The 72,089-nt window shown below is 37.5% G+C and overlaps 1 protein-coding gene across 2 annotated transcripts; it reads left to right on the top strand.

The window, feature by feature from the left end:
* Positions 1 to 25,744: 25,744 nt before the first annotated feature.
* Positions 25,745 to 58,607, top strand: C1GALT1 (core 1 synthase, glycoprotein-N-acetylgalactosamine 3-beta-galactosyltransferase 1). 2 transcript variants are annotated; one of them, XM_025872940.2, is made up of 4 exons: positions 25,745 to 25,954; positions 43,266 to 43,502; positions 46,822 to 47,489; positions 53,625 to 58,607. In XM_025872940.2, the coding sequence occupies exons 1-4, from the start codon at positions 25,948 to 25,950 to the stop codon at positions 53,814 to 53,816; spliced, it is 1,104 nt and encodes a 367-aa protein (XP_025728725.2). In that variant the 5' UTR covers positions 25,745 to 25,947; the 3' UTR covers positions 53,817 to 58,607. The 2 variants fall into 2 exon arrangements, with proteins under 2 accessions (XP_025728725.2, XP_073754960.1); XM_073898859.1 differs by lacking the exon at positions 25,745 to 25,954 and adding an exon at positions 25,974 to 26,079.
* Positions 58,608 to 72,089: the final 13,482 nt, after the last annotated feature.

A 72,089-nucleotide genomic window follows, 5' to 3' on the forward strand; every position in this document is an offset into this window, starting at 1 on the left:
CCCTTGTTTATCCTGCTCCATGGACCCAGCCTCTTTTCTGATCCCAACTAAACAGGTCCTGGTAAGTGAGATGTAAGCACGGGTTCTGGGAGCCTGAGTATGGAGTGGAACAGGACTGAACTTCGGGCCTCAGAGCCAAGAACCAGATACAAAATAACAGAAACAACAACGATAATGATAATAATATACCAGACAGAGTCAGAATAATGAGGCAAGAAGACAGCCAAAAAATCTATCAGAAAGATACCAACCAGTGTTTCAAGAAGCACTGGGCTCTTGTTGGACAGTCATCCTTTCAAAACAACCCATGGGAAAAAAAAGGAATCTTTAGGACCCAGAGGTGTGGGATGGTGTAGAAGGGAAAGCTACCATCACCTGTAAGATTGGACAGTGACAAAGCCCAAATAACCACAGGAAGCCAGGGGCGGGGAAGAACTGGGGCCTTCACATCTCTCAGATGAGATGACGGTAGTAGTAAGAATACCAACCACAGCAGGAACAGCAGCTCATGGAATAGAGAGAGAGAAGGCCCAAGTGGGGGTTGCAGAACCTTCCTACCCATTGCACTGGGCAGTACAGGCACAGTGTCCAGGCTCACAAGCATTTCAAAGGTCTGAAAAATGGTTTCATGCCTGAGAAGAAAAGAAAGTATTGGGGCCACAATACAAAAGAAGAAAAAAATGGAAAAATTAGAATTAACAAATATTGAATTAAATATCTAAAGTAATATCAAGTCAAGTGGTCAAATGCTGCTAAACCTTCACTTGGTTATATGGGAATATCTTTGATGAGAAATGGCTGCCCTTTAATATGTTTGATATGACACTGGGTGGATCCAACAAAGGAAGACAGGCTGAGTGGTGCTCCACTCCCAGCCTCCAGGGTGCAAGCTGGGGCTGTCCTCTGTAGCTTCTCCAGACTTCTTCAGCACTAGGCCATATACAGGAGGCCTCTTGATTCCCAAGAGCCACATCTAATTATGGCATCTCCATAAGAAGCCTGATCAAAATGGCCAAACATATTTACTTCCAGTTTATCACTCACAGCTACTTTTCCCTCAGCATATAGTAGTTCTCTCCACTTCTTGACTCCTCTCTTTTTCCCCCACCCAAGAAAAAAATCCCATCTGATGACACGGACTCCAGGTTTCAGGAGGACCTAAGGAGCTGTAACTAATCAGCTTGGCAAGTTTAAGATCTATGTCAACTAAATATAAGGGGAGAACATAAATTAGGGACAAAAGTTACACTACTTATAAATGACATCAAATGAACTGAAATCATGCACTACTGAGGAAAAGAAAACATAAGGTAAACATTAGAATGGGCATTTCTATCAATGTAAGATCCATTTTAAAGTATTTTTCCTGTATTTAGTTCTATATTTTTTTTGATTCATTAAAATATTTATGGAGCAGCTAGGGAGATATAAAAGTGATTAAAACATTGTCAAAGAGGTGAGGCAAACGCACACATCACAGAAAGCCAAGTGTAAGGGGTCACTGAATCACAGCAGTCAAAAGAAAAGTGCTTTAGGAGATCAAGAATGAGATTGCTTCCAGTGGTTAGTTCTATATTTGATAATGAAAGATGATCATGACTGATATATCAGATATGTCATGAAAAAGACTATAAAACAATATGACCATATGATTCTAGTTTGTTTTAAACACCATTGTGTGTTTGTTCAAAGAATGAAAAAGTCTAAAAACGTGAAGACAAAAATGTTTGTAACTGGTAAGAGTTTTGTTTGGGTGACAGGATTATAAGCAAAGTTTTTTTTCTAATTTTTCCATAATAAACATACTGTTGCTGTAAAAGTTAATGAAAGGAAAAGTTATGACCTAGTCTTCAAGAAACATTTTATTATGGGATACAGAGAACAGGATTAGTTTATTTTGGGGAGAAAATGAATGATGCTATTTAAAAGTTTATACTTTGTCAGCAAATGAGTTTTTAAAGAGAAACTCAATAAGCTTCAGAAAACTGGATCCATTTCCTGGCTCATCCATGGGCCGTTTGTGCATCTTGGGCAAATCACTCTGAGATAGTTTATTCATCTTGATCTAAAATCTCCTCGGAACTAACATTCTTTGACTTCACATTGCTAGCTCTCTGGTAACTAGTAATATGGATAGCTCTTTCCTTTTCCCTACCAGGTATAGCCTGAAAATCACAAATTTATTCTTTAAATGTATCCATACATCTATCCATCTGTTCACCTAACATTTACTGGCAAGCTATTATGCTCCTAGAACTCAGCTGAAGAATCTCATGATTACCTGATTGCCTGAATCTTGTTTTCTAGGTAGATTTTTCAGGGAAAAATATTCCATGAGTTCTTGCATGTTCACAACTGCTTTGTTTTACTGTAGTTTATACTTAAAAGCAACTCTGCACATGTATAAAAATCAGTTTCATGTGTTCTTTCCTTGAGTCTCTTAAATATGTTGCTCTATTACCTTATGCTGTGGATAAATCTGATGAAAATATGATTTTATTTTTTCTTTATAAGTAACTTTGTCTTTATGCTCAGATGTCCAAAAAGTGCTTTATTTACTGCCCAGTTTTAATAGACTATGTCTTAGTGTTTGCAATTCTGAGTTCATTTGCCAAGGTTAATGGGGTGATCTTTCAATATAGATGTTCCAGTTTTTTAAAAGAAAATCTTGCATTATGGAGTTTTGTATTTGTTTTGCTCTATTGCTTTCATCTTCTTATGCTTATGTTGGATCTTCTTTTCCTATCTTCTATAGCTCTCATTTTTCTCTTGCTTTCTCTCTCTCTCTCTCCCTTTCTTTCTCTTTCTTTTCTTCCTTCCTACCTTCCTTCCTTCCTTCCTTTTCCTCCTTTATAAACTGTATTTCCCAATTTCTATTTCTGACAATGGTGGACTAGATTGTCTTGTGAAGGTATGTGAAGAATCCTCACTCAGGCAGTGAGGATATATGGGGACTTGATCCAGAAAATGAGGGAATCTGAGAAGAGTAACCGAAAAGATGAGAATTTGAGCAAAAATTTTCATAGATTCAAGTTGTAGGGAGAAAATTAGAGTTCAGAACCATGCAGGAAAGAGGGGACTCTATAAATTTCAATTAGGACCAAAAAGGGACACACTTTATAAGTAAGGGTAAGCTGGAAATAGGCCAGCCTTCACATGACTTGAGCCCAGTTCTGAATCTTACCAATCCCCAATTGATGTTTAGCCACCTCATTTCTCAGTTTCCTAATTATAATGTATGCTGTTCTTTTACAGTTTTTATTTATTGTTTCCTTAAGTTCTTTTAGATAATTCTATTATTTAGTTTTCATCTGCTTTTTGTAGTATATTTTCTAGAATACATTAATTATCCAGTTTCATCATGTAGCCCATTTTTTTTTAAAGATTTTATTTATTTGAGAGAGAGAGAGAGAGAGCACAAGCAGGGGGAGCAGCAGAGGCAGAGGGAGAAGCAGGCTCCCTGCCAAGCAAGGAGCCCGATGTGGGACTCAATCCCAAGACCCTGGGATCACAACCCGAGCCGAAGGCAGATGCTTAATCGACTGAGCCACCCTGTAGCCCATTTTTTTAAATACTAGTGTATTTAGTGCTTGACAATATTCTTTGCTGTTGTTCATGTATAAATAAACCCAAGTGTTCCATGTCTTTATAAAAATGATTCCCTTGTAGGGGATTAAGATGCACTATGGTAGCTTTCCTACCTCTACTGCTTCAGAGCTTTCTCCTGTATTGTTATTACAAAGACTATAAGTCGAGAGATAAAGATACAACAAATAGAGATATAAATAGCCTCTCTGTGTAGTCATACCCACTTTCTGAGATCTGCCATCTTTGGAATCCTACCTTCCCCCCAAAGTGTTTGATCCTTTTCTCCCATCTGCCCTAAGAGTTCCTGCCCTGCTCAATTTGAATTCTCTTCACAGGAGCATTTTCCTTAGGACAGGAATTTTATTAGATTATTTCCGAGTTCTTTGAGCATGTGAGCCACGGCATACCTTCTTATCTCTCCATAGTGCCTGAGTGTGCAGCTGTGCTCTTCTCATTCCACTCACCCGTAACTACAGCCTGGAGTCTTCTCCTTTTCACTGTTAGTCTCACAATATTCAATTTCTGAGAATTCCATTCCAGGAGGGACTCTCTCTCCTTTGGGGTGTATCTTGGCAATTGCTGTAGTTTTCCCCTATCTGAAAGTAGAATGTTCCTATGAAAGCTTTCATAAACCAAAATGCCATAAAGTGAGGAAGTAATTATCATAACTTATATGGAAAACTTTTTAGAGTTCCCAGACCCCCAAGAAAAAAAATAACCTCTCTTAGGCTTTTCTGATACCTTAGGACTCATCTTGCTAACAAACGCACAAAATAAGTTGAGAGAAAGCACAGATGCTCATGGATAGAATTCAAAGCTATGGCAGCTGGATGCTGAGATGCTAAGTGTAGCTCTCAGGGAAGGAGCTTCAGGGTGCCACTCTCACTGCTCTGGGTGCTCACTTCATCTATAAACACTGAACACTATTTTTGCTTTTTACCTTTCTTCATAAAAGTGAAAACCCTCTTTGGATTTCTTTTGGTTAGCAAAAATAGGTACTAATGTAGGTCTTTTGTACAAGTGAAATGGCCTAACATGAACTTTCTAAAAGCAGAGGAAATCTGTATTCCAGTGTTCACAGAACAATTAAAACTCTCTCTCTCTCCCCTCCACTACCTCTGCATAAGCTGCTAAGCCTAGACATGTCCTGTATGGGTCCTGCATTGTTTGTGGTTTGGGTAAGGTAAGCCATAATCTGAAAGGGTATTCTGAGGTCCATGGGATGTTTTTTTAGTTGAGGATGTTGTGAGGATGTTGTAAATAGAATTTTTCTTTTGCTATTCTAGTTATATAGTATGTTTTTAGAATAGGGAATTGGAGAAATTTAAAAACTATGCATCACGAACTTGCCTTGACCTGAAGTCAATATGGGCTTATTTTTAAATCATGATACTATCAAGCAAGGGAACACAATCACTGATTCTTCATTATTTCACTGTCTTGACTAGCTTCTAAGATGATAGTTACTTCTGAAGTACTTTCTGCTCAACTTTGTTAAGTGTTTATTAGCTTCCCTAAAAGTATTCTTTGGAAATATAATCAGCCTCTGAGAGTTGTCCACATTCCGATATTGCTTTCATTTCCCTCACCAACTTCTCTTCAAATTATGGCTTCCATCATTAGCTAGCCTCAGATTGAGTACATACACATACATTCTGAACAATTTATTAAATCAATGATATTCTTTTTCCTTTAAAATCAGACTTCATTTGAGAACTTCCTTATGCTCCAATTGCTGTATTTTCCTCCTAGGCATGTTTCAAATTGTTCTTTGTTTCAGGAGCTTCAGTTAGAATGGCTCCTTTAATGTTCAGAGGACTTACTAAATCAAAAATGGTTTCCTCAAGTTAATATTGTACTAACTTTGCAGTAATTCCTTCCAAATGAAAATTGGCACATTCAAGCCCATTACCCTCACACTGCTAGAACTGACATATTCCTCTGATAAACAGAAGAAAATTACTATATTTCTCTGCAATTTTGTAGATTCTCTCTACTCTTCAGAACTTGTTAAAATGCCCCCTTCCTTTTCTCTAAAGAAATGAAATTAAATGGTGAATAGGAGTGGGGAGAGTGGCCTCAAGCCTCCAATGATCTACTGCAGGGTTCTGTACTTTACTCTGTTTGATTTAATTCAATCAACACTCCAGCCTTCCATGAATACCTCCAATGTGCTAAGTTTTGTGTTCAACAGAAAAGATAAGTAAGAAATTATCTTCCAAGGGAGGCTTAGAGTTAGATGTGGGTTAGAGTCCTTATCTATATCTACTAATAGGTGGCTTGAGTTAGCTATTTGATTTCTCTGAGTCCCAATTTCCTTTTATTTTATTTTATTTATTTGACAGAGAGAGACACAGCGAGAGCAGGAACACAAGCAGGTGGAGTGGGAGAGGGAGAAGCAGGCATACCACCGAGCAGGGAGCCCAATGCGGGGCTCGATCCCAGGACCCTGAGATCATGACCTGAGCCGAAGGCAGACGCTTAACAGCTGAGCCACCCAGGTGCCCCCCAATTTCCTTATCTCAATGTAAATCCTACATGATACAGCTGTTGTGAAAATTTAACACGTACATAACATTTTATATTATTATAGTTTATATATTATATACAAACATATATTTGTATATATGTGTACATATATATAATTTTTATAGCAGCTGTATCATGTAGGAATTTTTTATATAGGTATGTTTGTGGTCGGCAGCGCTCAATGTTTGTTCCTTTTGGATGATGTTACAATCTATGTGATAACATTTCTTCCCCGTTTACCTCTCCACCCACACAAAATGGCTGCTATATAGCCTATCGATTTTCTTAACAAAATGAATTAAAATTGATTATGTTCTATGATGTTTTACGATTCCTTCTATATCAAATTGTGTGACATTTGTGAAATGTATTGCAACAACCGGCAGGGTTCTTGATCTGAGGTCATACACTCCTAAGGGGTTCAGGGAGTTTTTGAACATTCTGAAATTGCATACAAATCAATTATGCCCATGACTTAGGCATTTTTGGAAGGAGGCAGTTCATTGCTACCACCAGATTTTTAATGGGACTGAGAAACAAACAAACTAAAAGCCAAGAATCATGAGGGTATTATAAAATCACAGTATACATTGTATACTTCAGAAGTCAGACACTATCTATGCAATTTCCTTTTTATAATGCCTAGCACAGATCCAGAAAGAGCAAAGAACTTAAACTTTTCTTTTAATGAAAGTAATAATGACATCCCTTTCTCTACTAGGAGGAGCAGATATAAAAGATATAAAAACAATAACTGAAAAATAAAAAGGAAGAGATTGAAAGGAGACAGACCAAACACTGAGGGCAGTGAAAGAGCAGGAAGCAAAGAAAAAGAAGAGAAAAACCCCTACCACCTTACCTTCCCCCATCCCCAAAACATATGCAAATGAAAACAGAAGGAGAGGGAAAGGGAGAGGAAGAGGAAAGAGACAGATGGAAAGAAGTAGAAATGCAAAGCAGTTGAGAGAGAAAGGAAAAGAAAGTGATCTTTCTGTCAGACTGTAGTTAGTTTGTTCCGTTCCCGACTTCATCCCCCTCCATCAATACTGTCTTCGAGGCAAAGGCTCCCTAGAGATCCGGTAGAAAAAGAAGTTTCACAGATTGAATGAAGGTGCATGAAATTCTAATTTTAGTTCAATTTGATCATAATGTCTTTTGCAAGTCACTGTTTTACCTGAATTTTCCTTATCTGCAACATCTAGATAGTTAATGTTAGTAAACTAGAAAAAGTCTCCTGTCTCCATGTGAGCTGTATCCCAAAAATTCATTTTAAGGTGATCCGATATGAAGAATGCACTTTCCTACAGAAATAGTGTTAAAACATTATCATAACAGTTCACAAAAACATATTTAACATAGAGTGGAAGAAGAGGGAATTGGCCTTTCAGTCATCAGCTGGATAAACTGGAGTACAACATCTCTCCTCATTTCCTTTCTCACACTCTAGGGAGCTTTATACGTGTCCATGTTGCTAAGTTGGGGGATATGTCCGCACTTAAAAGATAAAAGGCAGCAATACTATAAAAAACCATTGATACAAGATAAGCAAACCAGCTAAATTTCCTGACGCTTATTCCTTCCTTCAACTCCTTTCTGCCCCATGTGTGTCTTTCTTGCCCCTATTAACTTTGTGTGTGGGGGGGAGGGGTGTAGAAAGCATCTTTCTTTCTTTTTTTATTGAAATTCAATTAGCCAACATAAGTACATCATCAGTTTCAGATGTAGTGTTCAATGATTCATTAGTTGCGTATAACACCTAGTGCTCATCACATCACCTACCCTCCTTAAGGCCCATCACCCAGTTACCCCATCCCCCCCACCCACCATACCTTCCACAACCCTCAGTTTGTTTCCCGGAGTCCAGAGTCTCTCATGGTTTGTCTCCCTCTCTGATTTCTTCCCATTCAGTTTTCCCTCCCTTCCCCTACGATCCTCTGAACTATTTCTTGTATTCTGCATGAGTGAAATCACATGATAATTGTCTTCCTCTGATTGACTTACTTCACTCAGCATAATATTACCCTCCAGTTCCATCCACGTCAATGTAAATGGTAGGTATTCATCCTTTCTGATGGCTGAGTAATATTCCATTGTATATATAATCCACATCTTTATCCATTCATCTGTTGAAGGAAATGTTGGCTCCTTCCACAGTTTGGCTATTGTGGACCTTGCTGCTATGAACATTAGGGTGGAGGTGGCCCTTCGTTTCACTATTTCTGTATCTTTGGGGTAAATATCCAGTAGTGCAACTGCTGGGTCATAGGGTAGCTCTATTTTTAACTTCTTAAGTTACTGTTTTCTGGAGCAGTGTACCAGCTTGCATTCTCACCAACAGTGTAGGAGGGCTCCCCTTTCTCCACATCCTCGCCAACATTTGCTGTTTTCTGTCTTGTTAATTTTAGCCATTCTAACTGGTGTAAGGTGGTATCTCATTGTGGTTTTGATTTGTATTTCCCTGACGACAAGTGATGTGGAGCATATTTTCATGTTTCTGCTGGCCATTTGTATGTCTTCTTTGGAGGAATGTCTGTTCATGTCTTCTGCCCATTTCTTGACTGGATTATTTGTTTTTTTGGGTGTTGAGTTTTATGGCTCTTGGATACCAGCCCTTTATCTGTAGTGCCATTTGCAAATATCTTCTCCCATTCAGTGGGCTGCCTTTTAGTTTTGTTGACTGTTTCCCTTGCTATGCAGAAGTTTTTTATCTTGATGAAGTCCCAATAGTTAATTTTTGCTTTTGTTTCCCTTGCCATTAGAGACATGTCTTGCGAGAAGTTGCTCCAGCCGAGGTCAAAGAGGTTGCTGCCTGAGTTCTCCTCTAGGATTTTGATGGATTCCTGTCTCACATTTAGGTCTTTCATCCATTTTGAGTTTATCTTTGTGTATAGTGTAAGAGAATGGTCCAGTTTCATCCTTCTGCATGTGGCTGTCCTGTTTTCCCAGCACCATTTATTTGAAGAGACAGTCTTTTTTCCATTGGATATTCTTTCCTGCTTTGTCAAAGATTAGTTAACCATAGAGTTGACAGTCCATTTCTGAGCTCTCTATTCTGTTCCATTGACCTATGTGTCTGTTTTTGTGCCAGTACCATGCTGCCTTGATGATCACAGCTTTGTAATAGAGCTTGAAGTCAGGTATTGTGATGTCCCAGCTTTGGTTTTCTTTTTCAATATTCCCCTGGCTATTCAGGGTCTTTTCTGATTCCATACACATTTTAGGATTGTTTGTTCCAGCTCTGTGAAAAATGTGGATGGTATTTTTTTTTTAAGATTTTATTTATTCATTTGAGAGAGAGAGAGAGAGCACAAGCAGGGGGAGAGGCAGAGGGAGAAGCAGACTCCCTGCTGAGCTGGGAGCCCAACATGGGACTCGATCCCAGGACCTGGAGATCACGACTTGAGCTGAAGACAGACACCTAACCATCCGAGGTTGGTTAAGCACCCTGGTATTTTGACAGGGATTACATTGAATGTGTAGATTGCTCTGGGTAGCATAGACATTTTAACAATGTTTATTCTTCCAATCCATGAGCATGGAATATTTTTCCTTCTCTTTGTGTCTTCCTCGATTTCTTTCATAAATGTTCTCTAGTTTTTAGAGAACAGATCTTTTACCTCTTTGGTTAGGTTTATTCCTAGATGTCTTATGGTTTTTGGTGCACCTGTAGTTTCTCTTTCTTCAGTTACATAGAAATGCAACTCATTTCTGTGCATTGATTTTGTATCCTGCCACATTGCTGAATTGCTGTATGAGTTCTAACAATTTTGGGGTGGAGTCTTCTGGGTTTTCCACATAAAGTATCATGTCATCTGCGAAGAGTGAGACTTTGACTTCTTCTTTGCCAATCTGAATGTCTTTTATTTCTTTTTATTGTCTTATTACTGAGGCTAGGATTTCTAGTACTACATTGAACAATAGTGGTGAGAGTGGGCATCCCTGTCATTTCCCTGACCTTAAGGGAAAAGATCTCAGTTTTTCCCCACTGAGAATGATATTCGCTGTGGGCTTTTTGTAGATGGCCTTTATGATATTGAGGTATGTTCCCTCTATCCCTACACTTTGAAGAGTTTTAATCAAGAAAAGATGCTCTGTTTTGTCAAATGCTTTTTGGGTATCAACTGAAAGGACCATATGGTTCTTGTCTTTTCTTTTATTAATGTGATCTATCACACTGATTGATTTGCAAATGTTGAACCACCCTTGCATCCCAGGAATAAATCCCACTTGGTTGTGGTGAATAATCCTTTTAATGTACTGTTGGATCCTATTGGCTAGTATCTTGGTAAGTATTTTGGTATCCATGTTCATCAGGGATACTGGTCTATAATTCTCCTTTTTGATGGGGTCTTTGTCCGGTTTTGGGATCAAGGTAATGCTGCCTCACAGAACAAGTCTGGATGTTTTCCTTCCATTTCTATTTTTTGAAACAGCTTCAGTAGAATAGGTATAATTTCTTCTTTAAATGTTTGGTAGAATTCCCCTGGGAAGCTATCCGGCCCTGGACCCTTGTTTTTTGGGGAGGTTTTTTTATTATTGCTTCAATATCTTTGCTGGTTATTGGTCTGTTCAGATTTTCTATTTCTTCCTGTTTCAGTTTTGGTAGTTTATAAGTTTCCAGGAATGCTTCCATTTCTTCCAGATTGCCTAATTTGTTGGCATATAGTTGTTCATAATATGTTCTTAAAATTGCCTATTATTTCCTTGGTGTTGGTCGTATCTCTCCCCTTTCATTCATGATTTTATTAATTCAGGCCCTTTCTCTTTTCTTTTGGATAAGTCTGGCTAGAGGTTTATCGATCTTATTCTTTCAGAGAATCAGCTTCTAGTTTTGTTTATCTGTTCTACTGTTCTTCTGGTTTCTATTTCATTGATTTCTGCCCTAATCTTTATTATTTCACTTCTCCTGTTTGGTTTAGGCTTTATTTGCTGTTCTTTCTCCAGGTCCTTTAGGTGTAAGGTTAGCTTGTATATTTGAGATTTTTCTAATTTTTTGAGAGAGGCTTGTATTGCAATGTACTTCCCTCTTAGGACTGCCTTTGCTGTATCCCAAAGGTTTTGAACAGATGTGTTTTCATTCTTATTAGTTTCCATGAATTTTTTTAAATTCTTCTTTAATTTCCCGGTTGACCCATTCATTCTTTAGCAGGATACTCTTTAGTCTCCAAGTGTTTGAGTTCCTTCCAATTTTCCTCTTGTGATTGAGTTCAAGTTACAAAGCATTGTGGTCTGAAAATATGCAGGAGATAATCCCAATCTTTTGGTATCAGTTGAGACATGATCTGTGACCCAGGATGTGATCTATTCTGGAGAAAGTTCCATGTGCACTTGAGAAGAATAATTATTCTGTTGTTTTAGGATGGAATGTTCTATATATATGTATATCTGTGAAGCCTATCTGGTCCAGTGTGTCATTCAAAGCCCTTATTTCTTTGTTGTTCTTCTGCTTAGATGATCTGTCCATTGCTGCGAGTGGGGTATTGAAGTCCCCTACTATTAATGTATTATTATCAATGTGTTTCTTTACTTTGGTTATTAATTGGTTTATATAATTGGCTGCTCCCATGTTGGGGGCATAAATATTTACAATTGTTAGATCTTCTTGTTAGATAAACCCTTTAAGTATAATATAGTGTCCCTCTTCATCTCTTACTACTGTCTGGTTTAAAACCTAATTTATCTGATATGAGGATTGCTACCCCAGCTTTCTTTAGAGGTCCATTAGCATGGTAAATGGATCTCTTCCCCCTCACTTTCAGTCTGGAAGTGTTTTTAGGTCTAAAATGAGTCTCTTGTAGACAGCATATGGATGGGTCTTACTTTTTATCCAATCTGATACCCTGTGCCTTTTGATTGGGGCATTTAGCCCATTTACATTCAGAGTAACTACTGAAAGATATTAATTTAGTTCCATTATTGCATGTAAATGTGAAGTCCCTGTTTCTGTAGGTTGTCTTGATTTCTTTCTTGTCTATGTTACTTTTGGAGTCTCTCTTTGCTTACAGTATTCCGCTTAATATTTCTTGCAGGGCTGGCTTGGTGGTCACATATTCTTTCTGCTGGAAGCTCTTTATCTCTCCTTCCATTCTGAATGGGAAGCCTTCCTGGATAAAGTATTCTTGGCTGCATCTTCTTCTCATTTAGTTCCCTGAATGTATCATGCCAGCCCTTTCTGGCCTTCCAGGTTTCTGTGACTAAGTCTGATGTTAGTCTGATGTTCCTCCCTCAGTAGGTAAGGAGCCTCTTGTCTTGAGCTGCTTTCAGGGATTTTCTCTTTTTCTTTAAAATTTGCAAGCTTCAGGGGCGCCTGGGTGGCTCAGTTAGTTAAGCGACTGCCTTCGGCTCAGGTCATGATCCTGGAGTCCCCGGATCAAGTCCCGCATCAGGCTCCCTGCTCGGTGGGGAGTCTGCTTCTCCCTCTGACCCTACCCCTTCTTGTGTACTCTCTCTCACACAATAAATAAATCCAAAAAAAAAATTTAAAATTTGCAAGCTTCACTATTTTATGTCAGGGTGTTGATCTATTTTTATTGATTTTGGGAGGGGTCCTCTCTGTCTCTTGGACATGAATGCTTATTTCCTTCCCCAGATTAGGGAAGTTCTCAGCTATGATTTGCTCAAATATACCTTCTGGACCTCCCTCTCTCTTTTCACCCTCAGGCACCACAATAATTCTGACACTGGTACGTTTCATGGCATCATTAATTTCTCGAAGCCTTTCTTCATGGGCTATTAGTTGTTTTTCTCTCTTTTCCTCAACTTCCTTCCTTTCTATCAGCATGTCTTCTAGATCACTTATTCTCTCTTCTGCCTCATTCAGCCTAGCTGTTAGAGCATCCAATTTAGATTGCATCTCAGTTATAGCATTTTTAAGTTCAGCCTAATTAGATCTCACTTCTGTACTAAGAGATTCTCTAGTGTCTTTTATGCTTTTTTCAAGCCCAGCAATTAACTTTATAATTGTTATCCTGAATTCCATATCTGACATCTTACTTATATCTATATTGATTAGATCTGTGGCAGAGAATGTTACATCTGGTTTTTCTTTTGTTGTGAACTCCACCTTCTAGTCATTTTGCCCAGAGAAGAATGGATGAGAAAGTGAGCAGAATCAAAAATATCAACCACAACCCAAGCAAAATAAACACTGGACAAATATGAAGTGGTCAGAAACCGAAACAGAAAAGCAAACAAAAACAAAACAAAAGGGGGGGGTTAGAGAGAATATAACCTCACAGGATCAACAAAGCAGGGTGATCCACTTGTTCCTGAGTGAATTTTGATCTGTGTGTTACAGACACTAACTCCCAAAGTTGCAAAGAAAGCAAAGCTTATAAATATACAAAAATAAAATTGAATAGAGAAAAAAGGCCAAAAATGAAGCATATGTCTATAAAATGTAGATGTAAAAAATAAAAGTAAAAAAGTGATTTAAAAACAAAGAGTTCATAAAATAAGAAACTAGTTGAAAAGGAAAAAAAAGGAAAAAAAGAAATGGGAAATTTTAGACTGAAAGATAAATGAATCGAGAAAAAAAACCTCGAGTTCTATATAATATTTTCCCCTGGCTCCGGAGTTTTACAGTCTTGTGGTATCCATAAACTAGTTGTGCACCTGTTCTTCCAGTTGGTCTTCTGTGGTAGGGGCCTGCTGTGCTGCTTCTCAGGTGTCTTTGCCTTGGCAGACTTGCACCACCCCTTGCCAGGGGGCTGGGCTCTGTGTGGCTTTTGTTCCCTGAAGGCTTTCTGCGCTTTAGAGGATCAAAATAAAAATGGTCGTGCCCCAATCTCTAGCCCCAGAGTGGAAAGATCTTGATCCCCTCTCTTCACTAAACCCTCTGGGACAAACAGTCTTCACTTTCCTGTGTGCCAAACTCTGCAGATTCCTGTAGTGCATGCCCACAGCAATTCTCCTGGGGGGAGCCCAAGGGTCCTGCGTTACTGCCCTTTGTAGTGCCTTGGGCCTGAGAGAAGTTGCGGGCTTGTGTGCATACCCACTCAGCTGCTCCCAGAGTACAGCTGAGTGTCACCGTACTGCCCTTTATGGGGTCGCCACCCTGAGAGCTGTTGCCTGGTTGTGGCACACCCATTCCACCCCTCCTGGGCAATAGCAGATGGTCCACGTGTTCCAGTACTTTCAGTGTTTCCAGGTGGAGAGCAGTCACCTGATGGGCCTTGCTGGTGCTTTATGGTGACCCTAACGGAGAGTCACCACCTGGGCTCATTAACCATAACCAGTTTCCCTGCTCCATTGCTTGGGCACTTTACCGGCTCAGGCACCCCAGTTAGTTCTGTTACTCCTGGGATCCTGAGACCACACTGACCCACCTAGAATTCTGCCCTTTTCATCCCCTGAGCCCCTTTCAGACAGGGATGTCTCTCAGTGGAGATTTCCAATGGTTCCAATTTTGCCTTCTGGGGTTATACCCTTTTCTGGTAGCCAGCTTATGGAGGCTCCCTCCCCCCAACTGTTTATCTTCCAATATCTCCCCTCAAATTCATGTCTCCGCAATTCCTACATTGCAAAAAGCAGTCACTTTTTTACTTCTAAAGTTCCAGATATTTTTTTCTTACAGCTCAGGCTGAATTCCTGGGTATTTAGAATGGTTTGATAAGTTATCTAGCTACATTCATGGGACTAGATGAAGTGCGGTCCCCTACTCTATCACTATCTTGCCTCTGACCCTGCCCCCATTGTCTTTCCACATTTTATATTGAGCACAAATTCTACTCTCCTTATAGAACTGGGGTTCTGATTCTCCTGAACTCTGGAAGTTTCTATTGTTTCTGTATACCACCTTCACCTTTCATTTAGATCTGTCAGGCTTCAACTATAAAGTGTTACCTCCCTACTCAGCCTCTACCTTCTACCCTCAACCCCTGGCCGCTGCCATTTTCTTCCATTATTTATATCCTTGACAAAAGTCCAATGTATAAGGGGGTAGGTAATGTTATCTTGATTGGCAATGTTCTAGTACTTATATTAGATGGTTGAAGTAGGGTGAAGTAGGGTAGGGAGAGAGACAAAATGCTACCCTATTTCCTGTGAGAAAGCAGGTCAGACTCCTCTTCTTAGGCAGAAAGTAAAAAGATGGATGTAGGGATAGATATTTAGAAAGGGAGGAAAATAAAGATCATCTTATGTGTCTGCTAGCCTGGATCCACTCAGTAAGAGAAGACAAGTCCAACTCAAAGTAGAGCTAAGGCTTGACTGTAAATTGGTTCTAGAGGATGGATATATGTATACAACTCATTCCAGGGACAAAAGATGAAATGGGGGGTGGGGGCCACATGCCCTAGGACGTGTCCAAAGATGTAAGGTAGCTGCAGGAACTGTATCAGAGAAACTAGTCCCTGAGGGAACCCTGTTAACAGATGACAGAGGGAAAGCTAAACTCTTCCTCTCTGATTGGGCAGAACTGCCTCTGTGTTATATATAAACACTAATCAGCAGAAGGAATTAGTATTGAGAGAAAAATAATGAGCCATAATATATAATCAATTTAAATAGAGTTTAAGCAACTGTTAGGCTAGGGATAAATATTGGAAAGGTACTTCCACTTTTATAATAATGTAATCACTACTGACTGCTTCTATACTGACAGGTATTTTGTACACACAATGGTATAACAGATTGAGAGTCTTGGAATTATTTGCAAAAAAGAATATTAGTCAAGGAGACTTAGAACTAAATTTCTGTTGACATGCAGCCACCCTCAATAGAGAGAGCTTCAAATCCCAGAAACAGTTGCTTCTATTTTTAGAGGGTCATCCTAATCCATAGACTCTTGAGGCTCTAAGCACTGAAAAAAGACTTAGAAATCACTTATTCCAACTCCTTTTCTTTAGAGATAATTGCCTCTTTGATGATCATTTATGCACATTTCAGTATAGAAATCTTTATAGTGAATATCTTTATCAATTAATATTTACTACTAGGGGACTAAAAATGTGGCAATAAATCATAATACTTGTTGAAAAGGTACTTCCTTTTAAAACTTTTAGCCAATCCACTTATGTCATTATTATACTTGTTTATAAAAATAGCTACCATTATATCATGTGCCCTCTTTAATTCCCATCACCCAGTTAGCACTGGGTGTTATATTCAACTAATGAATCATTGAACATTATATCAAAAACTAATGATGTACTATACCTTGGCTAATTGAATTTAAATTTTAAAACATTAAGTAAAAATAAATAGCTACGATTTATCGAATACTTGAATGTGGTAGGCCCTTTGCAAATATCCTCTCATTTAACCAACACAATCACTCTAAAAGATGGGCATCATTACCTCTCCTTTATAGGTAAGAATCATGAGGCTCAAAAAACAGCTAGTGAGTGACAGAGCAAGGATTACAACACATTTTGTCCAATATCTACTACTCTATCAGGTTGTATCACCATGGAAACATTTTAAAAATATACCAGAAAAAACAGGAAAACTCTCTAGCATGTGATCCTTCAAGTATCCTTAAAATATGTGTGCAAGTGAATATTTTATTGAGGCTTACCCTAAGGCAAATATGGTTATAAAGAGGGCTGACACACTGGAAGTATTTCAAAATTCTACCTCTGATTAAATGTGAACATTTTAAAAACTAGTAATTATCTAAATCAACATTGAACAGCATGGTAAAATGACTGTGGGCTCATTTGTGGACAGAGAACAAGACTGACGGGTTCACTGGTTCTATTTCTCCTCATTTCTCATGTGGAACACTGGTGTCAATGCATGAAGAACTAGCTCTAGGTAGGCAGAAGTCACTCAAAATTATATCACCTATTGACCTTAGATACTTAGAAAAGAGCTTGGATTTCGAGGGTGTTGAGAAACAGCTCTCCTCTTGCTTTAGGTGTTGTCATTGGTGGAACTCCCCAGAAAACAGACTCTGAAACAGAGATCAGCACGCATAAAAATTATTAGGAAGTGCTTTTGAGGTCGATGCCTGTGAAAGAGAAGAGTAGGAAGCAGGATTGTAGGGGAAGAAGTTGGGCTATGTGTAGTCTTTCTATGGGGAACTCCGATGTTGGAATGGCTCTAGAGAATACCACAGACTGAAGCTGGGAGGCTGAGTTTCTATATCCTTATGTTGATCAGTCCTTGCATGTGGGTGCCCTGAAAGGAGGCATGACCTTGAGTTAAGGCAGGTGTTTGCACCTGAGGCAGTTCCCTGAGAGGGCCGGCAGCTGTGGGTTGTCTGCTGCCAGCACTCCCAACAGCTAGGGGAATAAATCTTTCAGTCCTGAAGAGGGGATGAGAACAATGCATCACAGCGTCCACCTCAGGTTTGCTGCCTTTCATCACATGTACAGTTTCATTTTTATTATTTAAGATGTGTGGGTTGTGTCATCATAAAATGCCCCAAGAATGCCCAAGCGTGGTGAAGATTAACCTTGCCTGTCAATTTATTTCCTTTAGACCCTGAGACCCTCAAAAGAAGGACAAAATGGTGTCTAGTTAGTTAGAATTTCAAGAGTCAGGCTTGTATTTTTCTGTGAGCAAGACAAGAAATCACAGAAGTCAGTGAGAGAAAATGGTCAGATAACTGAAAAACAGGAGACAGGTTAGGAAGTAGCTCAGACCAGGTTGTGCCCACCCATTTGTGTGAGAGGATGTGATTCTTGTACAAGTAGGTCTGGGACTAAATAAAGCTCTTTTGTGGGCTGGATTTAGCCCAAAGGCTGTAGTTTGCTGACCTTTGATTTTTAAAATTAGCATTAAAATCACAGGTCCAGGAATCTATTTGGTTCCATTTACATTTAGTACTATAAGATTTCTATCTGTGTGACCTTGGGCAATATCCCAAAGCCCTCTCTGTCTCAATATCCTTATCTGTTACGTGGGTGTAATAATAGTACTGGCCTTCCAGGGTTATTTAGAGTAGGAGACAGTCCCAGTTAAACATCCAGCAGGTAGTCTGGCACTTATCAGGTATTCAGTAAACAACTTTTGGAATTGTTATTGTTGTATTTGTTATCATACTGAGTTAATTGAGTATTTTCTGCCAAAGCCACTATTAGCCTAAATTTTGGAGGCAAGAGAATAGGAGAATAGTTTAAATGAGTTGTTAAAGTTGTAAAGCAATAATCAAGGAAAAGGTTATATCAAGACTCTTTATACTACTCCTGCAACTCTCCTGTAAAATCTGAAATTATGTCAAAATAATAATTGAAAGTTAAAAAAGAAAAGCTCTTTGACTGACTTTGCTGGGATTATTTGGGAGAGAAGCATGTTCTGGAACCCTTGACTATTTCTACAGTTTGGTTTTATATACTTATACCCTTTTAATTTATCCCTTAATTTTTGTGAAAACATCATTCTATTTCAGCCATGGTATGAGAATAAGAAAAAGAATTGTGTCCATATTTGCATTAGAGAGAAAAGGGAAACATCATCTCCATGAGGTGCAGACAAGATGTAAGCAGGAGAAATTAAATCGAGCAATCTTCAAGAATGAGATGAAACTGCAGGAAGAAAGACTCAAGAAAGGCATATACTGCTATATTTTTTCTCTTTTCCTTCCCGGAGATATATCTTTCCTGGAGAAGATGAATATTTATAAGCACCAACTGTATGCCAGGCACAGTACTAGGTGCTTTCACATGTTATCTCACTAATAACGATCCTGTTGGGAAAAATATTATCGCCATTTTTACAATGAGAAAAACTGAGGCTCAGAGAGAATAGTTAGGTTTCCCAAGACCACACAGTATGTGAAGGAGCTGGGGAAAGAGTGTAGCATGGGTTTAGGGTCAGAAACAATTGGGTTAATTGTCCATTAGTGAGTGAATGGATACACAAATTGTGGTATATCCTATAATGAAACACTACTCAGCAAAATCAAGGAATAAACTATTGAACAAAACAACATGGTTTAATTTCAACGTAATTATACTGAGTGAAAAAAAGCCAGATAAAAAAAGAGCACACATTGTGTGATTCCATTTACAGAACTCTAGAAAATGCAAACTGATCTATAGTGACAGAAATCAGGTCAGTGTTTGTTTAGATATGGGGAGGGGTGGGAAGCAGCAGGAGAAAACTTTGGAGGGGGAGCAATAGATATGTTCAATATCTTGATTGTGGTTATGTTTACATATGTCAAAACATCATCATATATCTTACATACACCTTATTGCATATCAATTATACCTTAATAAAGCAAAACAAACAAACAAACAAAAACCGGAGTAGAATCCCTTTTACTATTTACAAGGGCTTAATCTCTGAGACTAGTTTATTAGTTGGTAATGCCTCCTCAGAGAGTCTGTGTGAAGATGAAAATAAATCAGTGAGGAAAGTGTTTAATATAGTGCCTAATATAGCAGTAAGTGAGCAGCAGAAGTTATGTAAGTCCTAGACTCTGAGTTCTTCCTTCTTAGAGCTTTCTCCACTTCAATTAGTAATGCTAGTCATTGTTATTTTTATTTATAGCTATAATTCAAGCACATCGATCTTAATCCAAAGCACAAGATCTTTCCACTAAACCACACCAAACCATGACAAATTTTATGATTTGAGTTCAGGGACATCATCTCCTGATGGGGGACCGGGCCAGAATCTTCTGCAAAAAAGCTGTTTTGTCTTAGAGCCAATAGTTTGTCCAAGCTGTTGCTATCATACTCTTCAGTCCCAGAATTTTTCTTTTGTTCCTTTTTATAATTCTATTTCTTTATTGATATTCTAATTTTGTTCATACATCATTTTCCTCATTTCCTTTAGTTCTTTGTCCATTTTTTTCTATTGGTTCTTTGAGCATATTTAAGACCATTATTTTAAGATCTGTCTAGTAACTTCAACGTTTGGATTTCCTCACAGACAGTTTCATTCCTTTGAATGAGCCATTCTTTCTTGTTTCTTTGTATGCCTTGTAATTTTTTTTTTTTTTTTTTGGTTAGAACTGACATTTGACTATTATAATGTTGTAACTAGAAGTCAAATTCTTCCTCTTTCACAGGGTTCACTATTTTTTGGTTGTTGAAGGCTGTAGCAATCAGTTGATTTAATGTCCTTCCCAAACTATTATTGCAAAGACTGTATTCCTTGTCACATGTGGTCACTGCAGTCTCTGCTCCTTAGCTTGTGTTCAGCAAGGATTGTGATAGAAATATCCTTGAATGCTAGGAACTCAGTCTTTGCAAATTGGCTCTAAGCCAGGGCCCTCCTTCAACTTGCCAGCTTTCAATGTACCAAGGGATGAGGCCAAGGTGAAAGCATAGGGTCTTCTTGAGTGTTTGAGTATGTGTCTTGCCCTGAGCATGCACATGGCTTTCTAAATTCCCCCATTTACATAGTTGCTATTGAATGTCTTAATTTCCCAAAGAAACTCTACCCAGTTTTTGTCTTAGGCAGTCTGTTGTATGTTTCAGCCATAATCTTTGCCTCAGGTGTTTGAGGATTATTAATTCAGCTTTCAGCATTTTCAAGCTTTTTTCACCTGAGTTCTGAATTAGGCAAAATAGGGCAGAACGTCTTGCATCAGAGCTTGCCCCATATTAGTCTGCTTGGGATGCCATATCAAAATATCACAGCCTGGATGACTTAGACACAAGAAATTTATTTCTCACAGTTTTGGAGGATAGAAAGTCCAAAATCAGGGAACTCACCAATTCAATTTCAGATGAGGATTCTTCCTGGTTTGCAGACAGCTGCCTTCTCACTGTGTCCTCACATGATAGAGAGAATGAGCTTTGGTGTCTATTCTTACAAGGGCACTAGCTCTACTAGATGAGGGTCTTATCCTTATGACCTCATTTAACTTATACCACCTCTTTATAAGCCCTACAATTACACTAGGGGTTAAGGCCTGAACATATGAATTTTGAGAGACACAATTATCTATAGCACCCCCAGATAGATTAGAACAGACATCACAGTAATCTCTGAACAAGGTCAGTTTGCTCCCTTCAGAACCAGGGAAACAGCATACATTTAAATACAAGTTAAAAGAAATGAGAAAAAAAAAGATGTCACAATATGTAGCTAAGATTTGTAAGTCAGTTAGTTCTTTACAATAAAATAAGTAGCATACACATTTATAATTTACTGCTTAGGGATTTTAAACTAAAGCCAGCTTCACCTTTCCATTTAAAACAAACGCTTTCTGCTCTTGTTGAATCACAAGGGAAAACAATTAAGGAATATTTTGATTCATATTCTAGGAAACTAGAGAAACTCAGGGTAAGTAATCCCAGAGAACCCAATCTCATAATTTGAGAATCTTTCTCTAGAAGACACAAGTTCCTCAGTGCAACCGTGGCAGTCTCTGCTTTCAAGCTAATATGTTGTGAGTCATGCTGAGTCCTCTTCCCTTGAGGTTAAAAGTATTTCCTAAACTTTCTTTTTTTTTTTTCCTTATCTTCTCCTCTCCTCCGTTCTCTACCTTTATCCCCTTTACACGTCGATCAACTTAGAAAATATCATTAGCCTTTCCAACTGTTTCAAAATCTTGGTAGATTTTGTGAAGATGCAGCTGTAAGGAATAAAAACTGTTTGGAAATGCTCTTTTAGTTTCTGTAGGATGAAAGTACTTTATCTTGGCAGGTATTTATGAAATGAGAAGACCTGCTTGAAAAGCACACCATCACCAGAAAAGAAAGCTCCATCCTTTTTTTCTAGAATTCTTCTCCTTCCTATTCAAGTTAGTATAGATGGCAGGTAGCGGGGGTCATCTACAACTACAAATAACCTGATGTTTAGTTAAGCCAGTAGTTAAAACTGATGTGGAGTCACACTGGATACCAGAAAGCAAGAAAGAACAATACAATAAAACCAGGGAATTTGGATAATTCACCCACTACATATTTTCTTGCTGTTGGATGCAATTTTGCTTTAGGATAAACTCTTAGATTCAGACCAAATTATTGGTTAAATGTATATTTATTACTAAGTATGCTTAACTACCACTGTTACCACAAAGAGGGGCACACACCCAATCGCAATTACAAATTAATTCATGGAAAGGAAAAGGAGGCAGTCATAATTACGTATTCTTTTAAAAGTGCAATAAATTTTCAACAGGCTAATAAAATGAGATCTGACATATAATAACCTACCATCCTGCCATACTCTTAAATCTTAACTGCTCACTATGAATGATGCTAATATTTTACAAAGGTACACAGTAAAATCAGTAATAAGTTATCACCTCTTGAAAGAAAACTCTTCATGGTATACACACCTAAAATATTTAATACCTAATTGCTTAAAAATAAAATAGGATCTCATGAGCCTAATGTAATTAAAAGAACATCCATGCTTTTCAAATACACTGTCACATATAATCAGATTAACCACCTTTTGAGGCAGGTTGGGAGTATTTTCCACAATTTACAGATATGAAAATTGAGATTTAGAAGGTTTAGATGACTTGCCATGGGCCATTCAGCTAATCAGTGATAAAAGTGGGAGAACTATACAGGTCTCAAGGGTTCCACTGCTCTATTCACTATATGTTTCCTCCAGGATTGTCAATGTTTAGATTTCAGTAAGATTCACAATTGATTTCTCTATGATCACATCAGAAAACCCTTAGATAACACAGCTGTCAGGGAGCAAAGATAATACCAGCCTTGTATGCTACCCTTTAAAGTGAAAAAATATATATTCTACTTCACTGAATTGTTTGTTCATTCAAACAACAAATCATTAAACACCTACATATGTGCCAGCCATTGTGCTAGGCTCTATTATACCCAGCTATATTAGTTATCTTTGCTGCATGACAAATTATCCCAAAATTTAATGGCTTAAAACAACAAACATGTATTATCTTACAGTTTCTGTGGTTCAGGAATTTGGGAGCACCTTAATGGAGTGGTTCTGGCTCAGGATCTCTCCTAAAGTCAATAAAGATGTTGATGAGGGAAGCAGTCATCCGAAGGCCTGACTAGGACTGGAGCATCTGCTTCCAAGTTCACTCACATGGCTGTTGTCAAGAGTCCTTGGTTCCTTACTGACTGTTGGCAGGAAGCCTTAATTACTCATAATGTGGGCCTCTCTATGGAGTTGCCTGAAAGTCCTTATGACTTGACAACCATCTTTCCCCAGTAAGCAGTCCCAGAGAGAGAAGAAGAAAAAAACTGGTGTAGGTTTTATTTTTTGGCATATGTTTTATAATCTCTAAGAAGTCACACAAGTCTATTCAGGAGAACAAGTCACTAAACACAGTCCAAACTCAAGGTGAGAGGAATTAAGTCCCACCGTTTGAAGGAAGAAGCATCAAAGAACTTGTGGACATATTTTAAAATCACTACATCAGTGAATATAATTTAACTTCCAGAATTTAATCAAATTATTATAAAATGATTTGCTAATCTCATTGTAACATTTGGGTATTTAAAGGGAAACTAAGTGTATTAGAGAGTGGTTTTGTGTGTGTGTGTGTGTGTGTGTGTGTGTGTGTGTGTGTGTGTGTGTGTGTGTATGGTTGTTGCTTATTTGTTTCCATTTTGTGTCCCCATTTTTATTTTGCCCTATTAAAAAATTCTACATACAATGCTAAATAAATGCTGACTTGTCCTGTCTCGTTCTATGATTAGGAATTGCATTCCCGGGGCGCCTGGGTGGTTCAGTCATTAAGTGTCTGCCTTCGGCTCAGGTCATGATCCCAGGGTCCTGGGATCGAGCCCCACATCGGGCTCCCTGCTCGGCAGGAAACCTGCTTCTCCCCCTCCCACTCCCCCTGCTTGTGTTCCTGCTCTCGCTATCTCTCTCTCTGTCAAATAAATAAAATCTTTAAAAAAATGATGTTAATCATGATATATTGTTCAGTGAGAAAAGAACTATATACATAATAAAATCCAGTTTATGAAATATTGAATTTATATGTCTTTATGTGTTTTTTATTCTTTATATCTGGAAGAATATAACATACACTTTAAAAAATGGTTACCTGTAGATTATGGGATTTGGATAATTTTTGTTGTTGTTGTTTGAATAACTATGTTATTGTTTTCACGAAAATAAAAGCTATTTTCAAATACCCAAAATGATGGGAGGGACTTACTTGATCTGGTTTTGTCCGTATCAATAGTGTTTCCTGCCAGTAATTTTCTGAGACCTGCTATGGCTGAACTTATCTTTGGAAGGGTTTCTTCTCTTTGCTCAATGGAAAAACAAAATTATTCCTTATTCATTAAAAATTTCAATAAGATTAAAATGAAGTAAGGGATCTTGCATTTTTGTTTGTTTTGCTTTCTATTTGGAACACTGTGACCTCTGGAAGGGTCTCCTTTTCCTGTTTTACAGTGGCTGTGGAAGGGAAGGGGATGAGGCTGGGCAATTAACTATACACAAATTGGAAAAGAAAGAAGAGGATATAAGTAAGGATGTAAGGGAGAGAAGTCTGGAGGTATGGGCCAGGAAAAGAGCACTAACCTGAACATCAGGATACTTGCACTTCTAGCTTGGGCCCATCAGTTTATCTTTCTGACCTCAGTTTTCTCACCTGAAAAATAAAGTTTTAAATAAGAATCACTAGATGTGCTTAAATTCTTTCGGAAGATTCTCTTGGATCTATTAATGGCATATCATGGTAAACTACACTAGAGATGAATCTAAACAAAGGAAAAAGAACAATAACTTACATACATTGTTCATTATTTCTCTCAGGCACATTAAGTAACTTGCCAAGTTTGCACAGCAAATAGGTGGAGGAACCAAGATTCCAGCCCAGAGCCCACACTCCTAAAGGCTATGCTTAAAGGCACTAAAAGAACWGACAGAGACGGGCTTTTAAAAGAAGCTGGACAGTTTTCTCACCCTCAAGCCAAGGCATTGTAGATGATGTTAAAGCCCAGACCTTATCCCCACCTCCTGACTGCTGTTGGGTTGCCTCAGTGGCTCACGGTCTCCTCCCTCTATCCAAAAACACTTTCTGATTCAGAGTCCTTTAGCCAACTAAAAGGAAGATGATTTTTGGAAAGCCCTAAGGAAGCTCTTCCTGTTATTGCCTGACAGAAGCAAAGTAATGACAGACCAAACCACGTGTGATACAGAAGGCTTTGTGGTACCACTGTTTCCAACCCTTTCGGGTTCACGTATCTGGTTACCCAGCACCCGTTTGCATACCTCATCTTGCTGTATTTCCTTTCATTAAGGCCAGAGAGACACCGACTACAGAGTACGGTGGGGGCGGGGGGAGGCAGGGGAGTGAGGGTCAGGAGAAAAAAGAACGGGAAGCAGGCTAGAGGCCAAAAGACTTCTGCAGGGTTAGAGCCTGTCCCTCACACGGAGGTCCTCAGGTACCTCTAGCCTCAGTCCCTGTAGTTTCAAAACTGCTTTAGTTTCTCTTCAAAGTCCGGAAGCTAACGCAAAACCCTACAGCAGAATCAGGAAGGAGAAGGCCAACAGGGAGAAGCCGCAAGTGGGCTGCGACTATTGCTTGTAGAAGACCCGACTTCCCAGACCCCTTCGCAGAAGGGCGGGGCGTGAGCTTGGCGGCCAATCCTCACGTCCGCACGTCGCCATAGCCCCGCCCCACCCTGCCCCCTCTCGCTCCGCCCTTCCCTGGGGCTGGTGCGGCGGCGGAGACGTCAGCGTTAAGAGACCCCTGGGTGGCGGCTGCGCCGTCGGCGGGCCGCGGCCTGGACGCGCTGCGGGGGAAGGGGCGGAGCGAGCGAGCGAACGAGCGGGCGGGGGGGGGAGGGAGGGTGAGTTGGGTCCGCCTCGGCCGCCGCCAAGGAACGATCTGGGCGGCAGCGGGCGGCCCCAGGCAGCGGCCGCGAGCCACTTCTGCGGGTACCGGGAAGAGCTAAGGTTGCCGGTCTCGAGTCGTCCCCCTCTCCGCCCCCCAGGAGGGGCGAGAGGGAGCCGCGGCTGATGTCAGGTACGGCCGGCGGAGGCGCCCTCAGGCTGCGGGTCCAAGGTCTCGGTTCCCTTCGTCCTCATTGCTCGGAGTGTGTGTTTGGGGGAGCGTAGAGGGTGGAACCAAACCTGGGCGCAGCCAAACAGGTGTCTTGGGGTCGCCGCCGGGGCCGGGGACTTGCGGGCTCCTGAGGGAGGCGTGGGGCACTCCTGCTCCGGCGCCTCTGTGAACTGCCATTGGGGCCGTCTGACCATCGGGCCGCTAGCTTGTTGACGAGTAGCCTCCTCTTCGTGGTGGGTTCTTCCTTTCTGCCCCCGGGTGCCCCTCACCTCTTCCTCGCTCCTCTCTCCTTTTCGCGCGCTGCCCACGGGCGGGCGGCGGGCGGCGGCCGTGAGGCGCGGGACTGCGGCGGGTCGCGTTCTGACCACTTAGAGGTCCTGCCCGTCGGGCCTCCCCCCCCCCCCCCCCGACCTGTGGGTCAGGCGAGTCCCGGGGCTCAGGTGTAGGCACCTTCCGCGAGAGCCGCCGGGCTGCCGGGCAGTCGGAGTGCCGGGGGACTTCCTCGGGGCTTTCTTGGATCATCAGGTTTGTCTGTGGCTGATCTGTTTTTTTAAATTTCACTGCCTCTGGCAGAATGAGCAAGCCAGGTGTGTTTGACTCACTTGCTGCGTAGAGGGGGAAAAGAGTTTTTTCTCTCCCCCCCCCACCCGCGAGTGTGTGAGTAGTAGGTGCTGACAGATTGGCCATACAGCTTTGAATTTGGAGAAACTGTATACTCTAACAGAAGAACGTAATTTGGGAATGGGGATTTATTCTTCCCTAGCTCGTACTCTCTTAATTTTTTTTAAAATAATAAACAAGAAAGCACCACATGCTCTGGAAAAGTTGATTGGCTTTTTAATCTTGTTCTCTAAGTTCGTTATAGATATTGTAGTATATGTTTTTAACGCTTTTCAGTTTGGAAACTATTATGCTAACCATGAATTGACTTCATTATGAATTAGAAAGTTATAAAGGTAGAACTTTAACGCATTAAAGTGAATAATTAAGCCAGTGTGATTGGGACAGAAATATGTTCATTTACTAAAAGTTAGGCACTGAATATAGGTAGGTCGGCCTGGGTGCCAGGAAAAAGCGTTGTGCATGATTTCAACTTGTTTAATTTTGGTGTAGGTTTAGACAGTGGGAACCTGAATTTTTAGGAGATATTTAGACAGCTTTCCATACCGTTAGCAGATAAATGTCAAGTGAACCTTATGCACGTGATGTTATGTGTTATAAGTATTGTATAAAGTAAACTATACGTATTTTCCACTAGCCTTAGTATATATTGATGTGCACTTTAAGTGAATATAAAGATTCAAGTTACCAGTTAACTCTTTTCACCATATGTTAAGTAAAACAGTGATTTAGTAAGGAAAATATGACTCATTTAAAATTCTTCATGGGAAAAGAGCATGGTTTTTCAGTACTCGTGGAGAACTATTAAATATCTCTCTTAAATTTGCCTGTAATTTGTTTTTTCTGTATCTTTTTAGGCTTCAGCATTTTAAAAATACTTTGTGGTTAATACCTTTTGAGGGATAAATATGGTTTGTTGTTGTTTTTTTAAAGATTTTATTTATTTGACAGAGCAAGAGAGGGAACACAAGCAGGGGGAGTGTGAGAGGGAGAAGCAGGCTCCCCGCTGTGCAGGGAGCCGGATTTGGCGCTCAATCCCAGGATGCTGGGATCATGACCTGAGTCAAAGGCAGACGCTTAATGACTGAGCCACCCAGGCGCCCCTTGATAAGGTTTTTCTTAAATATGCTTTTTTGGGGGGCATAGGTTAGTAGTACGTACAATGGATTAATTTTAATTTTCACCCAGTCATAGAAATACAAAACTGTGTCATTTAGGCATATGCAATTTACTATTTGTATATTGACTTGTGCTAAGATAAAAATTGCATCTTAAGCTTATAAACCTTGTAAACCATGGTAATTTAAAATAGAGTCTCTGTGATGAAATTATTGATCGGAATTCTTGTGATATTGCAGCGGTAAACATTAAATGGAAAGGGGAAAACTTGATGAAATTAATTTCAGATTCATTTAAAATTTTAAGCTTCCCAATACAACCATGTTACTTTTAGAAGATTTGTTGAGATTTGAATAAAGACACTAGTGTACAAACTGTAACAAGATGGCAAGAAAAGTATGACAAAATTTTTTTTGCTCAAAATTTTTTAGGATTAAGGTCATTACTTTAAAAGACAGAAGAAAGAAAAGGAAAAAAAAAGGAGACTTGTTCTCTAAAAGAGGAGATAGCATTTTATCTTAAATCTAAACGTATATCTAACGTGTACTTAAATTTTCACTTTGCAACTAATTCAGATAGCCAAAGGGAAACTATATACCAGAATGTATAATGTGTGAAAATAAGAAGTGTCCCTTGAAGAAAAAAAAATTAAAGAAATTGATATTAGTGAAATAGGGAAGCATGTAAGAAGGTAGGAGAAACCCCCCCCCCAAAAAAAAAACCTGAATAAACTATCTAGAACCTGTAGTATGAGCTGCCTTGCATATTGAAGGCAGGAAGAAACAATTAAGTTGGAGAGATTCTGAAATGGGAAATCTGATTAGTTTACAACTAAAGCTGTATATTAAAACATTTAAACTGGTAGAAATTAGATAATAGGCAGAATTTGAAATTATGTATGGCTTGGTGTAGTCATTTTCATTCTTGGTCCTTTTATTGGTTTCCTAGGGCTGCCATAATAAAGTACAGCAAACTAGGTAATTTAAAACAACAGAAATTTATCATCTCAGTTCTGGAGGCTAGAATTCTGAAATCAAGATGTTGGCAGGGCCATGGTCTCTAGGTTCTAGGGGAGAATCTGTTCATGTCTTTTAGCTTTTCGTGTCACTGGAAGTTTTTGGTATTCCTTGACTTGCAGCTTTATCACTCCAGTCCTCAGTGTCTCTTGTCATATGGCATTCTCCCTTTTTTATAAGGACACCAGTCATACTGGATTAGGATCCACCCTGATGATTTCGTCTTAATTTGATTACATCTGCAAAGACCCTATTTCCAAATAAGGTCCCATTTATAGGTACTGGGGTTAGGACTTCAACCTCAGTCTTTTGCGGGGGGAACACAACCCATCACAGTCATATAATTTATCTTATACAGTGTTCGGCAAATTTTTAGCACCATATGGCAGGCCAAATCAGGGAGGTGTGGTAGGAACAGAGAAGGGAACATCTATATTTATTTGTTTGTCATTTACTTATCTCAGTGCTTACTCTGAACCAGGTTGCAGAGTGAAAGCAAACAGGCAGACAAAAATCTCTGTCCTGGAGGAGCTTATATTCTAAAACATTGGTTCTCAGAATGTGGTCCCTGGAATTGCAGCATTGGCATCATCCTGGAACTTGTTAGCAATCCAGACCTCTTGATTCAAAACGTATTTTAACAAAACTTTCAGGTGATTCTGATGCAGACTCAGGTTTGAGAACCAATGAACAAGATGGAGAACAGAGACAATAAACAAGATGAGGAAGTAAAATATGTAATATATTAGATGTTAGTAGGTGCTGTGGGTAAGAATAGGGCGACCAGGGAAGAACCCCTGAGAAGTAAAGGCCTGAAGGAGTTGGAGAGTAAGCCATGTGACAATGTAGGTGAGTTGTGTTCCCAGCAGAGAACAGCAGATGCAAAGAGCCTCACGTATTTGAGAAATAGCAAGGAGTCCAGAGAGAACACAGTAAGGGAAACAGTAATGGGTTCAGTTTATGAAATTTCTGTTTGTTCCTTTTTTACCTATAAAAACCAGAAAGATCAGAGAAAGAAGATCAGAAAAGAGAGATCCGAAAAAGAAAAGTGGGGATGGGATAGCAGACCCTCGAGGTTCATCTTAAGGCTTTTGCTTTGTCTCTGAGTGAGATTGGGAAGACACTGGAGGATTTAGAGCAACTCAGTGATAAAATGTTTTTAAAAGGATCAGTGGTGAAGTGGGGAAAAATGGATTGAAGAAAGAAGGATGTAAAGGGAAAAGTTGATTAGGAGTCGGTTATGGTAGTTGAGGAAGGGAGAGGAGAAGAGAGAAAGGGAGGTGACTTGGACTAGGGCAGTAGCAGTGGAGAGGTTAGAAGAGAGGTACAAGATCAAAAGAATATGAGATGGTAGTGAAAAAGAAGGGTTTTTTCCCCCCCTACTCTAGTTACAAGATCAAAAGAATATGAGATGGTAGTGAAAAAGAAGGGTTTTTTTCCCTCCTACTCTAGTTACCTCCTACAACTACCAGTTGCCTGCCTCAAGTGTTACAATTAGTCTTTATATATTCTTCCTGAGATATTTTATGTATATATGATAAACTAAGTTTTAACAGTTTAGTAGAGTGGTTCTTAACTGGAGCTGATTTTGTCCCTCGGGACATTTGGCAGTGTCTAGAGACGTTTTTGGTTGTCACAACCAGGGGGAATACTGCTGGCATCTAGTGAGTGGAGGCCACAAATGCTACTAAACATCTTATGGTGAACAGGACAGCCAATCACAAGAGAGAATTATCCAGCTCAATATGTCATTGGCTTAATGGGAGTTACAGAGGTTGAGGCATAGATGGTGAAGGGAGGATAGTGTTGTATAGACAGAGAAAACAGTAGGAATAGAGGAGCCCACTACATTGGGATATTTAGTGAACTATAGATAGTTCAGGATTGCTGAAGAGTAAGTAATAAGGCATGGAGTATCGAAATATGAGGCTGAAAATTTGGACAGAGTCTAGATCAAGGAGAATCTATATATATCATGTTAATTAAAGATGCTTAGTTTTTGTCTTATAGGCAGTAGGGCTCCATGGAGGATTCATGGAGTGACTTGGTTAGCTTTTCATTTTAGATAGGTCATTCTGGTGACAGAATGGGGATGAGTTGAGGAGAGATAGCACTTGAGTGAGGGAGACCGATTAAATATTGCAATTGCTTAGGAGAGAGAGGAGGGTCTGAAATAGAGAGGATGAATAAATAGATGAATAAATAGAGATGAAATGGAGACGAGAGGATGGATTTAAAAAAAAAATAGGAAATAAAATTGGCCCTATTTGGTAATTGGATATGGGGTAAGGGGAGTGAGGAGTGTTACAAAGAAACTGATTTCTAGTTTAGATAAACGGATGGCTCCTGGTAAAATAGGAACCCACTGGTGAGTAATTTAGATGATCGCCAGTAATTTTAGTTAAGATGAGCAGGTAAGGGAATTAAGGAAGGAAGGTAATGAGTCACATTTGGACATGTTGAATTTGAGATGCCTATGGTCAAGGTGGAAATGTTTAATGTATATGTGAGTCAAACTTTGAGAAGTCTGAAAAGGATCCCCAAGTGTGGGGATTTCAGTGCACTTTGTTTTTCCTAGATTATCTTTATAGATGAAGTAGCCTACCTTTATTTAATTTTTGTGATTATACTATACAGACTGTAGTACTTTGTCTTAAAAAATAAATCTTTTATCTTACACAGTTGTAATGAATGAAGTTGTGTTATGGAAGAAAATAAAGGAAAAGGGTAAAGTGGAGACTAACAGATATAGCATCATCTCTTTGATTAAAGTAAAAGATGCAAATACACAGAGAAATGGGGAAGAAAACATACTCTTCTGTATATACATATTTTTTTTATCTATGGTTTCAGTTTCAGTTTTTTCATTTTTTTTTTACATTTTTCTGATTTAAAAAGTAGCCACTACACCTTACTAGCAAAAAGTCATAATTGCCAAATATGCAAAGATTTTCTTTATTAGCACATATAGATCATTGTTTTGACAGCTGCAGAGTATTCTGTGGTATGGATGTATCATGTTTGTTTATTTAACTAGTTCCTTATCAACAAGCAAACATCTGTGGCAGTGGCTGCCATAAATATCTTTGCAGACTTCTATGTTCGTGTCCGTAGGAGAAATTTCTGATGATGAAATGATGGGTCAGGTCCTACTCATTTAAAAATTTTAAAATACATTGCCAAATTGCCCTTCCAGAAGACAGTAAATATGTATATTGTGAGAAAGAATGCATGAGTGCCAGTTTCCTCTTCCATGTCATTATTGGGTGTTACTAAACATTTTTTGCTAGTAAGGTTAAAAATAGTATTTCTGCATTTGAATTACTTTAATGTGAAATTTGAACATCTTTGGCCATTGTATTTTCTTCTTCTGCAAATCCTTTATTTCATCTGTTTTTATATTAGATTGATCTTTTGTCTTTTTCATTATGATGTTTTTTGGCATTTTTTGCTGTACAGATTTTTTTTAACATTGTATACAGAAACATCTCTGAACCAGCAGTTTCACTGCCAGAAGTTTAGCCAATGAATAATTTCATACAGTTTTCCTATAGTCATAGCTTCTGAGTTTTGAGAAGATCTCAATTCATGTTATAAATATAAAAAGATATTTTCTTCTAGTTTGTTATAATTTCATTTTTTTAAATATTGAAACCTTAGAAACATTTGGAATTTGAAAGAGAAAGGTAGGAATCCAGCTGGCTGATTTTTATCTTTTTCCCAAAAAATTATTTCAGTATCATTACTTGAATAAACCATCTTTTTCTTGATTTGAAGTGCTATGTATATTATGTATTAAATTTCTATATGTACTTGTTTTTTTAAATAGACTCTTTAATTCAGTCTGGTAAAGACCACCAGGGATATATATGTTTAGGCTGACAAAGGTTAATTAACTTGCTGCTGTGAGGAAGACCACACACCAGATGAACTGCCAGCATTTTACTAAATAAAGAAAGGACAGGGTTATTACAGATTTTGGAGAAGGGTGGAGTTTAGACAAAATTTAAATGAAGCAATATTTGATAGGTTTGAAGTACAGCGAGGCTGTGTGTCAAGGGGTTAATTAACATCAGGCCTGGGCTGAGAAGCAAACTCAAAGCCCTATTTCCTTAGAGACTACACAGTTAAGATAAATGTGGAATGTTGTGTCTGGGAAACCCTATCTGAAACTCTGTTGGAAATTAAGGCTGCTGCTGCTTGATGAACTGTCCATCATCCATGCAAGAATGGGATGTTCCAGTCTCACTGATACACTTTCAGATAGCTTAGTTCTGATGGCATGGTTGTAGAGAAAAAAAGTTTCTCAGCATTATGTCTGTAGTATTAATTAAAAGCATTAAAAATATTTTTTAACTGATTCATAAAGAAATTGATATGTCTGGCCTGAATATCAAATTATTATAATGTTATACCACTGTTTATTGTAAGTAATATATTTTAATCTCTGGTAGGCTTAATCTACCCTCTAACCCGCAGTGCTCCTTTCAGGAATTTCCCAGTTATATTTATTTTCCCAACAACATTAGAATAATTTTTTACTACGTTACTTAATTTTTAAAAATCTTGTCTTAATTGGGTCCATTAGGCTTAGTCTATCCCCACACTCCTTTCCAGAATTTCCCAGGTATACTCACATACTTATTTTTACAAATCTTTTGAATGCTTTTACTGAGTTATTTAACTTTCTAAAATCTTCTTGTATTTAAAAATAATAATAAAAATAAATAAAATCTTGTATTTTAGTTTGGATAATATTACATATATAGATTAATTTGGAGAATATCAACATTGTTATTCTTTTTTTCCAATTTTTTATTGTAAAATACACATAAAATTTACCATTCTAATCATTTTTAAGTGTACATTTCAGTGATATTAAATACATTTATATTGTGCAACTGTTACCACCATCTATCTCCAGAATTCTTTGTCTTGCAAAACTGAAACTCTATAGACATTAAACAGTAATTTCCCATTCCCCTCTGGCAACCATCATTAGGCTTTCTGTCTCTATGATTTTAACTGAGTGTCTCCTGTCTCTGGCAGCCACCATTCTACTTTCTGTCTCTATGGTTTTAACTAAGTGTCTCCTGTCTCTGGCAACCACGTGTCTGGCAACCACCATTCTATTTTCTGTCTCTATGGTTTTAACTGAGTATCTCCTGTAAGTGGAATTATATAGTATTTGTCTTTTTGTGCCTGGCTTATTTAGCATAATGTCAGAGTTCATCTAAGTTATAGCACACATCAGAATTTCCTTTCTTTTAAAGGCTGAATAATATTCCATTGTATGCACATAACACATTTTGCTTATCCATTCATCCACTGATGGACGCTTGGATTATTTCCACATTTTAGCTATTGTGAATAATGCTGCTATAAACATAGGTATACCGATATCTCTTTGAGACTCTGCTTCCAGTTCTTTTGGTCATATACCCAGAAGTGGAAGTACTAGATCCTATGGTAACTGTAAATTTTTAATTTTTTGTGAACTACCATACTACTTTCCACAGTGGCAGTACATTTTATGTTTCTGTACATTTTACATTACAGTGCACAAGTAGTTGCATTTCTCCACATCCTTGCCAACACTTATCATTTTGATAGTGGCCATCCTCATAGTTGTGAGGTGGTATCTTATTGTAGTTTTGATTAGCATTTCCCTGAATTTCAGTGATGCTGAGCATCTTTTCATCCTCAACATGCCCATGCTTATCAGCCAGTAGTATATCTTGTTTGGAGAAATGTCTTTTCAAGTCCTTTGCCCATTTTATTGGTTTTGTTGTTAAGTTTTAGGAGTTCTTTATATATTCTGGACATTAATCCCCTATCAAATAGATGACTTGCAAATATTTCTTCCATTCTGTGAGTTGCCTTTTTACTTTGTTGATAGTGTTTTTTGATATACAAAATTTTAAAATTTTCATGAAGTCCAATTTGACTAATTTTCTTTTGTTGCTTGTGCCTTTGATGTCCTATCAAAGAAATCATTCCCTATTCCAATATCAGGAAGTTTTCGTCTTATGTTTTCTTCTAAGAGTTTTATAGTTTTATATTTGGTCTTTGATCTATTTTCAGTTGATTTCTGTATATGATGTTAGATAAGGGTCCAGTTTCATTCTTTAGCATGTGGATATCCTGTTTTCCCAGCACCTTTGTTGAAAGATGTCCTCTGCTCATTGAATGCATGTGGCCAATTTGGGGTGAAAATATTTTGCCCATAAATGCATGGGTTTATTTCTGAGCTCTCTATTCTACTCCATTGGTCTATATGTCTATCTTTATGCCAGTGCCACTGTTTTGATTACTGTAGCCTTTGTAATAAGTTTTAAAATTAGGAACTGTGAGTCCTCAGGTTTTATTCCTCTTTTTCAAGATTTTTTTTTTTTTTTTTGGCTCCTTGGGATCCCTTGACAATTCCATATGAATTTTATGATGGATATTTCTATTTCTGCAAAAAAATCATTAGATTTTGATAGAGATTACATTAAGTTTGTAGATCATTTTGGGTAGTATTGATATTTTAACAATATTCTTCCAATCCATGAACGTGGGATGTCTTTCTATTTATTTATGTCTTCTCTAATTTCTGTTGAGGACGTAAAAGAGGACAGAAAAAATACTTATGTTCTTTTTTTTTTTTTAAGATTTTATTTATTTATTCATGAGAGCCAGAGAGAGAGAGAGAGAGAGGCAGAGGGAGAAGCAGGCTTCCAAGGAGCAGGGAGCCCAATGCGGGACTCGATCCCAGGACTCTGGGATCGTGACCTGAGCCGAAGGCAGACACTTAACCATCTGAGGCACCCAGGCGCCCCAAAATACTTATGTTCTCGTGGAACAGTAACAAAAGGTATTCTCACTTGATTTTCTGAATATGAAATTGTGGGAATATTTTTTAAAATAGAATTATAGCTCAAGACAATACAACTTGATTTTAACTTGGTTGTGAACTGTTATATAATTTTTGGAAGGTTATTAATTTGTTTCTTATCCTACATTTTCAGGATTTATGAAATCCCACGGTCATTTTTATGCTAACGTTGTGTAACTATAATGCTTATAAAATACTTCAGGGTCATTAGGTTATAGCTGTGTGTTAATTTTTTCTATTTCTATCATTTTAATAAATTAGTAATAGAAAATGCTTTTAGTCTTTCTGTCTCAGAATTAATATGTACGTATAGTTCATATGAGTGGAATATACACCAAAGGAAATAATATATAGGTCATATTATATATCTGTTTTAAGCTTTTGGGTCAAAGAAGTGTAAAAGCGTCAAATGGTGGAACCATACATGATTTTTTTACTTAGTAAATTAGGTGGTATAAATATAGATCTCTGTTTGCAAAACTCATTTCAACTCTCTTCCCCCTTTCAGTAAAACAAACACACAAACATTTGAGTGCATTATATAAGCCAGGCAGTGTGTTAGGTGCTGGAGATAGAGAGATAAGAGCCATAGCCACTTTTCCTGAGGAACTCACAGTCTAGTGGGAAAAAGATGCACATACTTACTATTATGCAGTATGACATATACATAGTAGGAAGTGTGAGTAAAGGCACAAGGAAACATTCGAGGGAGAGCAGTTATTTTGACCATGGGCAGTAGGGAAGAGTGGTCATGGAAAGTACTGAAACTAAAGTAACCTTGGAAGAATTATGTATCTCTCCAGTAGACGAAATTGAGGAAGGCACACCCAGCAAAAAGAATAGAATGGCCAAAGTCATCCATATGAAAGGTCAAGGCAAACTTGGAGAATGGCTGAATGGTCTTTGCAGGTAAGGGAGTATGAGAAATAAGAGAGCAGGAAGGTGAACCAGAGCCAGTCTTGTGTACCAAGTAAGCAATACGGATTTGATCCTTGTATAGTTTGGCTGCGTCTAAAATTCTAGGTTGGAAATAATTTTTCCTAAGAATTTTGAAGGATTTTATCCATTGCCTTCTAGCTTTCAGTGTTGCTGTTTGAAAGTCTAAAACCATGTAATTCTTGGGGCACCTCAGTTGCTCAGTTGGTTAAGCCATCTGCCTTCGGCTCAGGTCATGATCCTGGACTCCTGGGATCAAGCCCCTTGTCGTGTTGGGCTTCCTGCTCAGCGGGGAGTCTGCTTCTCCCCTCTGCCTCTGTCCCTCCCCCTCCACTCATGCTGTCTCTCACTTTCTCACTCAAGTAATAAGTAAAATCTTTTTTAAAAATTAAAATAAAAAAACATTTAATTCTTGTCTCTTTGCCTCTTTCCCTTTCTCTGCAAGCTTGCAGAATGGTTTCTTTGACCAAATTGTTCTGAAATTACCTGATACTATATCTTTGTGGGTCTGTTTTTGTTCAGAATATTAGCTATCATTGGAGCCTTTCAATCTGGAAACGTCCTTGAAGTATTTGATTGTAGATTTCCTTCCTTTTTTATCTGTACCTGTAAACTGATCTTTAGTTATCAGTTTTCTCTCTTTATTTTCTATCACCTTATCTTTTTGTTTTTCTTACTTTGAGGGTAACTTCCTTAACTTTATCCTGTGGCTGTTCTATTCAGGTTTTTTATTTTCTTACAGTTTAATTTGTTGTGGAGTTCTTTTTGTCCTCATAATTTTTTTAAAGCTATTAACTTATTTCCTGAATAAAATGGCATGACATTTTTTAATCTCTCAGGATATCAATGATTGGGGTTTTCTTAGTTTTTATCTCATTATATCATCTCTTCCAAGTTGCTTTAAATTTGACTTTGTTGATTTTTTTTTTTCTTTCGTATTAGAGGCTTTCCTTAAAATACCTGGTGATTCTTAAGTGGCTATTTATATTTTAGAGTAGATACTAAAAAGCTAATTAAAATTTCTATATGCATTGTTAGGCTGTGCAGTATTCTTCACTCTACAATGATTGAACTAGAATGATTGATTGCTGAACCTTTTGGGGATTCCATAGAGCAAAACCAAACCAAGTGATTTTTAACTTTCCAAATCATAAAGTTGCTGTAGCAGATGATGCTAATACTTTGTCCAAGGGCCTGTATCTCCTTTCTGTTCACAGGCTCCTAATGTATATTCATGCCCGTTATCTATCTCCTAAGGTTCTTTGTTGCTGGGCTGCCCTCACACTGCCAGAGCCAATTTTGCCAATGTACAAGCTATGAGAGTGTCTGGGAATTTTATTTCCTAAGAACAGCCCTTAACCACTGATTAAATATATGAGTACAACTCTGAGGTGCAGCTTGCATTGCCTCTAAAACTACCCTAGGGGATGGAGCTAAAATTACCTCCCATGGAACTTTGCATGACTTCTTTCCTTCCCTGTCCTACTTCCCTAGAAGTTTTTCCAGGAAATATTTCTTTTTTAATTCTTTTTTTTAAGATTTTATTTTATTTATTTACGAGACAGCGCACGCACAAGCAGGGGAAGCAGGAGACAGAGGGAGAAGCAGATTCCCCGCTGAGCAAAGAGCCTGATGTGGGACTCCCTCCCAGGATCATGACCTGAATCAAAAGCAGATGCTTAACTGACTGAGCCACCCAGGCATCCCCAGGGAATATTTTCTAATAAAATACTTTCACACAAAGGCCTCATTTCATGGTTTCCTTTCTGAGGACCCAATTTAAGATAACCATTAATGTTTGGGCTGCATTCCCTTTGATGATGTATTATTTTGGAGTGAGATTGGACTGATTTTTTTTTAATTCTATCTATATTTTGGGCTCTGTCAGAGATCAGTATCAAACTTTTACATAAAAGAAGGATTTAAGTTCTGCTTAACTTCCTGAATGATTCATGTAGTACAGGCATACCTCAGAAATATTGCGAGTTCAGTTCCAGACCACTGCAATAAAGCAAATAGCACAATAAAGCAAGTCAGATGAATTTTTGGTTTCCCCATGCATATAAAAGTTATGCTTACACTGTAGTGTCGTGTGTTAAGGATGCAATAGCATTATGTCTTAAGAAACAATGTACATACCTTAACTTACCTTATTAAAACATACTTTATTGCTAAAAAATGTTAACCATCATCTGAGCTTTCAGTGAGTCACAATGTTTTTGCTAGTGGTGGGTCTTGCCTTCATGTTGATAGCTGCTGACTGATCAGGGTGGTGGTTGCTGAAGGTTGGAGTGGCTGGAGTGGGGAAGAGTATATACGTGCTGATTTCCACATTTCTCACAGCAAGAAGTTAATAGGAACTATCTAAAACTGAAATATGTGGTTTTAAAAAAGGGCCTCCAATTGCTTTATATTTTTCATAGTCTTTTTCTTGTCTTTAGAAGGATCATTTAGAGGAGAGGAGTCGTATTATAAATGCTTCACTGACTTTCAGAGTTCATTTAGATTCACTTAATTTCCCTTTTTTCCTATACATTCAAGTAAATCTTAACATGTTAAATCTTTAAAATAGCATGAGTAACATTCATTCCAATTCTGTAAAACTACTGTAAAATGGTTAAGAATCTGAATTCTTGATTCATATTGCTAGTGTGGCCCTGGGAAGGTTACAAACCTTTCTGTCTGAGTTTATCTGTAAAATGAGATTGATAGTCCCTCATTTATGGTTTACAGTTAACCCACATAGAGCTCTTAATACAGGGTTCAACTGTTAGCCACAGTTACCTCTCCTTCCATCTCTGTTATTTATAAAGATGGGTTATTCATATCTATAATGATATTACTAAATGTTAATGATAGTTGTTTCTGAGTGATGGGATTTGGGGTGATATTTATCTTTTTCACATTGTTCTATATTGCTTGATTTATCTTTTACAATGAATAACACAAAGCTGTCCCGTAAAAAATACAAATTTTAGTTGTCCCAGACCTTCTTTTGCAAATGAAATCTCAATTGTGATGCCTGAAAATCTATATTTTTAAAATGCTCCTCAAATGATTCTGATTACATACCAGGTTTGGAAAACAGTTGGCAATGAGAACTTCCCTCCACTTAAATATCTTAGAAGCCTCGTAATGTGCAACTTAGTTACACAAGGTCTTCCTGTCTGGTCTATTTCAGCACTCTTGTTAAGAATCTGAAGAGTTGAGGGTGCTGATTTTTGTGAAAAATCAGAGTAAGGTTTGGGGTGCGTTGTACCCATATGAGATGGCTATTTTATCTCAGGACCAAGAAAGAAAAATCAGAGTAAACAGAAATTTAGTCTTAAGGCAAGAGTCTTTGAAATTGGAAGGGTATGGAGTAAAGCAACAGGGATGAGCCAGCACATGTTGGTTGATAATGCTCTGGAGGAGGAGGGGTAAGAGGATGGTAGCCATCCAATAGCCTCACAAGGTATTTTTTTAGTTAAAAACAAAATTTTAAACATCAGGAAGTCAATTTTCCCTCCATTCACCCCAGAACAGGTGTGTTGCTAAAAAAGTGCCACCTCAGCTAAGAAAACCCTATCCATAAATATGTCACTAGTTTACTACAAACAATAAATCCTCCATGCTCCAGAAGTAGACTTGTTCTAAAACTCATTGTCTTTTGGAAAATGGTGGGGTGTCAGGTTAGTTTTCATAGTTACTAGAGCTGGATCAGCACTTATTTGATAATAGTCACTGTCTCGCAGTCCTCCTCAGTCACAGGGCTTTCTGTGACTGTTGATTCTGTAGCAGTGGAGAATTCATTTGGACTGTGCCCTTTTGAGACTGTGAAGTGATTGTATCTGGTATTAAGGTGAGGAAGGTCACGGCCAATACAAAAAGAAAATCAAAACCAGTGTGCTAGAAGGCAGAGCGTCAGAGAATCAGATTTGGGAAATTACGCAGTGTGGCTCTTAGATGATATCTCAGTTTAAGTGTCTGCTAATGTTACCTTAATAGCCTTCCTTCAGGTTTATTGCTTCAGTCTTATTCTGCTAATCTTTTTACATTTACCATAAGAAAGTTGGCATTATGATACCTTTCATTTACTTCTCTTGGCTTCATGTTTGCAGTTTATGGGATTTTCAAATTACCTCTCTTGTGGGTAAATTCTTAGTAATATACGCTCTTACTTTAAAGAATTTCAGATTCTTGAGTAGTTCTCTTCAGCTTTTTTCATATAATGATTCAACAGTTCTATACATTACTCAGTGCTCATCACAGTAAGTATACTCTTAATCTCCTTTATCTGTTTCACCCATCCCCCCACCTCCCTTCTGCCAATCACCAATTCTCTGTATTTAAGGCTCTGTTTCTTATCTTTTTTTTTCTTGGCTTGTTTTGTTTCTTAAATTACACATATGGGTGAAACCATATGGTATTTGTCTTTCTCTGACTTATTTTATTTAGCATTATACCCTCTAGATCTACCCATGTTGTTGGAAATGGACAGATCTCATTCTTTTTCGTGGCTGAGTAACCCGTCCTTCTGTCCATCCCACACCTTCTTTATCCTGTCGTCTGTGGATGGACACTTGGGTTGCTTTCATATCTTGGCTATGATAAATAATGCTTCAATATACGTAGGGTGCACATATCTTTTCCTACTAGTATTTTTTATTTTCTTTGGATAAATATCCAGTAGTGGAATTACTGGATCATATGGTAATTCTATTTTTAATTCCTTGAGGAACCTCCGTACTATTTTCCACAGTGGCTGCACCAGCAGTATACAAGGGTTCCTTTTTCTCCGTATCCTGACCAACACTTGTTATTTCTTGCCTTTTGATTCTGGCCATTCTAACAGGTGTGGGGTGGTATCTCTTTGTGGTTTTGACTTGCATTTCCCTGATGATTAATGATGTTTAGCATCTTTTCATGTATCTGTTGACTATTTATATATCTTTTTTGGAAAAATATCCTTTCAGGTCCTCTGCTCATTTTTAATCAGATTATATGGGGTTTTTTGATGTGGAGTTGCAGAAGAAATTCAAATAATATAGAAATTATTTCTGTATTTCAAATATTAACCCTTTATCAGATTATATCATTTGCAAATATTCTTCAGGTTTTCAGAGTTTCAAAAGAGTTACTTAAACCGGGAGGGATATTTTCCCTGGAATTGCAGATTACACCTTTTGTGTATAAGGATTTCACTAAAAACCAATCTAAGTGGGGAAAAGAGAGTAGCAAAGGAGAATTTGAGACCTCCTCTCAGGGAAAATAGCAACAAGACTGGGTAATCTTGTTTCTGCTTTTCCTCTGGGAAATTTTATGTAGGGGAGTTGGTGGGATATGTATGTATACTCTTCACCCGTGAAGGCCTACCTTTCTGAACCTTAGAATGCAAGTTAAGATAGAAAAAAGGAAGTAAGTAAACAAGTGCCTGCCAGTTTCATGGGTAATTTACATCTCCTGTGTTACTGAGCAACTTTGTCCTTCCTTTACCTCGGCTTCCCCCCGGGGTCATCCTTCTCAAACTTGAAAAACTATTAGAGAGCCTGAGATCCGAGATATAAGATGAGCATGGTGTAGTTCCATGACATGACAATTTTACTTATGGATTTGAGGATAAATATATTTGCATTAAATATACATATATTAAACATGTATTAAAAGGGATAAAGTAAAAGGTCACATGAAGGTATTTTTATATAAATTTTTTACTATAGTAAATATTAATACAAAATATGTAAATCAAAAATGTAAAGCTTGGTGAATATCAGGAAGATAAACTATGTAACCACTAATTTATTTTGATAACTGCATACTTTCTTTTTGTAAGTGATCTTTTCCCATTCTTTTGCTCTTAACTTTCTGAATATACTTAATGTGTCTCCTATAAGCAACATATAGTTGGGTTTATTTTTTTCTGTAGTCTGGCTGGCAATCTTTATCTTTTACGTTAACGTCTTTGGTGATAATATTTGCATTAAAATCAATCATATCACTATTTGTTTTCTGTTTATTTCATCTATTCTTTACTGCTCTTTTTCCTTGTCTTGCTTTTATTTTATTCATTTTTTCTGTTATATATTCATTTACTATTTATTTTAATGATTATACTAGCAATTACACTATACATCCTTAGTCTTTTGAAGGTTAACATTAGTACTTTCACCACTTCTGGACAACAAAATGATTTTAGAACACAAACTCTCTGTGTCCTCCTCACAATTTTGTACCACTTATGTTATTTATTTTAATGATAATAGTAATATCTTGTGGAATATTATATTTATATATAATATATACCATATAATATAAAAGAGAAAAAAGGTAAATTTAAGTATTTTGACAGCAAAAAAGAAAAAGAAGATGGCAAGCAGGCTTGGGTTCACAGAGGATTCTGGTGGGAAGAAGAGGAAATTCTGTGTGTAAATACTAACCTATTTACCCATACGCCACCTAACAATGATTCTCCAACTTATTACTCATCTATTTTATTGAATTGTCCACAAGATGTGTTTTAACGTCAACTTGAAGGGATAAAAGTTAAATATTCTCAGAAACGTTCTCCTATATGGAAGGAATTAACTTTCCCATATGGCTCAAAGTTATCAACTTGTTTTTTTGTGTATTTTTGTGTTGTTTTTTTTTAAGTTATCAAGTTTTTTACTCATGATACATATATTGCTTTATAATTTATAACATCCTGCTAATTTTTTTCTTACAGAAATACACTTTCGGGAAATGGCCTCTAAATCTTGGCTGAATTTTTTAACCTTCCTTTGTGGATCAGCAATTGGATTTGTTTTATGTTCTCAGCTATTGAGTATTTTGTTGGGAGAACAGGGTGATACCCAGCCTAATATTCTTCATAATGATCCTCATGCTAGGCACTCAGATGATAATGGACAAAATCATCTAGAAGGACAGATGAACTTCAATGCAGATTCTAGCCAACATAAAGGTATGGTTCACTTTATTAAGGAGTAAACAGAAACAGTATTTTTCAGTCTGTGTGTTATAAGAATTGGAAAAAGCTATTTATGTGAATTTTGTTGTACACAATATTTTTGATGAAAATGAGCTTAATTCCCAATATTTAATGACAGCTCTTGGTTTGCCTCAGGAAGGAAATTGCTAAAACCCAGATTTATTTAGGGAGTAAGATATTAATTTTGATTTTATTTTTAAGTAGAGACAGTTCAGAAACTGTAATTCCAGGAAAGGCAAAACTTTTCAGATTAGATTTTTTTTGAAAATATTTATTCAGTCTGATTTTGTTGTCATGGTTTATATCTGTGTCTTTAGTGTTTTTGCTGTTATCTTGTTTTGGTCTTAGTTTTTGCTTTGTCTTGTTCTAGAGAAACTCAAGAGGTATATATAAATCTCAATTTATATTTTTTCAACTTATATTTTTATCAGTAACTAATATAACTAATCTTTTCACCTTTTAAGAGGCATAAAAATCTAGGGAGGTAGAAACTAAGGATATGTTATAATGACTTCATTTTCTCTTGGTTTCCTACCTCTAACCAGATGTTCTCAATTGCGTCCCCTATGTGCCAACATTTAAATGTTGGTTTTCTCCAAGTTTCTGTCCTTTAGCTGATTCTTTGCCTATGTGATATCATCAATTCTCATCATTTTAGTTTCCATTTATTCTTTACTGTCTTTATCTTAGCCCAGTTCCAAACACTGTGAAAAAACATTAACATAATTCAAAGATCTCTGCAAATGTGATTTATTTGACAGTAAAGAATACAGCAGCTTGGAAACAATTGGAATTCTGAGTTGCAGAGGGTCCCTCCGTTAGGAATTGTTTCCTTTATCTTTTTGGTAGTAAATACCAAGCAGAGGCTGAGGGATGAAGTGTACCACATCCTGGTTGAGTTATATGAACTAGCAAGCACATGCATACTATTACAAATTATGTCATGTTGTATAAACGTTTATATAACTGATTCAGCTCTGAGTAGGTGCTCTGTGTACTTATCATAGAGCAGTTTGATCACTGGACACTTGCTCTATAGCCTTGCTCTGGATTGTTAAAGGATTGGCACCATGCTTCTCTACTAGTAGGGTATGTCAGGTCAGTGTAGGAACATATATTAGGTCCCTACTTGTCCTGCGTGATGGTCCACATCTGTTTCAGCTAGAAACTATGAAGTCATGGTAGGTGTTTTCCTTCACTTACCAATCAATCCCATTTGTCATAAGTTCCAGCATTCTGCCTCTTTACCATTTTTCAGATTTCTTCTCAGTTCATTTCCCCTAGTTCAGGCCTTCACTTATACCCATGTACCTGCACTCAAACAAACTTCACTATACCTTTTGTCCTTTCTTATTGTGTAAAATGTAAAATGAGCTTCTACTCATTTAAGGACCTATTTTCTGCATCATCTCTGTTTTCCCTGATTTTGCTTTATCTCCCCTTCTCTGTTCCAGCCAAGTTCCCATTCCATTGCTCTATAGGATTTATCAGCCACTGCTTTCTTTTTCCGCAGGACATTGAACCCTTTTACATACCTCTATTATAGCATGCCAAGGTCCACTACAAGACTGAGTTCTTCTGTAGCAGGACATGTGCCGTGCTCATCTTTTCATCTCCTGAACCAGCACATGCCTACAAAGTAATTAATGAAGGAATAATTACAAAATGAGAAAGAATATTTACCAGATCCCAGCAGTGGGGAGAAGGTTGTCTTATATAAAGTGAAACATTGAGAATTCCTGCATCTACCATTTTCCCTCTGCATCCAGTATTTAGTTTATCTATAGCCAGGAGATTGGGCTCCTCAAGTACATGAAATGTGAATGCTCTCTGACTGAAGGATGATTCTGTCTGTTTTTGAATTGTGAATTATTGATTTTCAGAAGGACATGAGAATATTTTCAAAAATTCCATGCCCAACCACGCCCAACCATCAGTTAACTAGAAATTTATGCCTCCAGTTACTAATTTTTCACAGGACTAAGTTTTTGTAACTCACTGGTTGACCTTAATTTTAAGGATCTGCTTCCTTAGGATTCTGCCTACAGCATTACTACAAAAAGTATGGTTTTGCAGACTCATGCTGGTCCACAACTACATAAGTATTGAAACTGGGACTACACAGAAACTTTCAGGGTAATTTAACAGAGTAATTTTGTCTAAATCAAAACATAAGAATTAGGATTTATATTTTATATTTCTTTTTTTAGTTTTATTTTTCTAGTAATTCATTTTTAGCATATTTATAAAAGTATAGGTCTCTAACTATTAGAAATAAAAATTGATCCTTCACCAAGCACTGATCTAGAATCTTAAAATTGGACTCTTCCTCTAAACCAGTGAGACTCAATATGTGATCCTGGCCTGATGGTCTGAATTGTTTGTTACCAGTCTGCACCCAGATAAGGAGCTTGCACCAGGATGTAACTCATTTAAGCTTACTGCTTTGTTAAGTGGACTTTTTTGGAGGAAGAAGTAATATGTGCTTTATATTCTGGCATGGCTGCCTATTTCTTTACAAAGGAGTACTTTGAAAAACACTGCTCTAGACAATCTTGGAAATACTATTGATACCTGTTCTGTTTCTGACTGATGGATTTGCATTTTGGAATGAAATATGTTACTATCAAAAGTAACCTCAATGCTGCATTAACTCCTCTTCTTCAAACTGGGGTAGTCATGCGAGCCTTTTTTAAAGCCACCTAAAGATCCTTTATAAATTCATAATAGTGAATCTTGTGGACTCCAAAATGAATTGTTATTTTCAGCAGCATGTCTTTCCTGGCCTTCAGAAGTTTGTTTAGAGGTGCAAGAAATTCCTGTCAGTGTTCTGTTGAGGACTAGTTGAAGCTTTCTTTGTAGAATGAAGTGAAAAGCAGATACTAAGACCATGCTTTATATTTATACCAATCTCCAGGAGAACTTGTTAAAATGCAAATTCAAATCAAGTAGGTCTGGGGTGGGGCCTGAGATGTTGCATTTCTAACAAGCTCCCAAGTGATGCTGATGATGTTTGGTCAACGAACCACAGTTCAAATAGTAAGAATTTAAGTCGTGGTGGAAATTCTTGTTAACTGCAATGGATCTCCTGGATAAGACTGACATGAAACCAATAAATCAGAATGTCAGTTCATATAAGGTTGAGTTTTGCTTTCTTTCAGCTAAATTACTGATGGTAGAAAGGTAAATAGAAGGGGGTTTTTGAAATTGTTTAAGAAAATTTTTCTTCAATATAATTTATTTGAATTTTACATCTATGTGAATATAACTCTAAAAATTTTTTGTTTAATAGATGAGAACACAGACATCGCTGAAAACCTCTATCAAAAGGTTAAAATTCTTTGCTGGGTTATGACAGGGCCTCAAAATCTAGAGAAAAAGGCCAAACATGTCAAAGCTACATGGGCCCAGCGTTGTAATAAAGTGTTGTTTATGAGTTCAGAAGAAAATAAAGACTTCCCTGCTGTGGGATTAAAAACCAGAGAAGGCAGAGACCAACTATACTGGAAAACAATTAAAGCTTTTCAGTATGTTCATGATCATTATTTAGAAGATGCTGATTGGTTTATGAAAGCAGATGATGATACATATGTTATACTGGATAATTTGAGATGGCTACTCTCAAAATACAACCCTGAAGAACCCATTTACTTTGGGAGAAGATTTAAGCCCTATGTAAAGCAGGGCTACATGAGTGGAGGAGCAGGATATGTACTGAGCAAAGAAGCCTTGAAGAGATTTGTTGATGCATTTAAAACAGATAAATGTACACATAGTTCCTCCATCGAAGACTTAGCATTGGGCAAATGCATGGAAATTATAAATGTAGAAGCGGGAGATTCCAGAGATACCGTTGGAAAAGAAACTTTTCATCCGTTTGTACCAGAACACCACTTAATCAAGGGTTATCTACCTAGAACCTTTTGGTATTGGAATTATAACTATTATCCTCCTGTAGAGGTAAGTTCAAAAATTTTATTACTGTATAAATACTTAGACTGACTTTTGTTTACTTAAAAAAAAAACTAGCAAATAGTGTGTTTCTTTGGCACCAATAACTAAGAATCTCCTTTACTCCTTTTATATAGAGTGGCAATGTATAACAAAATAGATGAGAACATGAGTGTCAGCACTAGTAACTCAGTAAATATTGCTACTGTTACCTACTATTTATTGCCTATGTCACGCACTAAAAACGTAGCAGTAAATATGGCCAAGTTTCAGTTCTTGTAAACCTTATAAAAGTATATTATGAACCTACATTCTGGCTACAGAGACATACAGTAAACAGGCAGACTAGTAAAGATAAAATATGATTTTAGGTAGTGGTAAGTGCCCTAAGGTAAAATAAGGCCAAGTGAGGGGATAGAGAATGACCCAGAGTGCAGCGGGGCACCCTAGTTTGGGTGATCAAAGAAGGTGTCTCTAAGAGGTGACTTCTGAACAGAAATCTGAGTGAGGTTAGAGAACAGGCTGTGTGAAGAGCCTCCTGGGCTTCAGGAGCAATGTGTGAAAAGACTGTGAGGTTTAGGAAGACCTAGATTCAAGTCTTCTCCCACTTAATAGTTCAGTGACCTTGGATGGACAGAATTTGCCCAATTTCTGAGCCTGAGTTGCCTCATTTGTAAAATGGACCAGATCTACCTGTTTCATTCAGTTGTGATTACAGTATAGTACAGTGCCTATTGCACTGTAAGCATGTAATAAGCCTTACCTCTCATTTAACACCTTAGCCTCCATTCCTGAGGATTTTATCTAAAATACATTATTTTATTAAATATCTCAACTAAATGTTTAAGAAGAATTAATATCTTATACCCACCAACTAGCTTTACCATATGTTAATCTTTTGCCACATTTGCTTGTTTTTTTAAAAGAAAAAGGGATAGGGACGCCTGGGTGGCTCAGTCGTTAAGCATCTGCCTTCAGCTCAGGGTCCTTGGATTGAGCCCCGCATCAGGCTCCCTGCTCCACGGGAAGCCTGCTTCTCCCTCTCCCACTCCCCCTGCTTGTTTTCCCTTTCTCGCTGTGTCTCTCTCTGTCAAATAAATAAAATCTTCAAAAAAAAGAAAAAGGTATAGATACAGTTGAGGCCTGTGTGTACTTCCCCAATCCAGTTTTCTTATCTCCTTCCTCAGTGTTAACCGCTATCATGAATTTATTCGTCATCACCGTGTACATTTGTATCTTTTTTCCTACATGTTTATGTATCCATAAGTAATATATAGTATTGTTTTTTAGGTTTTTAAATAAATAGAATTATTCCATATATATCCTTGAACATTTGCCCTTTTCATACAACATTAAAATATATCCACATTATTATATGTATGTGCTTCATTAATTTAGGCTGCTCTATAATCTAACATGAGCATATGTAATTTATCCATTCACCTACTGATACACATTTAGTAGATTGTTTCCATTTCATCACTGTTAGGAGCATTGCAGCAGTGAGTGACTGACTGAAGGACATCAGGAATCATGAAACCTAGCTTTTAGATTCAGATCTGTTACTGATTAATAATGCATGTAGGCAAGTCATTAGTACTGTGTGCCTTCTTTTTTCTGGCCCTAAGATACAAATAATACATTTCATGCTAGCATTCTCATTTTCACAAGCCAGTGTTTTCAAATCATTATCTAGGACAGTGCTTCTCAATTGCAGGCTTTTTTGCCTGCCAGAGCACATTTGACAAATTCTGGAGACATTTTTGGTTGTTAACTGGGAGACTGGCATTGGGTGGACATTGCTACTGGCATCTAATGGGTAGAAACCCACAAGATTGTAAACCCACTAGATGCTAAACATCTCACAATGCACAGGATGGCTTCCCACAATAAAGAATTATCTGGACTAAAATGTCAGTAACACTGAGGTTAAGAAACTTTGACCTAGAACATTTGACCCAATCTTTAGACAATCAGCTTTAAAAGGAAATGTTGAAGCAAATCACTACTACAATTACTGGTATGTTCTTGGTACTTACACAGATACAGTAATTCCTTACAGTAATTCTGCATTTAATAGGTGACAGAACTGAGGATCAGAAAAGTCAAGTAGTTTGTCCTGATGAATAGTCTAGGCAATATTACAAACCATGCTGATTATAAACTCTTGTGATTTCATCATGAGTTCCCCTCCATGGTTAATATGTGCCCCAAAGGGTTGGGGGGTGGGGCCGAGGGATGTTAGAATAAATATTCTGCTGTTGGGATAAAAATCCACTTTAATTAGTTTAAAGTTCAGTTCTACGTAATGAATCTGTTTGAAACCTTATGCTAGCATTTTATTGCTCTTGTGGTTGCAACAGTATCCTAGACAGATGTATTCCTAAGTCTGCTCTGTGATAGTCTATTTTTGTTTTGTTCTAGTGAGGTACTACTTTGATTTTTTTTTTTAAGATTTTATTTATTAGAGAAGGAGGGAGAGCATAAGCGAGAGAGAGTACAAACTGGGGGGAGAGGGGGGAGGGCGGGAGTGGCAGAGGGAGAGGGAAAGGGAGGAACAGATTCCCTACTGAACAGGGAGCCCAAAGTGGGGCTTGATTCCAGAACCCTGAGATCATGACCAGCGCCAAAGGCAGATGCTTAACCAACTGAGCTACCCAGACGCCCCTGAATTTTTTTTTTGATGTAAACTTTTCTTAGTATAATCTGACCATTCCAAGATTACTTCTTTCCTTCTTAATGCTGTACCCTTTCCCACATAAAAATATATCCAAACTTAAGAACATTACAAATAGATATAACAGAGACATCTAAATGCATATAAGATTTTACTGAGAGTATCTGCTACTACATACAGTAATAGCAAAGGGACATGATAATTGTCACTATTTTGTAACCAGTAAAATATCCTCCTTTCCTTTAAGAGTGCTACACACAATTCCCACCTACAGATAGGGTGTACCTAACAATATACTTTATATGAACAAAATAAATATTTCTGTGGTGCATCTTTTATTTAAATTGTAGTGGTTTTTAAAATCGATGCAAAATTTTATGTTCTTTCTATAAAATTTCTTCAGTTATGTAGAAGACAATAAAATAGACTTGGAAGGACCAAAATTGACCCAGCTTCCTAATGTTGCCTCTTCTCTCCCAGGAGGTTCAATACAAACACATGTGAAATCCAACTTCTCTTAGTACTTATCCGTCATTTAATAAATTTTCTTCTCCATAAGTAAGTTACTATTTTCAGAGTTATCCTAAATCTCATACATACACTTTTGCTCTGTAGTAATCATGGAAAACACTGTGGAAAATTTTTATTTTAGCAAGTCAGTGTGTGAGATATAAAGCTGATCAAAGAGGTATGTTCTTAAATTGGTTGTTTAGAACTTACTCTTCCTGCAGTTCCCTTTTCACACCACCTTCTCACTTCCCTAGAATTGAGTTTATTCCCTAGGACTAAAGTCAGCTCCCTAGGAATAGACTTTTCATCAGAGAATTTATAATCAGTTTTAATACAGAGGATTTAAAATGATATGTGTATAGTCTACATGTAATAGTATATATAGACACACATACATATATACACACACGTGTACACCAACACACATATATACATATGCCCCTATATGTGGAATTGCCTTTTTTATAGGTCAGAAATGATCAAATAGGATTTATTCTGTTCCTCAGTTCTAATTACATTAACTATAACCCATCTGAAACTTACTGATACATGGTTAAGGTTGAGAACTCCTGATTTTTCCAAATTGTTAACTGATTTTTCCAGTGCCATTTTTTAACTAAATCTTATTTTCAGTAGTGATTTAAAATAATCTCCTTTATCATATACTGTAGTGTTACTTGCAGTAGTAGGATTGGTGTCTGGTATTACATTTCTATTTGGTTTTGCCTCAGCACCATATCGTCTTAAACCTTGTAGCTTTACAGAATTTTGAAATTATTACTCTAAGAGTGTATATTCCTTTACTTTTTCTTTCAAATTGTTTTGGTAACACTCATACCTTTATGTTTATGTATTAATTTGTCAATTTAGGGACAATGAATATCTTTGCCTGGGATTTTTAAAATTTATTTTAGGTCTTTTAGTAACTTTATAGTTTTCTCCAGATTTTATTTCTTCTTAAGTATCTTATGTTTTTAATATTTTCACTACTATTCTACTTGGGCTCTTTTGTAATTAACTGGTATATATATAAAAGCTGATGTTTCTTAAAAGCATCTTTAAAATCTGGCTCTGTTCCTGGATTCTCTATATCTGATGATTTTTTACTTGACTCTCGAGTTTAGGTGGTAGCCATTATTATATGCAAAGAACTATTTTGTTTCTAATAGTTATAGCTGTTTTCTTTTATTGTCTTTATTGCTTATAAATTGTAATAACAGAATCCTCGTCATCTAGTAAAAAAACAATAATGCAATAGAATGAAACATAATGCAGTAAATCTTACCAAAAATATTATTATAGTATTTCAGGGTCATATAAAGTTGCTTTCAGAGAGGATCAGCAATTTAAAATTCACTGCTATTGGTCTAGTCTTTTTAGTTTAATATGTACTGGCCAGCATAGTAGCCAGTAGCCAGGTGTGACTGTTGAGTACTTGAAATGTGGCTGGACCAAATTGAGATGTGCTGTCAGTATAAAATTCATTCCTGATTTCAAGAACTTAGCACAAATAAAAAGAATGATTTCATTAATTTTTAAGATATTGATTGCATATTGAAAAAAGAATAATAGGATTTATTCATTTGAAATATATTCAAATTCCTTTTTTTTTTTTAAATGTGGCTACTAGATTTTGAACTGCATCATGTGGCTCACATATATCTGTTGGACAGAGCTGATTTGATGATCACAAGTTGACTTATCATTTTACTTTTCAGATTTGTTCCCTATCCTTCTATTGCCTAAAGGTGTTAAGAAGTAGGCACCAAATAATTTTCTAGTGCCTATGTGTTTGTCCAGAAACCCCACATATCCAGTGTTTGTTTCAAAGGAAAGTTCAGAGAGAAAGCCAGAGAAAATACAGTGGACAATTCCCTGATAATTTTTACTGCATCGTAAGCTACCTACTTCCAAACATGAATTATTAAATGTTCAGTATGAATCTTCTCTGGGAACTTGCCAGAATATCTTTCTTCTTGGATCCTTGCAAAGACTCTAGATAGAGTCTGAAGTTTTGTTGGAGTCACCTGGGTGAAACATTCTCTAGATACCAAAATAATCTTAGAACTGTTTCATTCTGGGGCCAGTTTTGTTTTTTGTTTTGTTTTTGTTATGTTCTTTTTTTTCTGTTGTATTTTTATTACCTTGTTTTTGTCTTTTTTAGACCTGTTCTCATACCAACTGTTAGGAATCTATATCTGGACAAATGTTTAACCTACTTACTGAGGACCACCTAAATGTGATTATTTTGTCAATAATGTCAACATTTATTGAGAATTTACTATAGGCCAAGCTGATTCCAAGCATTTTACATATATTATCTCCTTTAAGTAACCATCTTTTGCAGATGGGGAAATTGAAGCTTATAGAGATTAAGTAACTTGCCCTAGGTCATACACTAGTAGGTGGAATTTGACCCTAGTAGACAAACTTTGGATTCAAACTTAGATTTGACTCAGTACTTCCTCTCTTAAATATTGTACTCTTTGGGTTGATGTGCAGATGAAGTATTAGGTTGCAGACACATAATGGGCAAGGGTTTTGTAGTCATTGAATGCTCCAAAGGTGTCTTTGTGAAGTTGAGCCACGCAAAAAGTTAGAGTGAGAACATACGAAGTTTGAAAGCAAAACTTGGAAATAGAGCTTCATCCTTTGTCTAGCTGCCCCTTTCATTTGAGGAAGTCTCAAGATTTTTTTCAGTAAAAACACTATAGAATATGAAAGAATATTATTTCAGGTCAATGTATTTTAGCAGTTTTCATGTTTAGTTTTAAATCATTAAGAACTCTAAAAACTCCTGGTTTCTTACACAGGTCTAATAAATAAGGTGCCTCTGCTTTACCTTGCCAACTTTAATGCTTGGATTCTGTTAAAATTAATGTTTTCTTTATCAGTATGTGAATATTGTATGTTAATTATGTACTGTTTCTTAATGCCTGTTTCTGCTACTTTTTTAGGGTCCTGGTTGCTGTTCTGATCTTGCAGTTTCTTTTCACTATGTTGATCCTACAACTATGTATGAGTTAGAATACCTCGTTTATCATCTTCGTCCATATGGTTATTTATACAGATATCAACCTGCCTTACCTGAGAATATACTAAAGGAAATAAGTCGAGCATACAAAAATGAAGACCCAAAAGTAAAATGAGAACTCTTGAAAGAAAAACATAAATGAAGAGGTAAAATGTCTAGCATTGCACTGAAGAACTTCTACATTTCTGATACAGAACACTGGAATCCCAGTGAGGAATTCTTTCTAAATGAACATTCCATATTAGAAATCTTTCATATGAATGACTGTAAACTGAAGCTTTAAGTGAGCTGTGAAGTCTGTTAAAATGTGTTTTGATACAGTAATATATATATATATATATGAAAAACTTGTGTTTTTAAAATGTGGCCAGGCAGAGGATCTAGAAATGAGATTTTTGTTTTCTATTCTTGACCACATGTATTATTTTCACTGAGAGACTAGAACATTTAAATTTTCTAAAACTACACTGCACATATTAATAACACAGATGATGCTAAATAGATCTGCCTTAAAGAAAATTTTAGAAGGAAACAGTGTTGCTTAATGTTATTTATAAACTCAAGACATGAACAGTATGATATAAATGAACCAAACCCCCCTACACACACTCATACATGTAGGTTTTGTCTAATGAAAATTTCCTGTGACTGTAATTGTCAGTATTTCTTCCAGACAAGGTAAAATAAGAATGGCACTTATCCTAAAGTGCATTAATAAAACCACATTTTGAAATTATATGGTCCTTGACTGTATTATATACTTTGTTCTGATTAGGAGTTAATGTTTTACTGAGTCCCCGTTGTCTCTTTTCTAAATTTGTTTATCTTTGAATACAATTTTAATTATTAATATTTATTTACTCACAGCATTAATAGCATTCTATAAATGCATTTTAAAATATTTTGTTCTCAAATTTACCCATTGTTAATTGTGGGTAATTAATAAATAGTAAATTTAATGCTATTTGGGGATGCTTTTCTTAGATCAGTTCCACTCTCAGGAATTACTAAGTGACATTTTAAATTGATTATTTAAAACTCTTTCCAACTACATAATTATAGTTCCTTTTGTTATCATCCTGTTGAGAGATGAGAATTTGTGCCTTTCATAACTTGTTTAAAGCAAAGTTTAGACATTCATTTTTAGGCTCTGAGGTGGCTATTACACTGGCAAAGTAATTTGAATGTACAATTTTGATGAGAGTTGACTAAAAACATTAGAAAAACAGAGTGCTTAAAGAAACTGAAATATGCCAGGTATTAAAAGACCAAATACTTAATTCATGCATAACTGCCTGAATTTTGATGCTGACTTATTATTTGGGGTGGTTTTTTGTTTGTTTGTTTGGGGTTTTTTTGGTGTTTGGTTTTGCCAGTGGATAATTCTAACAGAGCAGAATACCCAATTCAACACTGTCATCAAAAATATATTCATAAATATTTCATTCTAATTTTAGTGACCTTCGATTTAAAGAATTTCTGGAAGGAAAGAAAATTTTAAGTTTTGTTTTCTTTAGCAATATTATCTGAGTATATCATAAAAGAATATTTGCAGAATTTCTATAAGATTATCTTAAATGTTACAAATGATTTACATTGTTTATCATGCTAATTTTACATGGTTGTCATGCCATTGAATCTGCTGCTTAGCTAAAGAGTTTATATTTATTGTGCCAAAACATGTCAAAATCATGATCTCTTTGGGTGGTATGTTGAGAGGATGTTCATCTTGGTGACAATTAGTGGTAATTATGTCCACACAGTGAAAAGTCACACCAGTTTTTACCTTAAATTGTCTTTCATTGTTTTCATGACACTGTCACCTGCCAGAATTTCAAGGCATTCATTCTATTCTTTGAACAACTCTTCACCTTTGTGTGGATATGAATTTATTTATAGTTCATATATACTACTTTCTAAAAACCTTAAAATTTACTCATAGTAAGTTAACATTGTGATGAATCCTAGGGTCTGGAGTCAGACTGCCTGGGTTTAAATTCTTGATCTATCACTTACTAGTTTTGTAACCTTGAGCAATTTACTTAATCTCTCTCTGTGCCTCAATTTTCTCATCTTAAGGGACAGTAATACTATCTACCTCACAGGATTTTTATGAGGATTAAATGAGTGAATATATGTACAACTTTTAGAATACTTGTCTGGCCCAGACTATGGAGCAATAAGTATAAGGTTTTATTATTCTGTTACCTTAGAGTGTAAATATTTGTTCTAAATGAATGAAAAAAATGTGCTTAATTCTAAGATATTCTAATTCAATATCAAATTAGATATTGAAGGACTTATTTCATACATTTCTTATAATAAGTAATAGCTAGTTTTTATCTAATGCCTACTGTGTGCCACGTAGTATGCTTTAGATATTCTGTGTACATTAGTGTTAATCTTCACAAATTGGGTGTTCTTCCTATATTGTAGACGAGAAAACTGAGGCTCAGAGAATTAAAATAATTTTTCCACTGTCACAGAGCAAGTAACAGAGCCAGGATTTATGCTCAAAGCCTGTGTGTTCTTTGTACCATGTCAGCCTTGAGGTTAGTCATTTAGCACTATTTCTTTCCATTTTTACTTAATAACATGTGTGATCTCATACATCAGCCAGTAATAGACAAATTAACCAGCCAGATTGGCATAGTGACTCTCAAATTGTGGTTCTTCTACTCTTGCCTGGGAGCTTGTTAAAATGCAGATTTCAAGACTCCAGTACCAGAAATTCTGATTCTAGCATGAGGCCCATTAGTATGCATTCTTACCAGATTCCCTTGGTCAGTGGTTCTCAAAGTGTTGTTGTTCCCAGCTAATAGTATTTGCCTCATCTGGGAACTTGCAAATGCAACTTCTCCTGAGCCCCACCCCAGACCTTCTGAGTCAGAAGCTCCAGGAGTAGAGGCTAGCAGCTGTCTTTTAAACAAGCCCTCCAGGTGGTCCTATTCATTCTAGTTTGGGAACCAAGACCTGGGTGATTCTGATGCAAATGATCGTTGGAATGCGTTGAAGATTTACTGCCCCTTAAGTAGGATATCTTTCAAAAGATTTAGATGAAGCATATTTTAAATCTGTGTCCTCCAAGATCATATCATATTAAATTCGAGAGACTTTAAAGATAACTTAAAGGGTCCGTGGATCATTAATTTTTTGACAAAATTCTTTAGCTTCTTCAGATTGACTAATACCAGGGCCCACAGTAACATGTAATTCTCCCAAGTTTAGTAATTTAACAATTGGGGCAGGAAGAGTTTAAGTACTAGTAAATACATAATTCATTAAAAGCATACCTAAATGAGTGCCCTCACTTGTTTGTAAAAAAAAACTTTCCAGTTGTTAATAAAAAACTTTAAATGGAGGTAGCAAAATACTGCTTTATGATATGCAGAATGTTTTTCTGCCAATTCATACTATCAAAATTTCATCACTTTCAAAATCAGTTGACTCCTATATGACCTAATACAGCAAGAAATTCTCCAAGTATTCAGTAGAGAACATACAAGCAGATTTCATGATGATAACTTACCGTCTTTTAAATTAAGATCTTTGTCATTTGGATAAATTATCTTAGTGTGGTCTCAAAACATAAAGCTTTTGCTATCTTTATGTTTCCCAGTAACAGTAGACTTATATTTCAAGTGAGAAGTTCATAGATGATACAAAGCAGATTTTTGTCCCAGAGTTCAGTTATTTGTTTTTAAATACCTTAAACTTCAGAGGAATTTTTGTTACTGTAAGATGATTCAAAATAAATCACTGGCCAGTTTTTAGTATTTTTTGAAATACGGTAATTGTATTTGAGCATTAAATTTGTTAACTGATTATTTTCATAATTGTTTCTTGAGTATTAATTTTTCACTTCCTTGAGCCTATTGAACTATAGTATTTCCAGGTTGAGACTTGAAAAAAAAATGCCTCACTTTATTGATTAGATCAAGTCTATCCTTTTGTTCTTCATTTAATTCATTTCATTAGAGTATTCTATCTTTGACAGTTTCTTCTTCTTTGTATTTGTTGCCCTTTATTTTCTTTACAACTAACTACCCCTAATGCTGCTTTTGCAAGGTTAATTTGGCTGTAATTAGTGATTAGAATTTGTATCACTTACTAATAATTTTATACCTGTTTAACTTTAGATTTCCCTAGGAGATTGGAAGTAAAAAATCTAAGAATAATGCCTGCTGGCTCTCAGGATATTTGCCCTACTTAAAAGTCTGCAGTTTTAAACAAATTCTAGATATACAATTAGTAAATGAACTAAAGTTATTTGGATTCCATTTCCTCTACACCTTTTTCTCAAAAACAAACCAAAAAAACTCATTTGCCTCATTTCTCTATTGTAGGGCTGACAGAAACATTCTTAAGCAATCTGGGGGACAACCTGTGGTTTATTTTATGCTAAATGTAACCTCTATTGATTTAAGAATATGACTTAACATTTATATATTGGAGTTGAAATAGAAGTTTTAATACAGATTAGATTAAAAAATCTTTACAAATTCTCTCTAGAGAAACCAACTCTAAAACTAGTTTCAGAAGTAAATAGTGCTCTGTCTCAACTCCTTTTACCTCTCTAGTTTTTAGTTTATATCAGTTCAGTTTAAATAACTTTGCAGGGCCCTACTAATTAATATTCCATATACAGTATTTATTAGAGGGAAACTAATCTTACTGCTAAGCAGTGGGTTATATTACACAGTGAATATTTGTGTTTTGGAATTTAAAAGTTATGTAAGGTAGTAGTGTTATGAATGGTTTAAAAATGTGTGGTGACTTGCTTACTTTAAGTGATCCACCAATAAGTCAGAAAAGATGTATTTTTAAATATGTTTTTAAAGTGCCTTTTGAACATTTTTAAACAATGGATTTAAACAACCACATAAAATAAATTACCATGTTTAAAGCCGTTTTATCTGATTATTTTTAACTGATATAAGAGTTATGGGAGACACTAAGGGGTAGTTTTGGGGTTATTTTGCCAAAAATATTAAAGTATTTTCCCATCAAAGTTACTCAATTTGAATAGGCTTAAGTAGTTTTTACTGCAATATATATCATTTGTCTTTAAAGCAGCAAAATATTCCACCTCTGATTTAGAATAATAACCTTTGAAAAATTAGAAACACTGTCATCCAGGTAAGTGTGTGTATGTGTACATAGTGGGGGATGCTTTTCTATCTCTTGGTATATTTTGATCTATCATGTACACTGGAATTCATTTATTCAACTGATTATTCAAGTAATATTCAAATAATGCCTAGTATCTACTAGAAATACAGTGGTGAGCAATACCTATAGGATTTCTGTTCTCATAGAGCCTCATATACTTCAAAAGTTATTTATATTTATGAGGTTCTTTGCCCCTACTGGGTAAAAAAATAATAATAACCTTACACCTTTGCTTAATTATGCTCTGGGCGTGTGTAAAGACTCAGTGAAATGCATTTTATAGGCCAGAAACTTTGTGGTTTTAGATATATTTCATCCATAGCTCAGGTCTATCTATTGATATTAGATCAGTCTGGTACTTTTAAGATAGAAATAAAAATTGACCTACCTCTTCCTTAAGCAGATGATTGCAGCTGTTCATAAGGTCCTTGAGTCTAGCCTGTCTGCCTCAATTTTCAGTAACATGCCACCCAATATGTTCCTTATTAGTGCATATGTACATGTATGGGTGTATATGTATATATATACACACTGTCGTTTGGATTCACCAGCTTTAGAAAAGTGGAGGAAATGAATGCCACTTCATATTGTTTTAGTAGTGGAGTTGTACAATTTAATTTATTCAGATAGCCCCATGTTTTCCAATTAATTGTATATAGTTGTACTGCTAATTGATAAGTCATTTGAGAGGAAACTGATTTACCTAAATACATACATATTTACTACTACCTATTTTAAGTTTTCCAAAGGTATAATCCTGGAAAGAATACAGAATTATTGCTTAATTTATCTTCTTACTAAAGGGAAGGGCTCTACCTCAAACATATTTTACTTTGGATCTAATAATGCTGATGATATAGATTATCCAAATAGAAATTCCTATAGTGTTTAAGACTGAATGAACATTTAACAACTGAAGTTCGGCAACATCGACATTCTCCAGATAAATCTATCAGAATTAGTAAGACATGGAAGTAAACTGTTTTGCCATGAGTTTGTTACTCATTATTGAATTTAGTATTGCTATCTAGAACTTTAACTATTTTAGTTCTTAAAACTATCTTTGTGTTGCATCATTTCTTCTGCCTAAAGAACCACCAGGTGTTTGTACTAGTGCTCCTCATTCTGTTATTGATAGCTCTTTTTTTTCCGGGACTGAAAATTTGTGCAGGGCATTTCTACCCTTTCTGTATTGTATATTGCCTCTGTATAGTGCAGTAGAATACAACCACTTTTCTCCCAATAATGAAATATTGTCTTTTTTTATGAAATTCAGTCCTAGGACTTCAGCTATTTGGGTTTTCTAATGAATGTCTAGTGACAGATTAACAGTACTTCCTCACTTGTAGAACAGCTAGGTGATGTGCCATCTTAAAATTAATTTGAGTAGCAATGTCTTAGTCTTAACAAGCCACGAAGTTTTGACTTTTGTTAGCTTCAAATCTTTTTTCATAGAACTCTAAACCACATTGTCTTTCCTCTTTCTATTTCTAGAATACCAGAATTATACTCCTGGTAGCATTTAGGTTGAATTTCACTTTCTCTTCATTTTGTTGTTAGACTGTAGAAAGTTGGTGATAAAATCCAGAAAGTAGTTTGAAAAAGAATAATGATCTACTCTTTACTTTAGTTCTCTGCAAGGCTATCTTCCATGTATTTGCCCTGTTTAGTGCTGTATGTATCAGAGATATAGGAGTAGTAAGGTATGGTTATCTTAATACTTGGATTTTTCTTTAATGAAAATAGTAAACCTTAACTTTTTCATGCTAATTAGGTGTATATAGTAAGTTTATTCAAAAAAGTGATTTTATTCTCTGAGGTGAAGGTAACTGTGCTTAGACTAATAAGATATAAAAATGATTTATTGTTTATAAAAAGTAATTTTTACAGGGGCACCTGGGTGGCTCAGTTAAGCCTCCAACTCTTGGTTTGGGCTTAGGTTATGATCTCGGGGTTGTGGGATCAAGTCCCACCTCGGCTACCTGCTCAGCTGGGAGTCGGCTTGAGATTCTCACCCTCTCCTTTTGCCCCTCCCCCCTGCTTACGCATGTGCATATGCATGTGCAGGCACACTCTCAAATCTTTTATTTAAGATTTTATTTATTTATTTGACAGAGATAGACACAGTGAGAGAGAGAACACAAGCAGGGGGAGTGGGAGAGGGAGAAGCAGGCTCCCCGCTGAGCAAGGAGCCCGATGCAGGGCTTGATCCCAGGACCCTGGTATCGTGACCTGAGCCGAAGGCAGATGCTTAACAACTGAGCCACCCCAGGCGCCCCATAAATAAATCTTTTTAAAAAAAATGTTTTAAATAATTTTTACAGACCTACTTGCCTGGTTACAGAAGCAGAAAAAAAGGGAAATAATTGAATCACCTATATTTTCTTAATGATCCTAAATTAGACATGTATCTAAGCTATTTCTGAGCTTCTAAAGTAATCATGCTATTTGGTGTTTTTTTTTCTCATCTGAAAGTTTCGATCTTTACGAGGTTACACCTTCATTTTATGTTTTATTGTCTTTAGACCCTCTTAGGCTACTAAATCCTTAGATTTACCAAATGGAAAACTGGTGTTCAGAAGTCAAATGACTCAGAACAAGTGAAGCAGAACTGAATGGTGAGATTGAACCTGAGTCTGAAGTTTGAAAACACATCAAGATCCAGTCTTCTTTATAATATACTTACTTAGAGGGTAGAAAGACAAAAAACTACTGGGTGCACATAGTTTTAATTTAAGATCACCAGTGACTTCATTTAGGGCTAATCAGTTACCTCATAATAATGTAAAATAGTGTTTATTAAAGAATATTAATAGAATTTTTGCTGTATATTAAATAGTAGAAATTTGTCTTACTAATTCAGTAGTCATTATAAATCCTAAACTTAGAGTGTATTTTCTAAATTTACTCTTTAGTAACTCTAGATTACTGCCTAGAATTACTTAAAACTCACTTTGTCAGGGTGTCTTTAAAAGGGTTTTCTTTTTTCCCCTTTGCATCTAAAACTTTTGATGTAAAATTACCCAAACTTCCTGTTACTACTAAAACTGAAATAAATGAAGCAAGAGAAATATGAAAATGTGAAGCAGGCACTTGACCCAAAAGCACAGTTATTTACATCAGTGAGATTATTTTTTTAAAGAAGTTAAAGTAGGTTGGTTTCCTTTGACACCCGTTTTTCTCCAGACTCCACCTTATGTGACAGGATGGTAGTGGTTTCCTCCCTAAATTACTCTTCTTACACCTAAGAATTAAGTATTAGCCTCACTCCATGACATATCACGTTAAAATTAGGAATTGTCTTGTTTACTTCTTCTTTCGCCTCTCCCACAGGTAATTTTTCCTAAGATTCCACCCATGCTTTGTACACAAAAGGTCAGCAAATATTTGATTTATTTCATTGACTTATTAAATATATATAAAAATCACACCCAGGATCCCAGGGTGTGGTACTGCAGACGTCAAATCTCTTACTACCCTACTTCTAAACCAGTCAGTGCACACCCTTTTTCATATGAGAAATAATGACAGAGACAATCTGACAAGTAACAACGGGGCTTCCAGAGCCAAGGGTGATTGCAGTTAAATTAAGTCTTCACTGTTCTTGACACTTCAGAGCTATCTTCTAGGAATACTTGCTCTCCCTTGTTAACAAAACAGGGAACAAAACTTCAGGGACCTCACTTTTCATTTAGTTCAGCAGTTGGTACCGGGAGCTGTACCTGAGGCAACACAAGTGTTTGAGTGACCCCGTTTTCCACTTCATGGATTGCACACAGGAAAGGTCAGTAATTTGATTCACCACTTTTTTTGCTTCAGTATTTTAGTCTTGAGTCCAGGTAATTAAAGAGTAATTTTACTTCACTTATGTATTGTGATCCCACAGTTTCCTTCCCACTGAATAAAATTTAGCTCTCTGCTAAACATGTAAGATGGGCGAAGGGTTACCATTAAGAGAAGTGGGAACGGATCAGCCCCCTGCTCCATACTACCAGTCAGAACTTTGGCAGACTTCCCGCTTTTTATGATTCTAACAGAAGAAACAATACCCTTTGGTAATGAGAGGAGGATCACGCTCTGAATCACTGTCAAGGGAGGACTGGCCAGGTAGAGGGAAGCTTGAGCTAGGCTTCTGCCTTGAGAGGAAAAGCAGCTTCTAAGTGGTGTGTAGTTCAGCCCTTTGCCTAGTGCTTGTTTTTTCCAAGTCTCTCAGTAGCCCTTTCTTCATTTTCCTTCTACTCTTCAAGTCCCAATTCTTGGATGCATAGGAGTGACTGTTTTTACCCCCAGGTAGTTTGCTGGCCCTAGAGTTGCAGAGAGGAAAAAATATAGTCTTGCCCCTGGGGAACTGAGTGTTTAGGGAACACTCCTCTAATTTAACTGTAACAAAGCTGACGACAGTCTTCAAATATGTCAAAGCAAAATGGGCAATGAAGGGCTTCAAGAGCAAAACTCAGACAACAGATGCCTGTTCACAGAGGTAAAGCCCTGCCGGTGTACTGTCCAGGGCAAAGAAAGTTGCCTTTTGGAGACTAAGTTTTTTATGAGATTAGAATTTGAGAGAGGTCTCCCAGTGACTTCTGTAATGATAAGTTTTGTTGGTAGTATTGGCTCACTATTAAGCCCATCTATTGAGTTCTTGGTTTCATTTATCAAATATTTCAGTTCTAGAATTTCCATTTGGTTATATTGTATAATTTCCAGATCTCTGCAAATGTTCTCAGTCTTATTTTTTTTACATCCTTAAACATATTAAGTATAGACGTTATGGAATATATGTCTGCTACCCCCATTATCTGGACCACCACCACCACCACCACCACCATGGGTCTATTTCTATCAGTCACTTCTTTTGGTATTCAGTTACATTTTCTTGTCTTCTTATTTATTTTTTAATACCGTCTTTGGCAGGAACATCACACTTATTGGTAGTCTTTTGAATAGGAAAAATCAGTCTGTGTCTCACCTTACAGAAACCATAAAATCTGTGCTATCCCGAGTCTGTGTAACCATCGACCCAAGCACCCCACTGACCTGCTGACTGGCCTCCTAGTGAAGTGAAGAAGTTACACAGAGAGGTCAGCCAACAATTGTCCTCAGAGAGCCAAATGAGAGAGGAGCCTACTCTGATTCCTGTGATGTGTATAATACCCACATTGTACTAACTAGGATTCAGCCTAATAAAATCTCTTCATTTTAGGCACTCAAGGATGAGTAAAACCCACATGATCTTAAAGGATAAACTTGTGTTTAATGCCTTAACAGTCATACTTCAGTGAGGGCTCCATGAACTCAAATTTAAGCCAAGTACTAGGCCAGTAGCTTACATTTCTTCAGCACCATTGAGTCTTAGAAGCACACCATACACTGCAGGCTTAGCTGACCTAAATTCATTAAAAGCCAGATTTGGAGAAACTTCTAGGTATTCATCTAGATAGTAAAAGCTAAGGGTTGGACCCTGTGCACTTCTGAACAGATACTGTCTCAGCTCTAAAGGAGTTTCTAAAGTTAAACATAGAAGGCTGCAAGTTCTCAAATTTTAAAGTCAAGTCTTAAAATATAGAATACACTCCAGGTCGGGCTTTTCTTGCTGGAGTTAGCACCTTGATGTATCTCTAAGGACTCCCTGAAACAGTTAATGGGCTGAGGCACCCTCACACCAACAAATCGATAGTAATGTGACATACTACACTTGGGGAATAAGCACAGACCCTTTGACTATATTAACTTTGATTTTGTATGTTAAAGCCACATGCCTGATAGCATTTCAGCCTGATAGGGTAGGTTGGAATTACTGCTATTCACCTACTCATCTGTTCACTATCCTGGTCTTGATCTTAGAGTAGGGAGATAAATTGAGAGCAAAAAGTAAAATTACCAGTTCAATTTTATGAGCATTATATTAAATGACATCCAAGAGACAATCTTACATGAAGAGATATTAAGAAAAAACAGATTTGGGGAAAGGTTGAATTACATATTTAGTCGAAAATTAGATGACATTTTAGATGCACAGAGAGCAAGAATTATGTCTCATTTATCTTTGTATCTTCCAGAGATTTGCAGAGAGTAGGTCATTCATAAGTATTTGTTCAACTAAGAGGATCTCAGATTTTCATTAAGTTTCATATTGTAGCATATCCATGTGCCTTGGTCACAGTCCAAGGGGTTTGGGCTAGATTTATCTTTGAAGACTTTTCTAGCCCTAAAGCCAATCATCCTATTACGCCAGTTTTTCTTACATTTCAGTGTGCCCAGAAATCACCTAGTACGCTAGTTACAGCGCAGAATCCTAGGCCACGTAGGTCAGGAGTGGGGCCCAGGAATCTGAATCTTCAAAGTCATTCCAGATAACTCTAATGCAGGCAATGTGAAGCCTCACTTTAGAAGCCTTGAATTATACTATATAGTCTCATGTTTCGTGTTTGCTTAAAATGTAGCAATTTATTGTTATCACTCTAAAGAATATTAACCTCAGATGATTCTCTCTAAAAATGTACATTTTATATTTTTAAATATCTTTTGAAGCCAAATTTTTACCCAGGATGAATAGCACAGGAAACCAGAATCTTTCACGCACCTCTTACCCACAGAGAGCCTTCTTGATTCCCCACCACACTTAAGAGCACTTTGCGCTCTCACTCTTTAACGTTGGGTTAAGAAGTGCTCTTTGCAAATTATCCCAATTTCCACAAAAACCAAAGGTATCAGAAGACCTAGAAAATGTTTATAGAATTGTCTACTTTGGGGCATGAAATAGACATTTAGATACATGAATCTGACCTATGTCTTAATATCCAGACTGATTCTACCTTACCCTATTCTTAGATAACTGTTATTCTCTCTAGGGAAGTTTTCAGATACTAGCTCAGCATCAGTGTCAGTTCCAGCCAAATTAACACTCTGAAAGATGCAGAATGGAGGTCCATGGGTCAGGGCTCTGGCTGCTCTGCAGAAGAGCCCATTCTTGTCCTCAGGAGTAGCTCTTCCAGCAGGGCTGCCTCTCAAGGCCATGTTCCCACCTCCCACTGCAGACCCTACAGAAGAACTAAGAGATGAATTTTGGGAGAATAATTTCCTTGAATCATTTTTCTAAAGATGATGGAATATTCTTAAATGTTGCTAATTTGAACTTTGAAATGGCTCCATTATTTTGTAAGTACCATATCCTGGATAGCTAACTATGGCTGACAATCTACCCCTTGTCTTGACTGCACCCAAATCGTGTCTAGTGCATCAGAGACGGAAATGAATTTGATGCACTTACTGTCTCTCTGAATTTTTCACTTTTCTGTCGTTAGCTTTATAACTCTTCTTGGCAGATGAAGTTGAGACTTGAAAAAGAAAATTAAAGCTCATGATGAAATTTGAAAATCCAGTAAATTTCTGGTCATATTTTAAACTGCTAGATCATTTGCTCATTCTTTATTTCTCAAGCTAAACACCAGAACACACAGATACACCCTCTGCAGGCATAAAGACAGACACATCCTCAAGGTTGATAGGACTAGTTAGAACCTTCTGCCAGCCTGAGATGAGCATGCAGGAAAGTGGTCGGGAAGTGGCTGTGGAATTCACGCCTCTGGGGAGGGAGAGGGACAGCTTTGTGCTGAGGCAGGCGTTGAACTGTAAGGTGGCCCTAACAGAGGCTTACACTGGTCTCAGGGAAACTCTGAAACTGGGATGGCCCTTCATTCTTGTCCTGCTTGGGGCAAGGCTGCCTGGGCTTCATGCACCAAAATTTACCCATCACTGGATGAGGACTGCCCAGGGAGGAGGCATGATCTTGCACAAGGTAGCTCTCATCAGCCAAAGGTAATTCCCTGAAAGGAACTTGGCTGAGAGCCCTCAGCTGCCAACCCTCCCAGCAGCTGAGGGATGGGTGCCTCAGACTTGAAGGAAGGACTGGACCATACCCCACAGTGTCCACTACAGAACCACAGTAAAAACGTGGACATGAAAGCTTACCTCTGGTTGCTGTCTTCAGGCCTTTATTTTTTGTTTTGGTTTGGTTTTTCAAGATTATCCAGACATTCCTCCTCTCTCCACTCTTTACACTTTGATTTTCAGTACTTTTAAGTTTTCCCAAGCTAACGATTAAAAATCAAGCTAAAACAATACTTGGCCTAAGACTCCTAAAAAATACTCTGGGTAACTAAGAGGTGGGTAGGCTTTGCTCCAAAGGAGTCATTTTCTGAATCAGTTTGGGCTTCTGAAAAAAGTCAGTTGCGTTTAGGAGGCAGGGAAGGTAGGGGCTGCCTGTGCTGGGTGATTGGAATGGTCATGGTAAGATTGCCCAGGTCCTGCAGCTCTGAAGTAGTCACCGTTTATAACTAGCTCTGAACCCCTGTGGTGCTTACTGTCAGTGTCCCTCACCTGGCCCTTGGAATGAACTGTCTCCTCTTGTTTATCACTTTGTGTCTAACGGGAATTCTCAGGCGTGACTGCCTGGTGCCTCCAACCCCTCGAGGTCAGGCCACACTCCTGATTCTCCATGTCCGTGCCCAGGGCATATATGACATGTGAAGCTGACATTACTCCTATCCTGGTTTTTGCCTAATATGGGAAATAAGTTATACCTAATCGAGCTTCAGTAAAATACCTAACAGGTACTAACACTTTCACCTGGAGATTGCTAAATACTGGCTGATAGCAAGATTGGAGGATGGGTGAGAGCCACTGGGATAAAGGGGTGCTTGAACCAGGGAAGTAGATGGGCAGCTGTGGTAGGCAGAATTTCTAAAGTAGTTCCCCTCCCCAAAGATGTCCCATCCTAATCCCCAGAACCTGTGACTATGAGAAGTATCACGTCCATGATTCTGTTGTGATAAAGCACAGTTTACATATAATAAAGGGATCATCCTGCATTATCCAGAGGGGCCCAGTGAAATCACAGAAGCCTCTACAAATGGAGAGCTTTCTCCAACTGGAGCAGAAAAGGAAGGCAGAGAGCATGGAAGAATGTGCTGCACTGTTGTTGCTTTGAAGACGGAGGGGACCACGTGAGAAAAAAATGTGAATGACTTCTGAGAACCGAGAGAGAACCCCAGCTGACATCCAGCAAGAAAACGGGGCCTCAGTCCTACAGCTGCCAGGGACTGAATTTTGCCAACCCCCTCAATGAGCTTGGAAGTGTGTTCTTTACCCAAGCCTCCAGATAGGAGCCCAGCCCAGGCAATTCCCTACATTTGGCCTGAGACCCTGAGCATGGGATGCAGCCTAGCCTGCCTGGACTTCTAACCCACAGAACTGTGAGATAATACGTTGGTGTTTTAAGCTACTGAATTTGTGGTAATCGGTTACTACAGCGATAGAGAACTAGTACAGTAGCCAAGATAACAAGTCTACTCAGTATTTCGAAAAGCGCTGTTTCTCTGGGGAAAATGAGAATTTTTTTTAAGATTCCACGTGTAAGTGATACCATTCAACATGTTGCTTTGGCTTATTTCACTTAGCATAATGCCCTCCAGATTTATTCATGTTGCAAGTGGCAAGATGTTCTTTTTTATAATGGCTGAATAATATTCCTATATATTTTATATATATTCTTCTCTCTCTGTATATTCCTATATAGAGACATTTCAATCTATATATTCCTATATATATTATCCTGTGTGTAGACACACACACACACACACACACACACACACACCCCACATTTTCTTTATCCATTCATCTGTCGATGGCTACTTCAGCTGTTCCCATGTCTTGGCTGTGGTAAATAATGCTTCTATGAACAGGGGTGTGCAGATACCTCTTCGAGATACTGATTTCAATTACTTTGCATATATACCCGGGAGTGGGAATGCTAAATCATGTAGTAATTTAACTTTTGGAGAAACTGCCATATTATTTTCCATGACATTCTCCCTGTGAAAAAAGAGAGAAAACAAATATGTTAGCGCTGATGATGATGAGGTGAAGTGAGGCGAGGGATGTGTTAATTATCTCGACTTTGGTATTCATTCTACAGTATATATGTATACCAAATCATCACATTGTATACTTCAAATATATATGATTATATTCATCAGTTATCCCTCAATAAAGTTATAAGTAAATATTTTAGAAAAGGAAAAAGGAAACTAGAATCTGCCTCTAAAATCAATCTGGTGGAAGAGGAGGAGGGGTAGAGTAAGATCCAAAACTTACGACGCGCACCTATTACGTGCTGGCTTGAGCTTCGACTTTATAGTTGCCTACCCATTTATTTCTAATACTTATCCCATGTGGCAAACACTATTGTTATCCCAATATTATAGCCATAGGCTCCCAACTGGTGTTCAGAGAAATTAACTGGTCCAATGAGTTCTTAATCCTAGCTGCACACCAGAATCACCTAATAAGCTTTTAAAAAAAAAATCCAGTTGTTCAGGCCTTACCTCTGACCCACTCAATCAGTGGAATCCAGGCCTCTGGCACTTTTTAAAACTCCTTGGGTGCGTCTGATGTAACCCAGATGATGTTTGGCAACCATCTGTTTAAAGTGTGGTCCATGGAATCCCCTAGGGCGAGGGAAGACACCAGTGGTGTCTCCTGACAGCCATCCCCGTCTTCCTTTACAACAGAACTGCAGTTATGTTCAGGTGACAAAGTGTCTAGCCTTAAGGGATACATCACAGTTGTCTGAATTTTACACTCTAGTCAATCTCACCTTTCACTTTCCCACCTACTTCCCATCTCTTCGCACCTAGAGGCAACCAGTAACAGTCTGACCAAAAACATCTAAGTAGACCCTGCCTGGAATGGGGAATTTCTGGGACAGATTTTACTTCTGAAAAGGGATGAAAATGCCCAAGGAGAGCTGTCTGGTACCATTCCTTGGGCATGGTAGTGAGAGGATTTGCTACTGGGAGCGGCAGTCCTCTGTGGCCATGAGGTGAGCCGTCTAAGATGAAAAGCTAACATGCTGAGAAGTTAGAGCAGAAAGAAAGCCCGGGACTCTGATGACACCACTGAGCCTCAAAAACCCTGGAACAATTATTAGGAGACTTCATACCATGTGAGATAATTAGATTATGAGTATTTTGTTATTACAGTGAAAAGCCTTTCCAAACACACACAGGACTAATTTAGAATACAAATCAGAATTTCTGCTAATGGAGCCTAGATTACTTGCATTCTGCGCAATCACCCAATTCACTGTGCCCTGAAGTAAACACACTGATCCAGGATCACCTATCCAGAAAATGATGAAACTCCTTCTAACTGGTCTGTTTTTTCCACTTTACTGTGCTGCAAATGAATGGAAAAACATCTGTATTCTTGTTACTACAGTCCCCATGGGAATGTTGGTATTAGTTATATCAGAAAATAAGAAGTAAGGAAATAACCTGAAGGAAACACATCTACAAGTTTTTTGTTAAAGAAAAAGTCTGTAAAACCCATATTTGCACATGAACTGGGAAGTAATGGGTATGTGGGGAGGGGTGGTAGAAGTGTGTGGGGGGGAGTGAAGACAGGGCTCACTTTTCATATTAATTACAGAAGACCTGCTGAAGGGTAGTAGCTTCCAGAATCTCTGAAAATCTGCACAGCAATCAGTTTATATGATTTTTCTTTTTTTTTAAGATTTTTATTTATTCGTTTGAGAGAGAGCGAGAGAGTATGAGCAGGGGTAGAGGCAGAGGGAGAAGCAGACTCCCCGCGGAGTGCAGAGCCTGAAGCAGGGCTAGACCCCAGCACCCTGGGATCATGACCTGAGTTGAAGGCAGATGTCTAACTGACTGAGCGACCCAGGCACCCCTATACAACTTTTAATAAATATGTTAACTCTGCATATCAGAGTACACCCTAATAACCTAGATATAGAGAGAGACACAATCTCCTTATCTAAAATTGCTTCCAGAGTTCTCATTTAGAGTGTCTTTGTGTCTTCATCATGACCCCTAGAATTGTCTCTTGATATTTCCCGTTTGGAAATGATTTCCTGCGTAGTAAGTTGTATGTGTGCTCCTGAAATGAGTAGCCATCTCCTTTTTTTTTTTTTTTTAAGATTTTATTTATTTATTTGACAGAGAGAGACACAGCGAGAGGGGGAACACAAGCAGGGAGAGTGGGAGAGGGAGAAGCAGGCTTCCCGCGGAGCAGAGAGCCCGATGCGGGGCTCGATCCCAGGACCCTGGGATCATGACCTGAGCTGAAGGCAGATGCTTAACGACTGAGCCACCCAGGCGCCCCTAGCCATCTCCTTTTTGTTCCTTGTTGTATCCATAGTGTAAAGCATAATGCTTTGAACATAGTAGGAGGTATTGAGCCAATGTCAACTGCAAGATCCCAAAAGACCCAGCAGGTGGACACCTTCTAAGAACTGGTGTTTTGTGAGGCACCTGGAACATACCATTACATTATTCTCTCAGATGAGGCCAAAAGCAAAGCACTGTCCTAAAGGTCACAGAGCTAAGCAGCTGCAGAGCCAGCTATCTGAATTTATTCCTGCGTTCTTTCTCTGGGTTCATTCCTCAAAATGCCCAAATCACTCTTCTTTAAAATCAATCTGAAATAAATGTCCCCTGTGAAGATTACATAGAACAGCAAGTAACTACCCTCAACAAAGAACATTCTGCCATCTAACAGAAAAAAAGCTCAAATGTGGGTTTCCCTCATATAATTAAATTTAATGTCCTTGATATAGAGACACATAACTCTTATACTGTACATTGTATAAAGCATAATGACTAGGACATGGAAATTTAGTATCCATTCACCATGTTAATGGATCAAAGCACAAGTTTTTAGACCCTTTTTCTCTCATTTCACCAGATTCCTACCCCAGTTCAATGTTTTTCAGCAAGAATCAACATCTCACTAAATGTACAAAGTAAGTCTGGCCACTTCCTGTCTCACACTGGGCGCATCATGGACTTTAGTCCATAGTGGCTAACAGTCAAGAGAAAGACTTGCAGAAATGTCCTTAAAATGTGGATGAAATCAAGCTTGGTCAAAAAGCCTGGTCAAAAGGAGCTGCCATTTTCCCATCACCAGTGAGCCTAGCTGTTCCCTTCGAGGACATCACTCTAAAGTCCCGTTGATCAATCTGGGATCCCTCTTATTTTAGAACAAGAAGACCCCTTCCCCAACAAGGCCCTGGACCTAAGCTATAGTCAATAAATGTTGTTTGTGTGTTGTGTTGTGATTTGAATTCATCAGAATGGCCTTCTCCCTGTAGGAAGGGGCTCCTTCCCACATGGCCCCAGGAGAAACAAAGTCAACCAGG

This window comes from Callorhinus ursinus, unplaced genomic scaffold (genome assembly GCF_003265705.2).
Source record: "Callorhinus ursinus isolate GAN/ISIS: 27379988/994484 unplaced genomic scaffold, GSC_fseal_2.0 scaffold12, whole genome shotgun sequence".
Classification (NCBI taxonomy): Eukaryota; Metazoa; Chordata; class Mammalia; order Carnivora; family Otariidae; genus Callorhinus; species Callorhinus ursinus.

What these genes read in the sequence shown, in the direction of transcription:
- C1GALT1 (XM_025872940.2), top strand. An exon ending in AGATTCTAGCCAACATAAAG is followed by an intron (nt 43,503 to 46,821) that starts GTATGGTTCACT and finishes TTTGTTTAATAG; the next exon opens with ATGAGAACACAGACATCGCT. An exon ending in ACTATTATCCTCCTGTAGAG is followed by an intron (nt 47,490 to 53,624) that starts GTAAGTTCAAAA and finishes CTACTTTTTTAG; the next exon opens with GGTCCTGGTTGCTGTTCTGA.